General features: G+C 41.2%; 3 protein-coding genes across 3 annotated transcripts; 2 read left to right on the top strand and 1 right to left on the bottom strand.

Moving 5' to 3' along the window:
• Positions 1 to 664: 664 nt before the first annotated feature.
• On the bottom strand, positions 665 to 11,608 carry ATPSCKMT (ATP synthase c subunit lysine N-methyltransferase). Its single transcript, XM_081952623.1, has 6 exons — positions 11,550 to 11,608; positions 11,406 to 11,425; positions 4,611 to 4,905; positions 3,265 to 3,402; positions 2,655 to 2,705; positions 665 to 1,490 (listed from the first exon to the last, which is right to left on the bottom strand). Exons 3-6 carry the CDS (start codon positions 4,893 to 4,895, stop codon positions 1,290 to 1,292), a joined length of 675 nt encoding a protein of 224 aa, XP_081808749.1. The 5' UTR covers positions 4,896 to 4,905; positions 11,406 to 11,425; positions 11,550 to 11,608; the 3' UTR covers positions 665 to 1,289.
• A 1,704-nt stretch (positions 11,609 to 13,312) lies between these two features.
• Positions 13,313 to 23,337, top strand: CCT5 (chaperonin containing TCP1 subunit 5). The gene is made up of 11 exons (XM_081951376.1): positions 13,313 to 13,537; positions 14,763 to 14,823; positions 14,913 to 15,077; positions 15,389 to 15,587; positions 18,962 to 19,154; positions 19,341 to 19,490; positions 20,159 to 20,278; positions 20,357 to 20,542; positions 21,547 to 21,684; positions 21,949 to 22,129; positions 22,996 to 23,337. The coding sequence occupies exons 1-11, from the start codon at positions 13,433 to 13,435 to the stop codon at positions 23,121 to 23,123; spliced, it is 1,626 nt and encodes a 541-aa protein (XP_081807502.1). The 5' UTR covers positions 13,313 to 13,432; the 3' UTR covers positions 23,124 to 23,337.
• A 5,474-nt stretch (positions 23,338 to 28,811) lies between these two features.
• LOC309391523 (cystatin-2-like) lies at positions 28,812 to 34,438 on the top strand. Its single transcript, XM_081952072.1, has 3 exons — positions 28,812 to 29,133; positions 30,387 to 30,500; positions 34,126 to 34,438. Exons 1-3 carry the CDS (start codon positions 28,915 to 28,917, stop codon positions 34,201 to 34,203), a joined length of 411 nt encoding a protein of 136 aa, XP_081808198.1. The 5' UTR covers positions 28,812 to 28,914; the 3' UTR covers positions 34,204 to 34,438.
• Positions 34,439 to 60,948: the final 26,510 nt, after the last annotated feature.

Genomic DNA, 60,948 nt, shown 5'->3' with positions numbered 1-60,948 from the left:
AGCTGTGATTTTATATTTGTGTGTATATTATAATATTATGAAAAGGACGTAATAGGTGGATAAAAATGCCAAATCCAATCTAAACACCTGTCTGACTCTGCAACCATAAAATAAAAAACAAACAAGTCCTAAAATAATTTTAACATAATGTACAAAAAAAAGATATTGTATTCTCAAAGTTCTTTTTAGAGAGAGAGAATCCGGGCTTTACATCATTAATCTACAAATTCATAAAATGTTTTGTACTTACCTCTTCCATGCCATTAAGCATTGTCCTTTAAAAACTGGAAAGTGCTTCCTAAGATTTAAAAACTAATTGTACTATCTGTACCTCCACAATGCCTTGTGTCCAAACAGTAATCCTGTTCCTATATGGGCTGCCTATAATTTTGGGATTTTTTTAGCTGAACAAGGAAACAGCCTTTTTGGCCATTGCCAAACTTGGACAAATACGTAGTGCCAAATTCTTAATTCTTACGTATCTTGACCTTTTTCCATGGAAGCTGTGATGCCTTTGCTTAAATTTCTGACCTCCCATGCAAAACTGTTCTCCACTCTTTTTTATCCACTGTCTGGCTTCTGCTATTTTTCTGTCTAAAAATGCAATGATATTGGGTATATTTAAACAACTTTAATAAGCCACAACATTATCAATAAAATCATCTTCATGTAACAAAATATTTATTTTTATATTCTCTTCTGCTTTTCATTAATTTAGGATTCCACTGCCCTCCTTCCATGAGACTTTAGTTCACAAAACAGATTTTCTCATTATGGCTGGGCATTCTGGCAGGCAATTTTAAAATCTTGTTCCTCAACTCATAACAACATTCAGTTGAAGTAAACAGCGAACAGGGATAAAGGGACTTATTCAGAATAAGGTTGGAGAGTACAGCTTTAATCAGATGGCACTGAAAATATTAAAGTTGAGGATTCAAATTTAACTGTATTAAAACAGTTTTAACCTAAGGATTTGTATCATTTTGAATACTCTTACCAATGCATTTTTACAATGGTAAACTGCAATTTTGTTAATTTATTTTAAATGTCAATTGTTATCCCACAGAATCTCAAGGTTGGGGCCATAGATCTGGAGGCAACTTCCATACATTGGTTTTTCCATAACAGAAGTATTGCTGAACACTTATGCTATGTTACGCATATAAAATATTTCCAGAAATTTCTGAAATGCTTGCCCACAAACCCAAGAGCCACAAGAAATAATACGTTGTGTAAAACATCCACACTTGCAATTAAAAGCTAAAATAGTGTTATATCTGGAGTTTTAGCTAAGTGGGAGGGATGCCCTTGACAAGAGCTGTATCATCTTCCTTTTCTATTCTAAACGATCTGGAATCATATGTCCAAACGGTGTCAATGCCTTCGCCAAAGCTATGATTTGGTCTCCAATGGGGAAAAGGAAAGCGACAAGCAATGACCCTGGCATCCTGCAGGAGTTCATCTCCAAGCTTCTTCTCCAGCTGCAACATCTGTGAAGAAACATGGGAAATGTTCAAATAATGTGGAAAAGATGCTTAATACAGTAGGAAAAATATACATATCAGGGAGTATTTGGGGATATATATTCAAGTGGGGACTCGTATAAATGTAAAATGGTTGGCTACAAAGAGAGTATAGTAAAGGGGTGCAAGGATTAAAAATAATTGCCTCCTGAATGTGAAAGATTGATGCTGGCTATAGAGGACAGGACAGGAAAAGCAAAATGCTGATTGCACCAAATTAGCAGAAAAAAATTACATGTTGTTTGCAATATTTTTTTTGGAATACAAAATGCAGAATGAAGCAGATACATTATTCCTTTTTAAGGTTCCCATATCCATAATGGTTTCATTAAGACTGAATTATAGGGTCTGATTCCATTCTCTAACTTTGTGAAAGGAACAAAGAAAAAATGAAAAGAAAGCAAGTTCCAAGACACTATTTGAAGGGATTAAAGATCAAGAGTGTATAAAAGGAAGTAAAAGGAAGGAATATAAAGTTGGTTTATTGAATCAGTGTTAAAATATGTATGTTATGGTCTCTGATAATCTTTAGTGGACTTTTGCTGTCATCAGTCCTGAAATGTTATTTTATGGACTTTTAAAAATAGATATCACAAAAGAGATCATTTGTTGCTTAAGAGGTGATAATTTATTAAAATTATTTATACTTAAGGTGAAGGGAAAAGTTGTTCTTATATATATATATATATATATATATATATATATATATATATATATATATATATATATATATATATATATATATATATATATATATATATACACATACATACATACATACATACATACATACATACATACATACATACATACATACATATATATATATATATATATTTACTATATTCCCTTTTCTTTATTTTCTATCCTTTTCTTTTTTGGCACTTTCTATATTTCATTTTTTCTATTTTTATTAGTTTTTATTGTTCTAAATTGAAATAAAATAAAAATTTTAATAACATTTTATTAAATTGTAAAACTTAATAAAATAGAGATAAAAAAGAAAGATTCCATTGTTCAGTATTTATAAAGATGAAGAAAGTTTTATATCAAATGCATTAGTAAAAAAGCTCAAATATTCAACAATCTCACAGTTAGACCTTCTATTGGAATAGTCTAATGGAAACTTACCATCTGAGGAACTCCAAAAATAACAATGTTTGTATACTGTGAAAAACTGACCTGAAATAAAATGTCAAATTTAAGAATTAACTCTGTATAAATGCATCTTTCATTCATGAACATGCATGTGCAGGGAGAATTTAAAAACTGGTGGCTAGATTAAGTGGGTTCAAACCTTTTCCTCTAAGCTTTCGGGAACAATCCCTTGGTATCAGGACAAAATCCTTTATTCGTACCAAACAAATCTTTCCTCCATATACTGATGACAGGTACAGAGTCCCCTGGTGAGGGATACAGAGGATCTAGTTGGGAGGGCAATGATAAAAGAATAAATCCTTCTACTTTATTTATTAATGGAGCAAATAACTGTAACCAATTACATAAATAGTACATCTAAGGTGACCTTAAGATAGAATCAAAAGCATGGGGAAAGGGAAGTGGGATTGCCACTTTGCTGATGATTTGTATAGCACCTGTTTAAAAATGTAGCCCAGTAATTTCACTGAGTTACTCCGCAGAAATATTAATGGACATAAGAAGCATTTTAAACCTGTTAAAATCCACAGTAAGTAAAATTTCTTTAGACAACTGATCCTGGGTTTTTGTTACATTTGCATACCTTCCATAAGTCTGAAATGTAAAAATTGACATCTTGATGAACTCCCTCTCTCCAGGCACGGTACCTCGAATACCATACTAACCAAGGGTTTAATTCATAACCCACAGCTTTAAATCCAACTTTTGCAGCTGCTATTACCTACATAAAGATAAAGAAGTATTGAATTTTAAAAAACTGTTTTCTTATTATGAGTGTGTGTGTACGTATATATGTATGAGTGTATTACGTGTCTGTACGTATATATGACAGCCAAATAAATAGGCTTAGCAATTTGCCCTAAAATACTTTGCCAGATTCTTCATCATAAATGTATGAGATTTATTGCACGTTGTAGTCTTCCTGCAATATTCTTAATAAATCTGTATAAATTATTAGTCTACAAAAATTATTAGTCTGCTGAGAAGCTAATACTCTCTTTCTTTACTGACTGTAATGGTTGTGGGGAGGGGGGCAACATGGAAATCAAGATTTACAAGCTTCTAGTTAAATTTAAAAAATCCTTGTAACTCCTCTGCCAAACAGCCTACTGAATTTCCACAGTACTGTAGTCATGAAGGAAAAGATTTGCCTTATGGTTTACAAAGAAAATTGAGTAGGCTTGTAGAAAATGATTTAAGTAACTCATTCCCTCTCTGCCATTCTACCCACTTGTCTGCACGAAGCTCCTCTTCATCTCATGTATGAAATATTTCTGCATTAAACAAAACAAAAAGTTGAACCCACATGGCTAAGAGGATTGAAGGTCATAACCCAGAGCAGCTGTTTAGGCCTGTAATAGCACAAGAAGTCTGGAAAAGTAACAGCTTCAATAGGCTTCTTCTTTTGATCCCATCTATTCCTTTTTAAGGCCAAATCCGGAGATGAGGTAGCTCTCCCATCTTTTTTCCTTTCCTTATTTTGTTGTAAGATTATAATGCGCATGGAATCCCAGGTAATTACAAGTACATGATGGACTAGTAAACAGGTGGAAGGAAAGGGAGGCCAAAAGCATGCATCCCAGAAGGACAGTCACAACCACTAGACCTTACGCTGTAATCCATGAGTTCTATTGATCTATTTTATAAATGAGAGAGATAGTACTTTTCCTTAATGCCTTAAGAGCTCCAGAACAATTGTTAACATTACCAGCTAAAAGCTTTTCAAAAGCTACTCTAAGAAAGACTTTCTGAATAAAACTAAGCTGGATGCTTGTATCACTAGCAGGTTGCTTCATTAAGTTGTGTGTATGATTTTAAATTCCATCCTTGTCTTGAGAAAGATATAACTATGTATTTAAGACAGGGCTATGTGTCAACATGCACTTCACTGAAGACTATTTCATTAAACAGGATTCGATTTGAACTTACAATACGTCCATCACCACTTCCTATGTCAACTAGCATTCCTTTTCTGCCTTTCAACATGATTAGGACATTTTCAATCTGCTTTGAAGTTGCAGGCACAAATGGCAGGCAATGTTTTCTCAGTGCTGGAGCAATAAATGGAATGGCCACGGAGTACAAGGCTACTAATGTACCACCAATTATACCAGGGAGCAAAACACCCCAATTCCTTTTGGTAGAATCTTCATCAGCAATGGTCAAAAGTGTAACTCCTTGAGTTGCACTGCCTTCAGCAAGTATTTTTGACATAACAAAAAACCTAGAAAAAGAAAAAGTAGTATGTTTAGCCTGACAAGATATAGATGGTATTTATACGTTTATGTCCCTGATTTAAACAATACAATACAATAGCAGAGTTGGAAGGGACCTTGGAGGTCTTCTAGTCCAACCCACTGCTTAGGCAGGAAACCCTATACCGTTTCAGACAAATGGCTTACCCAACATCTTCTTAAAGACTTCCAGTGTTGGGCATTCACAACTTCTGGAGGCAAGCTGTTCCACTGATTAATTGTTCTAACTATCAGGAAGTTTCTCCTCAGTTCTAAGTTGCTTCTCTCTTTGATTAGTTTCCACACATTGCTTCTTGTTCTAGCCTCAGGTACCCTGGAAAATAGTTTGACTCCCTCTTCTTTGTGGCAACCCCTCAGATATTGGACCACTGCTATCATGTCTCCCCTAGTCCTTCTTTTCATTAAACTACACATACCCAGTTCCTGCAACCGTTCTTCATATGCTTTAGTCTCCAGTCCCCTAATCATCTTTGTTGCTCTTCTCTGCACTCTTTCTTCCACATCTTTTCTACATCGTGGTGACCAAAACTGAATGCAGTATTCCATGTGTGGCCTTACCAAGGCATTACCAAGGCATTATAAAGTGGTATTAACACTTCACATGATTCCTCTATTAATGCAGCCTAGAACTGTGTTGGCTTTTTTGGCAGCTGCTGCACACTGCTGGCTCATATTTAAATGGTTGTCCACTAGGACTCCAAGATCCCTTTCACAGTTACTACTGTTGAGCAAGGTACCACCTATACCAGCGATGGCGAACCTTTTTTGGTTCGCGTGCCGTAAGTGGGGGGAGCGCAGGGTGTGTGTGTGCAGGTGTGCCGCACCCATAATGCAATGCACGCACTACAGGTGCGACCCCCCCCATTTTTACATGCTTTTTTTGCCCTCCCCAGGCTCCAGAGGCTTTATAGGAGCATGGGGAGGGCAAAAACAGCCTCCCCCGCCCCCCGGAAGCCCTCCAGAGGCTTCAGGGACCTTCAGGAGGCTTCCCTGAAGCCTCCAAAGCAGTCAAAACGACTCTCTGAGCAAACCGGAAGTTTTAAGCGCTCTGAAGGCTTCAAGGACCTTCAAGAGGCTTCCCTGAAGCCTTCGGAGCGCTCAAAACGACCCTCCGAGCAAACAGGAAGTCACTACCGGTTTGTTCGGAGGGTCGTTTTAAGCACTCCGAAGGCTTCAGGGACCTTCAAGAGGCTTCCCTGAAGCCTCCGGAGCAGTCAAAATGACCCTCTGAGAAAACAGGAAGTCTGTTCCCGAACTTCCGGTTTGCCCATAGGGCCAGTTTTTTGCACTCCAGTTTCCTGGATCTGTTTTTTTCCCTTTTTTGAAGATGAGAACCACATCAGCTCTTTTCCAGTCCTCTGGTAGTTCCCCGGTGTTCCAGGATCTCTGAAAGATATAATTCAGTGGTTCTGAGATCTCGTCTGCTAGTTCCTTCAGAACCCTGGGGTGTATTCCATCCGGTCCTGGTGATTTGAACTCGTCTAGGGTAGACAGGAGCTCACTTACCATTTTCTTCCCTATTTCAACTTGTGTTCCTAATCTGATTTTTGTGGTGCTGTTTTTGATAGGTTGGACTGTTTTATCTCTTTGTGTAAAGAAAGATGCAAAACATGAGTTAAATAGTTCTGCTTTCTCCCTGTTGCTTGTCACCTTCTTGCCACTTTCTCCCAGCAATGGACCAATTGTTTCCTTAACTTTTTTCTTGTTTTTAACATGTTGGAAGAAGCTATTTTTGTTATTTTTTACTTTTGTGGCAAGCCTTTCTTCATTGTGAGCCTTAGCTTTCCTCACTTCATCTTTACATGCTCGGGCTATTTGCTGATATTCTGCCTTAGTCATGCCCCCCCTTTCCACTTTTTATACCGTGTTTCCCCGAAAATACGCCAGGGGCTTATATTTTTTTGACCCACGAAATATGGCCTTGGGCTTATTAAAGGGGAGGGCTTATTATTTTTGGGTTGCCAGGCGGCTGCTCCCTTGTGCCTGGTTTCCCGAAGTGCCGGGCACAGCCTCAGGGTCGAATGGCTGTGTTGCGCTGTCGCAGCAGCAACGCAGCAGCCATGAGGTGACGAAGCTTATGAGCAGCCGCCCGGCAACCCCCCTTTCCAGCCGTGTATAGTGCCGCTCACCGACCTAGCAGTACCCGGAAGGCACCAAGCAACGCGAGCGCCTGTTCGCCGCCCTCCGCCTCCCGTGGCTCGGTGCCTTCGGAATGCGGCTAGGTGAGTGAATGGGGCTCTGCATGGCTTGAGGGGAGTTTCGCAGCGGCTTTTCCTCTCCCCGCTCGCGCGAAGGGCATCTGCGCTGCTGGCGCCGTCCGCCGCTTGGGTTTTTTTTTCAAAGCACGGAGGATGGATGCCGCTCTGGAAGTACGCTCTATGGTTGTGGGCTGCAGATTGTACAACGGCATCCATCCTCCGTGCTTTGAAAAAAAAAACCAAGCGGCGGACGGCGCCAGCAGCGCTGATGCCCTTCGCGCGAGCGGGGAGAGGAAAAGCCACTGCGAAACTCCCCTCAAGCCATGCAGAGCCCCATTCACTCACCTAGCGGCATTCCGAAGGCACCGAGCCACGGGAGGCGGAGGGCGGCGAACAGGCGCTCGCGTTGCTTGGTGCCTTCCGGGTACTGCTAGGTCGGTGAGTGGCGCTGTACCCGGCTGGAAAGGGGGGTTGCCGGGCGGCTGCTCATAAGCTTCGTCACCTCATGGCTGCTGCGTTGCTGCTGCGACAGCGCAACACAGCCATTCGACCCTGAGGGTGTGCCCGGCTCTTTGGGAGCCCGCTCGCAAGAGAGCAGCTGCCCAGCAACCCCCCCCTCTTCAGCTGGGCACAGCGCCGCTGACTGACCTAGCGGTACCCCGAAAGCACCAAGCAACGCAAGCGCCTTTGCCCCCACCTCATTCCCGTGGCTTGGTGCCTTCGGGATACCGCTAGGTCGGTGAGCGGTGCTCTGCCTGGTCGGAGGGGGGGAATTGTCCAGAGGGTTTATTTTCGAGGGAGGGCTTATATTTTTGCGCACGTGAAAAATGTCGCAAGGGTTTAGTTTCAGGACAGGTTGTATTTTCGGGGAAACACGGTACTTAACTTTTTTGTCTTTCAATTTGTCAGAGAGTTCTTTATGTAGCCATGTTGGTTTCTTTTGGGAGCTGTTATTTTTCTTCTTCATTGGTATTGTGCTAGACTGGACTTCTGTAATCTCATTTTTCAAAATTTCCCAAGCTTCTTGAGTTGTTTTCCCCTTGAGGATTCTCATCCATGGAATTTTTCCCAAGCTCTCTCTAAGTTTATTGAAATTAGCTCTCTTAAATTCCAAGACTCTAGTTTCACTTGGTTTTACTACTTGTGTTTGCATAATGTTGAATTCCAATATTGCATGGTTACTTGCCCCCAGGGTTCCTGTGGCTTCAACACCTTCTATCATTTCCTCTCTGTTAGTGAGAATCAAGTCCAATATGGATGATCCCCTTATTCCCTTCTCTACTTTTTGGGAAACAAAGTTGTCTGCTAGGTTTGTTAGGAACCTGTTGGATCTTCCACTTGGTGCAGAGTTTGTTTCCCAGTTGATGTCAGGGTAGTTAAAATCCCCCACTACTATTGTGGTGTGCTTCCTGCATACCTTAGTTAGCTGACTAGCAAAAAGTTCATCTACTTCCTCTGCTTGGTTGGATGGCCTGTAGTATAGACCTAGGGCAATGTCATTTCCCCCCCAACCTTTAATATTGCCCCAAATGCATTCAAGATAGTTCTCATCATTGTTCTGCTCTATTTCTGTAGAGAGGTAATTATTTTTTATATATAGTGCAACTCCACCTCCTCTTTTATTTGGTCTATTTCTTTTAAATAATTTAAATCCTTCTAGCTGTATGTTCCATTTGTCGGTTTCATCCCACCAAGTTTCAACAATATGATATCTGCTCTCTTTTACTTGAATTTCTAATTCGGCCTGTTTATTCCTCATACTCTGTGCATTGGTGTATAGACATTTGAGTCCATTTTGATTGACCCTGTGTTTACTGTCTACATAACCTGTGTTATGCCTGACTGCCCCTATTTTCTTGCCACTTGTATGATTCATGCACATGGTATGGCACTCACTATTAAATGCTTGGTTTTGCTTGACAGCGGGAGTGATAATCTTACCTAGACAAACATCTGTGTCACATGCACTGATAACCCTATGATTTAGATTGCTGGGGACAGAAATGTTCTGTATCAATTAATTCTCTGTTCCTGCTGTTCAGTTTAAATGTTTATCCAGAAAATCTGTGAATTTAATGCGAAGTAACTCAGTCCCTTTCTTGGATGGGTGCAAACCATCTCTTTGGTACAGTTTTTCATTGGACCAGCTGCAGGCATCATGACTAATAAAACCAAAGCCTTCCCTTTTACACCACTCCTTTAGCCACACATTAAACTTTGCTACACACTGGCCCTTCCTTTTTTGTTCCTTATATACTGGTAAAACCTCTGAGAAGATAAGTCTACAACCTATACTACTAAGTTCATACCCCAAGCTCTGGAAATCATTCTTCACAGAAAGTATATCTTTTGGGACAGATCATTTGTGCCAAGATGTATAATAGCATCAACATCACAGTCCTTACTTGCATTCTTGATTATCTTAAGAATACGCCTCTTGTCTCTGCTGGCAGTAGCACCTGGCAGACACCTGACCTCTTTTAAAACCTCCATATCCTTTCCTAAATTTACATCCCTTATGAGTGAATCAGCAACCAGAAGGTGACTTCTCTTTTTGCATACCTTGCTCTTCTTCTGTGACTGAAATGTGATACCTGGTTCCCCATTTTGCCTTTCCGAAGTAGGTCCTTCATTTTGGACCATGATCTCCTGCTTATTTGTGTCATCATTATCACAACTATCTTGACCTGTCTCTTTGGTGTCCCCATTAGGGTCAGCAAGGGCGCTATATCTGTTATGCTGGGTTACAGCAAAAGCTTTGTGTTTATGGTTCACAGCTCTCACCCTGCCAGATCCCACGGTTGTCCAAACTGCTCTTCTCCTACAGGATCTTTGTAGTAGGGGGGGGGGGGGGCTGATAGCATGGCATCTCCACAGAATGGAATGGCTGAATTGGACACCTAATTTCTGCTTGGAGAGCACAGATTAGAGATTCTAGATAGATAATCTATCTATGTAGACTAGTAATTTGTTTACAAAGGGGACAGTAGCCAAATTTGAAAAGAGTACCACGAAAGACAGGTGCAAGACAGCTATTACATTGAACTAAACCAGTCATTTTGAAATAAAATAAAACCACAATTTCAAGCGCACTAATCCAGAATGTATTATTACTATTTTGGTTTATGGACATACGATTCTACCTACTCCTCTTTGTCTCTCTGTTTCCCCCCTTCCAGCCAGCAGCTCCAATCACCAGCCACAGGAAAGTTCAAATGAAATGGAGTTAAAGGGCCACCACCTACTCCTCTTTGTCTTTCTGTTTCCCCCCTTCCAGCCAGCAGCTCCAATCACCAGTCACAGGAAAGTTCAAATGAAAGAAAACCTTTACTTGGGTTTTCATCACTTGGTTTCTAACAGCATCCAAACACATATTTTTGAGCATAAAGCAACATGACTCACCATTTTGTCCCTTAGCTAATGATATTGAGAGGTGAATGAACATTACTGTAGCTATCAGGGCCAATGGAAAAATCTACCATTGAATAAAATCCCTCTGTAAAGCCATAGATATTTTACACATATCTAACATACATTTTCCCCTTTATTTTCCCCACAAAAACTCTGTTCTCTGAGTTGGTCTGAGAGAGAATGACCAGCAGCCGCCCAGCTGGTTTTCATGGCTAAGGGAGAACTTGAATTCACAATCTCCTGCTTCTTGCCTGGTGCCTTAACCACCAAACTGGCTCTAAATAAATAAAAAGTTTTACTTTGGTTGAATAATACATATATCATTGTTGTTTCTGACAAAATAATGGAAAGGTTTGGCCATTACCGTTCAAGATGTCAGTTTTATGTAGTATGTATGTATGCATTTATTTAATGTATGTGACACTCATCTCTTGACCCTGGGCAGGTTATAAACATTAAAACTAACATACATTAAAATAATAAAACAATAATAGTTCTTAAAGCAAAGTTGTTTAAAGAAAGACAAAAATTAAAGCAAGTTATCCTATTTTAACAACTTTGGATTAGAAGCAGCAAAGATAGATGGGAACGTTTTTTAAAATCTCTTATAAATGATTTGGGGTTTCAATTAAATGGTGCAATATTAGATATTTTATATAGACTCAATTATAGCGGCGATGGGGCGCCGAAGAGTTGAGGGGTCATATTAGGGACAGATCATCATGAAAAAAAGTATGTATGAGTGATCGCTAAGAATCGACATCGATTTGATGGCACTTAATCAATTCCATCAGAGTAAGCAAAAAATGCCCAAGGTACAATACTGGTGACAAAAAAACAGAAAGTTCTCATTGGCTTACGGAATGTATTTCACAGCATCCTTGCGGGGGGGGGGATGCAAAAGGGCGGAAAAAAACGAGCAAAGCGTAAATTATTAATTCGCACTTCTATTTGGACAGAGAAGCAAGCAAGCAACAAGAACCATGAAATTGCTCCCTCCCTACCTTGAGAATTCCCTTTCGCTCTTGGCCACACCCCTTCGGAACAAAGTGACGTAACAGGACCTGCCCCTTCCGAAAGCCTGCTCCTACATAGCGGAAACCGCGGGAAACAGTTCTTCCTGCTCAAGTGGATCGTACCATTATTTTCATTAGGGGGACTCGTGTTTTTCGAAAGAATAGTGCTTTTTCTGATCTGTATTGAAAATAAAGGGCACCGAAGATTGTTAAAGCTTTCTCTAATCTCATCATCATCACATTAAAAAAAAGCCAAGGAAGTTGTGCTTTTAAAATAATTACGTTATCCTTGGTACATGCCATTCTATAAAATGGATAAAATCCGAATCCTTAGCACGTGGAGAGAAAAGTGGACATATATTAAGGTTGTGGTTCAGTCGTGCTACATAAATGCATGATTTGCTTGTTTGAGATTGAGTGCATTATATGAACCCAGATAATAATTACGCAAAAAAAAATCAATTTTGTAACAAGCCCAAGTTCAGTGTAATATGCGAGGGCATAAAGCACATTTCATGGAGTTGGAGCGCAATTATTTTAGTCTTGCCTGATGTCCCTTTCCCAGGGCAAAAATAAAATGTTGGTAAGCTAATGAGAAATGATTTTATACGAGCTTGGCAACAGCATACTTTTCCCTGAAAAAAAGTAACCAAAAGAAACTTTTAATAAGACTCGTATTCAATTAAAAATACTATTTGGTTTCTCAACATCAAAATTAATGTTAGTGCAGTTCTTAAAATGTTTTTCTGATAGCAGAAAACGATGTGACTGAAAACATTGTATTTTGCTTAATGTTACGTAATCATCCATCATCTGTGTGTGAAGTATCTTGAATTGCTATTTCTACATTGCAAAAAACATCAATTTGCCAGTTTTTTTACTACCGGTGTTGTGGGCCTGGCTTTCTGGGCATGGCAGGGGAAGGATACTGCAAATCCCCATCTCAAAATTTCTGCTACCGTGCATATCCATACACTACTAGGCATGCATAGCGTTTTGCTGGAAGATTTCCCACAGGCTTGAACTGTGAAGGCAAGTATCTCGGAAAGAAGTCCACTTTAGCATCTGTAGAGCCATGCCCAATGTCTTAATGCAGCGTTTCTCCACTTTTAGATGTGTGGACTTCAGAAGCTGGGGCATTCTGGGAATTAAAAAAAGTTGCTGAGGTTGAGAAACACTTGTGTCAGTGCGAGATGTAAATAGAATTCTTTATTGGCCAAGTGTGATTGGACACACAAGGAATTTGTCTTTGGTGCATATGTTCTCTGTGTAAGGAGAATAAAATACATTCATCAAGAATAAAAAGATACAGAACTTAGTGATAGCCAAGGTTACTAAAAAGCTATCAAATCGTACTAGGAAACAAAAAATATAACTTGAAAGATACAAGCAACATTGTTATAGTAATAAATGGGGAGCGAGAGAGATACTAGGAAGGAAGAAAAGAATAATAGTAATACATTCTTAGTAAATTAAATAAAGCCATTATAGTTTTTTAAAGTGACCGTTGTTTAATTTAGAATGAGTCTTAGGGGGAGATGTAAGCGAAGCCACTATCATTCGTTAATGTGATCTTTGCTTAATGCAATGAATGAACGCTGCGTGAGCGTGTTTCCTAGCTCTATGGTCCGGAGGGAAGTCAATATCATTTAATACGCTTGCGCACTCGCATATACCCGCCCCACCCAGAGGCTTCTAGAATGTAGTGGGCTCCACATTCTAGAAGCAAAGTGCGCATGCGTTTCTTTTGTCCGTGAGTGGATCCCGCGAGAAGAGCTTGCGTCGGCGGGGCGGGTCAGCGTGGTTCTCTTTCTTTCTGTGCCGTTAATTGTGGCCTCGTGCGCCTTCCTTCGGGAGGATTGACCACCGTCATGTCGGCCATGGGGACGTTAGCGTTTGACGAATACGGGCGGCCGTTCCTCATCCTCAAGGACCAGGACCGGAAGACCCGCTCTACGGGCTTGGAGGCCCTCAAGGTAACGATCGCGGCGGGAAACGGATCGGGCCACGGTCCCCTGCCTTCTATGGGCCCCACCGGTGTATCGCGCCTGAAACGGGACCTTCGGGTTCAGAGGTGTGGTTCCCCGGGCGGGGCCCTTTTCCCTGCTCCTGGCTTAAGTTTGCATCAGAAGATCGCCCTTGTAGGCACAGCAAATTCCCTCCCGCATACGCTGTTTGAGGCCTAGGGAGGGAGGGGGCGGTAGGATTTCGGTTGGAGCAAAGGAAAAGGAGCGGTAAGTGTATCTGACCACGTGCAGCGGGATGTATTATTAGCAAGATTGTATTTAAATTTGTACCGATCGGTTTCCTTTAAACGGCAGGTAACTGGTTGCTTATGGGCAACCTGGCAGCCTAGACGTCAGATGCCGGGGCAGAGTCACGTCTTTGCAGGGTAACCTCTGGATCAGCTGCAAGCTCCGCAGTTGATCGTCCCCTGTTTGCCGAGCAGCTCCCACCCCACTCCGTCCTGCATCTCAGGTTGTCTTGATACCAAATTTTGACAAACGGCACAGCCCCATGTGTCAAAACCTATATCCTTCTCAGCACCATGCAGGTTGAGCAAAGCGATTGGTGTGTCCTTTTCTGTGGCCTGACATTTGGGGGAAGGAAATAAAGATTTGGGGGAACCAGTTTCCTTCCTGAAGTTGCTCTCACACAATTCTCATCATTGGCATCATCAGTGTAAAAGGCTAGGGATTAAGTGAGAGAAGTAATTTGTTATAGTATAATTTTTTGTAAGCTTGAGGATAGGTGTCTGATAGTAATAAGGCACTTGAAAAAGGATTGTCATGGATGATCTTAAGTACATCTAGCATCCTTAAATCCATCTTTTTTTTTAACAGTCTGCATAGCTGGAAAGTTTTCTAGAATTTTGATATGTTGCTGGGAAAGTAATTTCTGTATTGTGATGTTTGATATTTCTGGCAGCATAAAATTCTGTTTATATTACATTTATATAACATATAGAAGATATGGACTAGGCAAACAGTATTATTGCTGTGAAGATCATTCAGATGAGGCTAAACAGTGTGCAAGAAGAAAAGACTTATCAAAACATTTAAATAGACACAGTTTTGCAAGACTGTTGCAAAAGCAACTGCCTTCAAAATGTCTGGATTTGTTTGCGTTTGCGCATGTGCAAAATATGTAGTATGTTTAGCATTTGAAATTGCTGAATCTATATTTGTTTTGTTTTTATAGTCCCATATAATGGCAGCCAAGGCAGTAGCCAATACACTTAGAACATCACTTGGCCCCAATGGTAAGCAAAATGATTTATTACTGTACACTTTTCAGCTTTTTACATTGTAAGGCTATTAATCTATATTGTTGTTTAAATGCTTATTATAGGTCTTGATAAAATGATGGTTGACAAAGATGGTGATGTAACAGTAACAAATGATGGAGCTACTATTTTGAATATGATGGATGTTGACCATCAGATTGCTAAACTTATGGTTGAATTGGCAAAATCACAAGATGATGAGATTGGGGATGGAACCACAGGTGTCGTTGGTAAGATTGGTTTCTCTTTTTTTGTTTTCTTATCAGAATTTTACTTAATTGAATTGCATTACTTTCTGTACAATATTTAGCAAATTTGATTTTTATTTTCATAACACTACTAAACATAGGGATACTTTATTTTCCAACCTATTTCTACTGTATGTTGGGTAACACAGTTCATTTAGCTTTTCTTTGGTAACAAAAGAATTCTAGATATTTATCAGAACATGTCAGCAATATATGATAAACTCCCATTAAATAATTGTTTCATATTTTCTTACAGAAAAAAGTACAGCATTTTAATATGTAATGTTCTGTAGTTCTTGCAGGTGCGCTATTGGAACAGGCAGAGCACTTGCTAGATCGTGGTATTCATCCAATCCGAATTGCAGATGGTTATGAACAAGCTGCTCGTATTGCTATTGAACATTTAGATAAGATTAGCGACAGTTTTCCTGTTGATCTTGACAACACCGAGCCTCTTATTCAGACAGCAAAAACAACTCTAGGCTCAAAAATGTAAGTATTTTTCAAAGAACTAAGTTGGTGTACAATAAAATTCATATTACTCATTGCTCTGAAGTATATGTTCAGTCATATATGATTCTAGGAGGCAATGCTCATCTCCATTTCTTGGCTGAGGGAGTCTCTATTGTCTGAAGACATTTCCTTGATAATGTGGCCAACATGACTATATACGGAGGTGCACAAAATGTTGTTACCTTCCCACCAAAGTGATACCTATTAATCTACTTACATTTGCATGCTTTCAAACTGGCCCAGATGTGGAGTAGACTGAGTTGTTACTCCATTGCCCAGCACTCGGGTCTCAAACCCAGGCTGTCAGTTTTCCAGCTGTCAAGCTCAATTCTTTAATCGCTGAGCCATCATCGCCCCCTCCCCCGAAATATATGTAAAGTCGATAAAATGTTTAAATACTACATATTCAAAGTGTAAGGTATTACATCTAAAATAATAGCATAATTAAATATAAAAGCAGTTATAGTCAATGCAAATACCATACCAGTAAAATCCAGTAATAAACAAAATTGTAAAATGAAAGGAAATATTAGGAAAAAAGCTGTAAGGGAGGATTTAAAAGGGGCATAACTGCTGAAAAGTTCTACTTTGTAGGAGCCTTCAAGCCAACTGTCAAGTGAGTGGGTTTTTTATTATGAACTTTTAACACAATGAAGACACAGTAACACAGTGTTGCATATTAGTGGTCTGCTAAGCAAATGAGAGCTTAGATCAGGCCTGACAAACTCGTGGCCCACATCCCACACAGGCCACGCCCACCCTGGCTCCGCAAAAATGTCACAATACAGCTCACAGTGCGAGCGAGTTTGATACTGGCTTAAACTAATCAGAATTTTAGCAGACTTCTCAGCCCCTGTAGCCATGAATCTGCCACATCCTCTGGAATCTATACAGGCCCATGTCTCATTTTGCAGAAGGGCAACTATCTTAATCTAAATTTCAAGATAAAGTGATTTGATGTTGTTATTGCTATCAGAATTTAGGGGTATTTTTTTCCCCAGTAGAAAAGGGTCCATTTTTGTTATCAGTATAAAACAGCATGCAACTTGCTACACATATTGAGATACTGTACCCCATTTTTAGATTTTGCCTTTGGGTTCTTTCCATTAATATTCTTAATGCCTTCTATAAAGTTTTTCATGTTATAGGGCCCAGCTATTTGAGAGACGTTTATCTCCTGTAGTTTCTGCTGTCCTGTTTTATCCTATAGAGTTCATAGGCCTTGGTCCAACCAATTGAATTGTGTCAACTAATGGAACTCTGAAAATTTTCTGTCAAAGATCCTCTGGAAAAACATGTCCACAAATATTTGTATTGTCCTTTCCTGTTTAAACAAGTCCTTAAATTACTAAATTTGCTGATGACACAACAGTGGTGGGGCTCATTAATAAGAACAATGAGTGCTTATAGGAAGGAATTACAAGGACTGACATTGTGGTGTAAAGAAAATATACACTGAACACCAAAAAGCTAAAGAACTTCAGGAGGAAGAGAGATGTACATTGTACATAAATGGCGAGGAAGTGGAGAGGTTTGGTAGTTTTAAATTTCTGGGCATTTATCTTAGAGGACCTCTAATGGACCATGAATGCTAACATGCTTGTGAAGAAGGCACAGAAGAGGCTGTACTTCCTGAGAATGCCAAGGAAGATAAATCTATCTCACTATCTACTTCTGTCTTACTATCGCAGCACTATTGAGAGTGTCCTGACATACGGCATTCTTGCATGGTATGGGAGCAGCTCTGCAGTGGACAAAAAAAGCTCTACAGAGAATAATTAAAACTGCCCAGAATATCACTGGGCTCCAGCTACCAGCCCTGGATGACATCTTCGCATCTCTCTGTTTGGGGAAGTTGCATAACATTCTCAGAGACTCTTCCCATCCTGCTTACAATCTTTTTAGACTGTTGCCTTCTGGCATAAGATACAGAACAATTAAAACTAGGATCACATGTCTTCCGAATAGCTTTTATCCCAGAGTTATAATTGCACTCAATAATGAACTAAAGGGCCACCATCAGTGAGCTATTGGACAGCACTACTTGGTCTGTTGTGTGGATGTTTGGGTGGTTTGGGGTGGAGAATTTTTTGGTGGGGGGAGCGTGTTTGGGGATTGTTATGTGTGTTGGGTCTGGTTTCTGGGTGTTATGTGAATTTTGTTGTATGTGTAAACTGTATATATGTACAATGACAATAAAGTAAGTAAATCTGATTCCCCGCCCCCCCAAAGTCACAAAAGTGATAGGCCCATTGAGAGAATGGTGTTATATGAGAGAAGATGTTTGCTTTACTTCTTTGGGGATGTTCGTAATTTTTTTTTGGCATGTTTGATTCAGTCTGTTTTTAATATAAACACCACCCACAGCTGCCATGGAGTTAGATGGCCTTACAAAATTGATAAATGTATTCATGTATGCATATTAATATGTCACCTGAAGAATTAATGATAGTGAACAAGTGAGAGAATTAGGTGATTATGCTTTCCATGTATAAGGTACTGTCTAAGTGCTGAATGGTTTGGTTTTTTCCAAAAATGGCAAAGTAAAACGCATTTTAAAAGAACATCCATAATAAAATAATTTAATCTTATGTCAACTACAAATTGGGTTCAGCATTGTACTACAATGTAGTTTGTATACTATATATCAGCGATGGTTAACCTTTTTTGGCTCGCTTGCCATAAGTGGGGGGAGCGCAGGGGGGTCATGTGCAGGCGTGCCGCACCCATAATGTAATGTGCGACCCCCCCAGTGCGCATGCGCTCACTACAGGCGTGACCTCCATTTTTACATGCTTTTTTTGCCCTCCCCAGGCTCCAGGGGCTTTATAGGAGCCTGGGGAGGGCGAAAACAGCCTCCCCGCCCCCCCAAAAGCCCTCCAGAGCCTTCAGGGACCTTCAGGAGGCTTCCCTAAAGCCTTCGGAGCAGTCAAAACGACCCTCCAAGCAAATCGGAAGTCACTTCCGGTTTGCTCGAAGGGTCGTTTTGAGTGCTCCGAAGGCTTCAGGGACTGTCCGGAGGCCTCCCAGACGCCTCGGGGGGAGAGAGGCTCTTTTCGCCCTCCCTGGGCTCCTATAAAGCCTCTGGAGCCTGGGGAGGGCGAAAAATGGCTTTTAAAAAGGGTGAACTCAGCTGGCCAAGCGCGCTCATGCGCGTTGGCCAGCTGACAGGGCAGCACCTCGCGTGCCCTGACAAATGTCTCCGTGTGCCACCTGTGGCATGCATGCCATAGGTTCGCCATCACTGCTATATATTCTTCTACATCTTGGTAAATCATTTTGTTCTATAAAATTTTGTTGGCTTTTGTTTTAGCCTCTGAAAAAGCTGAATCAATGCTTTCTTTTGTATTTAGAATTAATCGTTGCCATAGACAAATGGCAGAAATAGCTGTTAATGCAGTATTAACAGTGGCAGATATGGAACGCAGAGATGTTGATTTTGAGCTGATAAAGGTCCAAGGCAAAGTTGGTGGAAGATTGGAGGACACTCAGCTGATTAAGGGTGTTATTGTGGATAAAGACTTCAGCCACCCACAGATGCCTAAAGTGAGTAATCTATTTGTTGGTGATAAACTGTTACTTTGTCCATAATGTAATTAAATTTTAAATTTTCCCATTGCTATTTTATTACATTCGCTCCTTTATAATCATACATAATTAGATAATACTTAATTTTATTAGATAAAAAAATTAAGTTAACTGCCTCTTAAAATGCTACTATTCTTTCTTCAGGAAGTTAAAGATGCTAAAATTGCAATATTGACCTGTCCATTTGAACCTCCTAAACCAAAAACTAAGCATAAGCTCGATGTTACATGTGTGGAAGACTTCAAGGCATTGCAGCAGTATGAGAAAGAAAAATTTGATGAGATGGTGAAACAGGTTAGAAGATGCACTTGACAGTAACAAAAGTTTTATAAAAAATGTTTTAAATATCTACATTATGTTAATCTTATGTTAATGATAAATGACTAGTAACAATTGTGATTACTTAATAAATGTGAAATTATTTCCATTCTTAATATTTTATATCTAATATTTTATAAGATATTCTATATCTTAATGTCTCATTTTATATAAATGTATATATTTGTGTGTGGGAATAAAAGCAAGGCACTGTGATCCACATAAAATATGAAATTTGACATATTTGCTTCTGAAATTACTAGTGGGGAAATTTCCAAAATGGCTGCTATGGAAGACATTATTAGTTAGAAAGCACAAACATAGTAGAATATTTCTTACTATGCCCATTTAATTTAATCCTTATGATGAAATATTGTGGCTTTGTGGGAATTCATGATGTGAGGGAAAAAAGTCAGGTGGAACAGTCAGCATTGGCCATCCCAGATACCATTTGGGGGGAAATAGCCAAGATTTCCCTATTACTATATAATAATCATATGATATACAATAACCACTGTAATTATTTTGATCTGGTAGTAGCTTTGTTGATTTTAAATTAAAGCTATTGTTTACCATATGTGCACTGCTAATATTCTTAAAGAAATAAGTTACAATAGAAGTAAAATGAATGCTTGTATTTTTAGATCAAAGATACTGGAGCAAACTTAGCTATATGCCAGTGGGGATTTGATGATGAAGCCAATCATTTATTACTCCAGAATGAATTGCCTGCTGTTCGTTGGGTTGGTGGCCCAGAAATAGAAGTAAGAATTAAGTGTTCATCATTTGTGTTTTTTATATTTAAGATGTTCTTCTTACAAGTCTGTCTTTTTTATTTTCAGTTGATTGCCATTGCAACTGGAGGACGCATTGTTCCTCGCTTCTGTGAGCTTACGCCTGAAAAATTAGGATTTGCTGGCATAGTCAGAGAAATCTCATTTGGAACAACAAAGGACAAAATGCTTGTGATTGAACAATGCCAGAATTCCAGAGCAGTGACTATCTTCATTAGAGGTGGAAATAAAATGGTGAGCAAGTTCAAGTAAAGTTCATGGAGGGACACTATTTCAGGGCTGGGTTATACTGATTATACAGGATGTCTTTCAGGTGGCTAATTATTAATGGATGCAAAATTCTCAAAGGATCGCATTGGATATTTTATTTGCTTTACCCTTTTTGCTACTTTTTTAACATGGATATACTTTATATATAACCTAAAAAATAGGCAATTTGCTATTTAAAAAGCAAAATAGGTGGCTTAAACTCCACAGGGTTGGATGGACAAATTTTGTCCCTCTAGGAAGATTAATGGAGGAAATCGGAAAACTTACTTGTGTCCCTCTGTGCAAGGCAAATTAAAAAAAAGAACAGATGTTGGCCAGAAAAGGTTTTTTAGCTCTGCATTAGCAGAAGGATCTAAGCTGTATAGCAGTATTCCCAAGCTCTTTCTCTTACAGATATAGGGATTGTGGTCTAGGCACAATTGCTTGAGAGCAGGGAAGAGCATCTCTCTTTTGGTAAATCGAATGTAATTTTTGTGTGTTTTGCTTTTGATCCAGAAAGAAATAATTTGAAAAAATGTTTCTGTGAATTACTGAAATATAGATAATCCTCAATTTAAACAGCCACAATTGGGACTGCAGCTGTGGTCACGAAGCAACGCAGTCATTCAGTCATGCCTGATTTTATGACTTTTTTGCCATGGACATTAAATGACCCATACAATGATCATGGCACTGCAGTGCTACGGTGACCATAAGTGCAAGGACCAGTCATGTCACTTTTTTCAGCGCTCTCTTAACTTCAGACTTGATTTAATTTCATTAAATGAATGGTTGTAAGACGAGGACTATATTTCTCTATGAATGTACAAGTTCCACAGAATTTAGTTTGGATTTTTGGATTACAGTGCTCAGGTAAATAGTTTGTTGGCTTAAAATATATTTATTAAGATATATGCAGCTAGATGAGAATTAAAAAATAGGTATAGAACTTCATCTTATATGTTTGTGTTTGTTTCCTATAATCAAAGATAATTGAAGAAGCCAAACGGTCTCTTCATGATGCATTGTGCGTAATCAGGAATCTTGTTCGAGATAACCGCATTGTTTATGGTGGAGGTGCTTCTGAGATCTCTTGTGCACTGGCTGTTAGTGAAGCTGCAGATAAGGTAAAACATTTTACACGTTAAATATTTTTTATTTGCAGTTCTAGAACTATAGAGGCTGAAATACTATGCTGCAAATTAGATTTTACTTATACCTAATGTTTTCAGCATGTGTATAATTGGAACAGTTTTGTGGCTACAGGTTGATGGAATGGATTGTTTCCTGGGCTGATAAAACAAAAGTATTCAAATAATAATGCATCGAGATGTTTCAACTGATTGTTTATGATTTAATTGCCTATTCTAAATCTGCTACCTTGATTTTAGTGCCCGTCACTGGAGCAGTATGCCATGAGAGCTTTTGCTGATGCCTTAGAAGTCATTCCATTTGCACTTTCTGAGAATAGTGGTATGAATCCCATTCAAACAATGACTGCAGTACGAGCTCGACAAGTGAAAGAAAACAACTCTGCTCTTGGTATTGATTGCTTACGTAAAGGAACAAATGGTAAGAACTCACTTTTCTAGATGTGTTGTCTTTGTTTTCATTTAAGCATCAATCAACATAATAATAGCGTTAATATGAATTGAGCCCAAAATTGCTGCTGCTAAGCAAGGCAGTTGTTAAGTGTGTGCAACTGTCCGTGCTTGGGAACTGGCATGTATTTATGAGTTTTGGTCATGTGACCATTTAATTTAATTTAATTTAATTAGCACTTCTAGACCGCCCCCTCTCCCAAAAGGGACTCGGGGCGGTGTACAGTCCATATCAAAAACATCATACATAATAACAATTAAAATTATTAGATGGATAATTATTAGATGGACCATGGGGCTGCTCCCATGGTCAAGTGTGAAAAACAGTTACAAGTCACTTTTTTCAGTGTTAATGTAATATCAATCAGTCGCTAAATGAATGATTGTAAGTCAAGGACTACCTGTATGTCTTTGTGTTATGATAAATACATTATATAGCCTTTTTGTTTCCTCTAGCTATAATATCCTTTTGCCTAGATCCCTTTAGGACTAGTAGTAAGCAGGGAAAGTACTCTGTAATACAGACTTGTCTTCGGATAAATTCAGACTGATAACTAATAGCCATTGGTTTAATAAATGCTTTAGGAGCCTACAAATGGAGTTAGTACTGCATTTGGCAAATATGGCTGGTAATTATTTTACAGAAATGGTGCTTATCAACTATGATTTCCTTAAGCTCTGCTTGAATATAATGGCAAAGATGTAATATAAGTACCACAAATAAATGGGTGGTGGATGGGATTTAAATGTTACTTTGCTTTGTTTGCATTATTTTAGAATAAAGTAATTGCAATTTTTTAAATGAACACAATGCATTTAAATTTCCTCTTTCAACAGATATGAAGGTACAAAATGTTATAGAAACTTTAATTGGCAAAAAGCAGCAGATTTCTCTTGCCACTCAGATGGTTAGAATGATTCTGAAGATAGATGATATTCGCAAGCCTGGTGAAACTGAAGAATGAACATGTAAAAGCTGAAACGTTATAAATTTAGTAGTCATGTCAACAGATCCCCCCCCCCCATAGGCTGACTTTGATGTTACTAGATCAATAAATTACTAATGAGACTTCAACACTTCAGAAGTATCATTGAGCATTTTTTAAGTTATGCTGTATTTAACCTTTCATTATATGGAGAGTTTCTGTGGAAAAGAATAAACCATACTTATTATTTGCAGCCCTAATTCCTTTTGTTATGTACGGAAGTTAATGTGACTTATATAAACCATTTTTCTGAAATTTGAGATTTAGCAAGGAATGTACTAAGCAGTCCTAGCATTGTTGTAATGCTGCAGTAATCAGAGCAGTTAAGTGGATTCAGAAAAGCTGAGCACCCTGGCAAGTGCTGCTTTGAAGTATAGTAGCACATTCTTCAGTCCATTTAATTTTGCTGTCAGATTCATAACATCATTGCTCCCTGACAGAATGATAAATTTGAATCAAAATTAATAGTGGTAGTTTAGGTTCTCAGATGGAGGGAGAGAGTTTTATCACTTATCTTTGTTATTTAGCCCTAATTATGTTAGATTCCTGTCAGTATGCTTTTAAACATTGGTTTGAATGCCTTCTTTCACTGATATAAATTTAACTCATCTAAAGAAGTGCACATAGAAATTATGTGAGTTGAGGTAACAGATGCAGAACACAGTGGATTGGGGGAAGCCGATAAAAGAGATTTCGAGCTTTGAATAGGAACGAGGTTTTTTTAAAAAAAATTTTTAGTGCTTTATAAATTCATAATCATAATTTATAATTTAGTATTGAGATACCTGCAGCAAAGAATTACTACCTGATACAAGTTCCTGTATTTATCTTCAGTGTTCCAGATAAAAAGGCTGGTCTTTCAGAATACTTGGTTCCATTCTTTATTCCATAGATAGGAGTATCAAACTGGTGGCACACAGGCCACACTCACCCCAGCTCCGCAAAAGCAAAAAAGTGATGCATTGCAATATGTCAAGTGCCGCGATCAGGTTTGACACCCGTGCCATAGATAGTTGTGTCTTCTCCCTCACTATTGAGTCACTATCTAATTGCAAAAGAATAGTGTCCTTTATAGCAGTTTTGCAGTTACTGGTAGTCCAGCTTTACAATAATAATTGTGACTGGAACTTCCATTGCTAAGCGATATAGTCATTAAGTGAGTCATCATATAACCATGACCAATTTTATGACCATTTTTGCCGTGATCATTAGTTGACTCCAGCTTTCCCCAATGACTACTTATCAGAAGTATAAGTTGGAAGCTGGAAAGGTCTCAAACAGTAATTATGTGATTCCACCATGCTGCAGCCGATAAATACCAGTTTCCAAGTGGTAGACATGTGACCACAGGGACACTGATGGTCGTAAGTGCAAGGACTGATTTAAGTCACTTTTTTATACATTATAGATTCTAGTCATAAAGAGTACAGGAATAAAATGAATCATATTGGGCAATTTGTGCAGAATTTTGGATTCATTTGGGAAGAAGTGCTTTGAGACATGCAAAAATGTGAATGCATTGTGACTGATTAAAATAGATGAATCTCTTTTCAGGACCATGGTTACTGCAGAAGCTTTCCCCATTTTGTTCAGAGTATAACTCTCAGCATCCCCTAGCTGAGTTTTCTACTAGAAGAAATGGTGATGTTCTAAGATGAAATTACATATTTAGTGCTGTTTTTCAGCAACATGTTACTTTGCATTCAGAACTCTCATCCTCTCCAAAAATTTCATAAGTTACCTACGGACAAATAATTGGAAGAATTGGTCTGTATATATAGGTTTATACTTTATGAAATATGTCTCACTAAAGGGCCTTTCTGATCATGGTCCTCATTCTCAGACAAGTCTTACATCTGGTCCACACCTTTCCAAGGACTTCTATATGTTTGCGTGGTGGGGTTTCCCCCCTCCCTTAAATTTCTGTTGCGAATTTCTCAGCACTACTGCAATTCTATTCATGTACTTTTATCACAGTGTGCAGTTGGTTAAACAGCCTGTGGTTGCAGGTTGAAACGATCTGCATATTGTTTCATGATTATGACTTGATCTAATAAGATTTTAAGGATCTTTTTCTTAAGAGCAAAGTAGTCATATCTACATACAATTTATTTATTTATTATTTTATTCGATTTATCAGTCGCGCCCTCCACAATTGTAGAATCCAATAAACTTTAATTTCTTTCTTTAAAAATCCTCTGACAAGGTTGCCTGAATGAGTAATTGAAGTTTGCATGCTTCTGCTTTGCATTATAGACAATTTATTCATTTTGTATACTTTTAAGGAAGGAGCAATATTGCATGCACAATATTAAACACAATCTTACATTCTCAATTCTGTTAAATTATGAAATAAACAAATGAGTCGAGAGTTTTCTGTGGTACTACAAGTTATTTCACACATCCGCAGGAAGTTTCATTCAATACAATACCATTGTATTACCATATTTTTCGGAGTATAAGATGCACCTTTTTCCCCCCTAAAAGAGGGTGAAAATTTGGGCTCTTCTTACACACTGAATGTAGCTCCACCCATCCGCTGGCCCCCACCCTTTGGCCTCTGCCTCCCAGCAATTTACCTCCTTGCAGCAAACAGGGAAAATGGGACTTACGGAGGCGTGAATAGGCTATGGCAGTGATGGCTGACCTTTTTTGGCTCCAGTGCCAAAAGCAGGGGGAGGTCATGCGTGGGCGTGCCACACCCAGAATGCTATGTGCGCGACCCCCCCCCCCCCCACATACGTGCACAACCCCACACCACTTTTGTTATGGATTTTTTGCCCTCCACAGGCTCCATAGCCTCCCTGCCCACCCACCTCAGGAGGCTTCAGGAGCTTCTCTGAAGGCTGTGGAGGGTGAAAAACGAACGTACAGGAAACCCAGAAGTTCAGGAATGGTGACTTCCGGTTTGGAAGTCTCCAAAAATCGGCCCTACAGACAAACGGGAAGTCACCATTCCTGAACTTCCGGGTTCCCCGTAGGTCCATTTTTTGCCCTCCGGAGCCTTCAGGGAAGCTCCTGAAGCCTCCAGAGGGCCGCCGGGGGTTTTTTTTTTGCCCTCCACAGGCTCCTAGAAAGCCTCTGGAGCCTGGGGAGGGTGAAAAAACAGCGCCAAAAGTAGCGGGGAAGGTCATGTGCATAGCATTATGGGTGTGCCACGCCCACACATGACCCCCCTGCGCTCCCCCCGTTTTTGGCATGAGAGCCAAAAAAGATACGCCATCACTGTATTAGATGATACATTAGGCAGCGACGGAGTAAAGGCACGTGTGTGGCACACGTGCCATAGGTTTACCATCACGGGGCTATAGTAATCCGTGCAACCTGAGACACCTGATGATTGGGAGGCCCATGCTGAAATTGAAAGCAAAACTTGCTATTTGCTACATGGAGGCAAATTGCTGGGAGGCAGAGGCAGATTTTTTTTTCTTGTTCTAATCAGGCTTTTTGCTGCAAGGAGGTAAGTCAATAACTATAAATGCCTATAGAATGTTTGAATTGTTAGACTTATTTTTCAAAGACTGCTTTATTATTGTTCTAGACAACTTAACAAAATGAAGATTTTTAAAATAAATGCTTGATCTGAAGAGGCCCAGTGCTATTGTATTTTCTTTTAAATAGCAAAGAATAAGATATGCTTCCAGAAAGCCACATTAATTTAAAAAGCTTCTGTACAAGTATAGTCTGAAATGTAAGTGTCCTGTTGTGTAATCAGACCCCGACTTAGTCATGTTAAGAGTAGATCTATTTAAATAATTGGGAGGAGTTGTGTGTGACTACATTTAAGAAAGCTTTCTGGCATTAATATACTGCCATAACGTACATTTCTCCAATTCTAAGCTATTTCTATGGGTCAGGCACACAGAAATACACCACAAACAGTGTATATTGTCTGTGCTGTTTGTTGCAAGGAGGCAAATTGCTGGGAGGCAGAGGCAGATTTTTTCCCCTTCTTTTCCTCCCCAAAATCTAGGTGCGTCTTATACTTCGGAGAGTCTTATCCTCTCCAAAAATACAGTAAGTTTTTAAATTGTAAATGTTTGATTTCTTGAAATTAGGAATGCATAAACTGATCTGTGGTTCAGACTGCCTTTTTGCTGTTACCAGATGGAATTTTAAAAAATGACACCATTCTGAGAAAATATTGAAGGGCCTTAATGGTAACATTGTGGAATTTGTAGCATGGTAAAAACTTCCTTGAACTCAATTTGTAGAAAAAAAATGATTCTTTTTTGAGAACTTTGTTAATGTGTTAATAAGTGTTAATTTGCATAGGAAACAGCATGCCTTTTGCAAAAAATCTTGTGTAAACATCTGCAGAAAAAACACCCCACGTCAGAACAAAACCTGGAACAGTGAGCTTCCTCAAAGCTATTATTTTTATTAAAAAAATACAGAATTAAAATAAAATAAGGAGAAATGGCTCACTGAGCCAACTCACACAGTATGGAAGCTGTCACAATGGTTATGCCGCGTAATTGTTAAGACGGGGGGGGGGGGGGAGAGAAATTAGACTGATCCCCACATTTCTTTGAATTTGGGTACTGGAGACAGCCTCGTACATAAACAAAGAGACACAAAAACCTGCTTTACACTGAATCCAACCGATCCATTTAATTCTCTTCATAGACACTGAGTAGCTTTTCAAATTTTGTGGCAGAATTTGTTACCAACTCTATCTGGGAATTAAACCTGCAAAAGTATGGGCTGAGTCATAAAGAGCAGTCCTCCAATCTAGCATGTGGAAGCTTGGTGTGGGGTGACATCTGGTGGTATTTGGGGGTCAGCTTCTTTTACTGGTATCTTTTAGATATTCTTCTGAATGTCTTAATTCAATATTAATAAATCATTCACTTATTTACAGCTCCTTCTAGCCATTCAATGTAAATTATAGATCGTGGTAGAAAGGTGGTAGCACTTAAAACTGCTGTATTCTATTATTTAAAGTATGCAAGATCGGAAGATGTGGAAAGAACTGGCCCATAGAATCTCCAAAGGTTGGACACCAACGAACAGATAATATCAACATCATTCTGTTATTTTGAGATCCGGTTCCTGCAAGGAAAAAATTGCAACGACTGTATTAAAGCCTGTAGAGATTCTCAGTCATCCAAATCATAGTTGTGCCAATACAAGAAAGTCCAGTTGCCTCCTGAAAAAGCACCTTTGAGACAACTTCTGTATTCGCATGTAAGCCTGGATGCATCTCTATTTGGGGTTTTACTTTGCAGCGATTACAGGGTCGTAAAAAGAGTTTACCATCTGGTTATTGGATGTCTATTTAACTGACTGATCCGGCTATGTTGTCTGCCCTTCCCTCAGAAAGAGACTCCTGCCATTTCTCATTTCTCTTTATTGCTCTGCCAAAGATTGGAGGAGGGAGGGCAAATGCAAATCCCAAGGGAGCGTTTAATCTTTGGTTAGCCTGCATCTTTGGTTTCATAGTTTATCGGGAGGAAAAAAAGCAGTTTTGAAACTTCAAATAATGATTAAGAGAACAGGAAGCTGGAAATATCACAAGATGAATGGGTGATATTTTTCCCCCTTGTAAGAAAGAAAGCGTACCGCTTCATAATTCATAAACAAAAACAAAACCCGAGCTGAGAGACGGTCCCTTCCAGAGAAAAGAGCATCGATTGTCTGAGGACGAGACTCCACCTCCTTTCCGTCTAGGGGCGTCTCCTGTTAAAAAACAACACGCAGGGCGGCAGGCTGCAAATAGACCAGGAGACCCCTCGGTTGCGATTTGGGCGCCGCTTGCGGAGGAAAGATGGCCGTCTTGCGGGGGCTTTTGGTGTGTAGCGTACTCTTACTCAGTTGTATCTGCAATCAGGCGCTCGGGATCAGGCTCCTCGGGGCACCGGAGGATGTGTCCCCGGAGGAACCGGGTGCCAGAGCGGCCCTTCAATTTGCCATGAACGAATACAACAGAGGCAGCAATGATATGTATCATAGTCGCGTATCCGAAGTGCTCCGAGCCGAAAGACAGGTAAGCAAATAATAGGCGAAGGCGCGATTCTGGGGGCGGGCTAATTTATAGTAAGAGGTTTTCCGGCCCTCCAGAGAGCCGTGAAATTAGCGATTGATGCTGTTAATGAAGGGGGCATCCTTATTTTTTAATACCGCCCCCACTCACTCTGCAATTTAGCGTTTTAAGCCCAACAGAGTTCAGATGATCGTCTCTCCTTCCCTTTGGTAGAAATGGAAGCGATTGGAGAGATAATTGCAGACATGACCGGGACAAACTCAGGTTTGTTACAATAATTGGGGGAAGGGAGCATTCTTCTGCTTATCTGGCAAGTGAGACAGTGAGAATGTGGGCTGTTGTTGACTACAGTGTCCTTGCTTTAATTGGGTCAAAGAGCGCCTCCCTTTTCCTTTCCATCAGTTTCGCAACTCCCAGCTCAGATATGTTTGTTTGCAGTCCCTGGGTATAATCCAATTGGTAGTTCTTTTGAAAATTTAAACTGGAAAGAAAAACTCGCACAAGAGTAAGAAAGAGTTACAAATGCTCTTATCCTTTTAACTTTTTGGAGTATAAAATAGCCAATTCTCAGAACATTGTGTGTGTTTCATACACTTTCTTAATCAAAACTAGTATATTCCGTTGCTTGGCCAGCTGATTTTGATTCATCTTAGAGTCATACAGCTACCTGATTGCCATGTTCTCTGTTAACTGGTATCATCAAAAGGAAGAAGTAGGCAAGGAGATATTTTTGGGAATATATGTATAGTATACCCCTCCCCCTACAAACAATGAAGTTAGATCCTAACTGGTTCTACATTAAGTAGGATTGAGCAGCTTCAAGTGACAAACATTGGGAGTGGAGAATGATGGTGTTGTGTTGGAGGAGAGAGCTGCCCAATTTCTAAGCTTGCTGTTTTGAATTAAGATCTAACAATCAATCAATCACTTTCAGCACAGATTAGGTGATGAACATCTAGAAAAGTATAGTAATACCACCATATTCTGGTGCTTCCTTTGGGTGAATTAGATTCTCCAGGTGAGGCTCCTATGACACCTCTCCCCAAAAGAAACAATCACTCTTATTTGAAAGGGAAGTGTCCCTTGTCTCATACTTGTTTCCATAGGTAGCAATGGTTGTACTCGTTGACATTCTTGTAGTAAGGCCTATCACTTAATATCCTCTATAATCTTGGGCAGTCAGAATGCTAAATATTTTCAGACATGTATTGGGTAAGCGCCATAATGTTGCAGATTTCAACTTTTATATCATGCAGATTGTCAGCGGAGTTAACTATTTCTTCACTGTTAAGATTGGACGTACAGTTTGCCGTAAGGCAGCATCTGACCTTGAAAATTGTGCATTTCATAACACACCTGAACTGGCAAAGGTACGTGGCAGAAAAAAGGAGGAGGATGTTTTAAGAACTAAGCAGAATTAGACGTGATTAATCCCGTTCAATCTTTGATATGAAGTGTAGTGGTATATAAGAAATAATACGTTAAACTAGAGGAAAGAAAACGAGTTTGCTTTCCCTTCCCCTTTTAGAAGTTTGCAAAGAAGGCCAGACCACATAATATGGAGAACTGAAAGTGGTATCCCAGTATATTGTTATCTTCTTCGGTGTTAATTTTGCAATGAATAGAAGGCCTCCACATAAAAAAGATGTGGGCATAGCAATACTTGAATATATCATTGAGATGAGAGTTAAAGCCATTTCTGTATGACTCCAGGTTTTGTTCCTCTATCAACAGCCTTGCTGATAATCAACCTACTTTGCTCCACAATGGGGGATGCAAAAACAAAGCTCTTGACAGTCTGCATAATGTGATTCTGGGTTTTGTAACTTCACTATAAACTCTAATGTGGTGATTGCTTTACATAGCTACTTAGTTCTCTGCTTGGACGTGGATAAAATTCCAAGACCTTTCTGTTACAAAACGTTTACTAAAATAAGAGCTGCATAACTCCCAAAAATATTAGGATAACATACATAAGGTGACATTGGGGAAATTCCCAGCCAAGCAAGGAGGAAGAATCAAGCCTTAGCCTTGAGTCATTGTGCAGTCACACCCTCCCCCAAGTTCCATGGAATCTTTGTTCTCCAGGGAGGGTCATCATTCCAGGGAAATTCTTGTACAAAAGAGCACAAGATTGTAAAGTAGTCAACTTTCACGTGTGGATCTGGTTCCTTGCACCAATAACTCTGTATTCAGAGTTTCTGCTCAGTGTACAAAGAGTTCAGTGTTTTTGTTAGGGAGAAACGTTGCCATGCCAAAACTGCTTGAATTAGCTGCCTAGTTACTCAGAAGGTTATAGCTAAATAAAGCACTTAAAAAAAACCCTTTCCTTCCTTAAATAGTCACAAGATCTTATTCAGCAATACAGTAACTACAACATTATTATCATTTCCTCTTTACTAAAGTAAGGCAGTTGCAACTAAGGGAGCTTTTGAGGATGTAAGTAATTTAAATGGGATTTTTCTTTTCAGTTGACAATGAAGATATTTAAGTGGTAGATAGCTTCTGCCTTTACTGCTTCAACCATCAGCAGTAAAGGAATAAGTGGTCAAGAATTGCACTGTAGATTAGCACTTGGAAAAACAGCCATGAAGGCCTTAGAAAAGATATCAGATACCTGGACATGACTATACAGATAGTCCTTATTGGCAATTGCTTATAACTTTATGACTAATGCCAAAATATACAACCTTTGCAGTGTCCATCAGACACGTGATTGCCATTATAGTCAGTACCTGTTGTCCTGTGCTTGATTTGTTTTCCTTTTTTTCTTTTCCTTCCCTGCAGAGTGGAGAAATAGGAGGTTACAAGAGTGTAAGGTGGCACACAATACGGAATATGCATTGGAAGGAACGTGGTGGTGCTGGCAGCCCTGAAGAGCCACCAGTGCACTATACAATCAAACCAACATATTCCCCATTGTATGTCTGCTTAGTCTCTTGTAATCCTTGCCCAAAGTGCCTAGAAAGTGCCCATGCTTTCTGCAAGGGGAAATTTAAAAAATCCTTTTTTGTGGGCAATTTCCTGTGCGTGGCAGAATAGAGGAAGGAATTACAAGAAATCAGCAAGTACGCAATTGGCAATGCATCAGGCTATTTGGGTAGCAGGGTCATAGTACCACTACATTCCTTTTGATGTGTGTTCACCATTATGTGCCTTCTTATTCTCTTATAATCCTTTCCTCTCCAATGAATGTAAATAAAAACTATTCCCTTATTGTTGCTAATTATCCCAGTCCAAGAGTGAGCATTTCGAAGGGCAAGGGAGGGAGTGGGCACAGTCATCATCAACCACTTCACTTAGTGATAAAGCTACTGGTCCCAATTCTGGTTGCTATACTTTTACCTGTAGAGATCAGACTATTGCAAGCAATGGTATTCCCTGTGGCACTTTATGGAAGGAAAAGTTGGACTTGGAGCAAGCTAGGAAAAGTATTGGCATTTTTGAACCTTGGAGAAGACTCCTGAAAATACTGTGAGAGGAGGAGAACAACAACAACAAATCAAACAAATCAACCCAGAGTTCTCACTTGCTTCACAAATGAGCAGTGTAAAATTATCCTATTTCAGACATAATGTGCAAAGTTTTAGCTCTCTGCAGAAAGCTCTAATGCTAGGAAAGGTGGAAAGAAAGAGAAGAACAGGATGACTAGCAGCAAAATGGATAGACACAGTTATAGTAGCAGTAAAAGAACATCACTAAAAGAGTGCCCAGGACAGGGACAAATCATCCTGGAGAAAATCTATATGGTCATCGAGAGGCACCCATGACTTATGGTTCATAATCAATGAATCTGTTCCAAAGGAGGAGAGGGAAGCTCTTCCTTTTACTTTTAAAACACACTATTTGCTACTGGGTTTTTTTCCCAATCCGGAAAAGAACCCAAATGCTACTTTAAGTCCTGAATAAAATGTAATAATAGCAAAGTGAGAGAATCCATAAAATTCAAAAACCTAACTTCAAGGCAACTCATAGTAGAGAGAGAGAAAAAATATTCATTAAGACAGAAATGGGGATTAGTGCTACTAAACTATCAGTCTAGTTACTGTGACGAGGAATTGGAATTGTACTCCAATATTTGAAGCATCAGTTTCCCCATCTCTCTTAAGAAACCCAATTGGGAGTGGGGCTTCCATTGATTTCTGAAGGACTTTTTTCTTGAGTGGTGACCTGGAATAGAATTAATGTGAGGTTAAGCAGGCCAACCTCACATTGAACTTTTCTACTGGGCATATATGGAGGCCATTCATTTCTATGGCAGATACTTATAATTACTTTTATTAGACAGTTACCCACCTGCCAGGATGAGTGGTTTTCACAAAAAGCTCATCAGCGTTTGCTGTGGGTATTTGATATTTTTTAGATATTCGTGTTTTAAAATAAAGATAATTAAACATACTGCTTTTAATATGAAATTTCAAAATGAGAAAGAGTTATTCAAAATATATATCAGGGATAGAACAGCTCAGATTTGACAATGTTGCTTTTCTTGACCAGCTACCCAAAAGTATTAATTGATAGTTAATGATTGATGACAAGAAATGATTTGATAATCAACTGCTGTGAGTTAACTAGTTTTGACACCTTTTCAGTATTGCTTGATCATTACCATGGTTAATTTCCCCCCACTCCACTCACATATCCATAATTTTTGATGTGTTGATAAAGTGCAACATGCACATACACTCAAGAAGAGCATGAGTATCTTTAATAGGTCGCAATTAAAGTAAGGTCATATTGTGAGAATCCTGCAAGTTTAAGATGAAAATGTAGAAAGCAGGGAAAAAGCCGTCCCTACATAGGTTTATGTTCCAATTCTCAAATTGACTGAAATCAGATTGATTTAGAGTAGTGATACATTCAGGTGCTCTGTGAGGTCAGATTTACCTTATCATACTTTATTATATTGCTATAATATTGCCTGCTAATTACAATTGACAGTTATGAAATGTGATATGAAGTATTTCATGTTTTTTTTCTTTCTCCTGTTTGCAGACAATGACTTGCACTTTTGAGGTTTACAGTGTTCCTTGGAGGAACTTGATTCTCCTGAAAAAAAATAGCTGCACCTAAAAAAATCTGGTTTCCTACAAGTCATCTTTCTACTATTCTGATCCTATGTCTAGTTAAAATAAGTTCAAGTTAGAATTGTGCCGCTAATTCAGCAACACTTCTGAGTTCGTAAAGCAAATAATTTCCTGTAATTTTCCTTTTAGAATACTTCATAACCATGTCATCTTATTTTGCAAGCATGGGTTGTGTCATAGCAGAGAAAAATCACATTAAAGGTTTTCTTGTCAAATGTTAAGATTTTTAAAGATGTGTATTCTTTTTAATATTCATTACAAAGACTTAGCCATTAGAGATAGATGGACTCTAAATTTGTGCTGCCCATACATTTCACTGAATAGAGGACTCTTGGTCTAAAAGGCACAAACTATCTGGTGGCATACTTTATGTACACATGGGAATGGTGTTCATGGGTAAGGGTCTGAGGTTCTTCCCCCCCAAAGTGCTATATTTGAATCAGCAGAAGATTACTGGCATGGCATTTGCTTTCTCATTGTCACTCCTTATCTTCCTCCTATTGCCTTTCCTCCCAGTCGCTGCCTAATGTATCACCTAATACATTAGGCAAGCCGTGGTGGCACAGTGGTTAGAGTGCAGTATTGCAGGCTACCTCTGCTGACCGCTGGCAATTTGGCAGTTCAAATCTCACCAGGCTCAAGGTTGACTCAGCCTTCCATCCTTCCGAGGTGGGTAAAATGAGGACCCAGATTTTTGGGAGCAATATGCTGACTTTGTAAACCACTTAGGGCTATAAAGCACTGTGAAGTGCTAATTTCCCTCTGTTGTGCTAAGGTTTGGGAACAAGAGGGAAGCTCTATTTTTAACCCCAGTTAAAACACCCAGTGCAGTTAACAATTACTTAAACCTGTTTCAGCCATGGACTTAAACGTGATGGCTTCAAGAAGACTTGACTGGAATTTTCCTTTTATTTTATCTCCTCCCCTCCCTTGGGGTAGGGAGGGGAATTGCACTTGAATCTCCACTTGTCCTAGTTCAGTGGACCACACTGAACTCTTTTAATACTAATGGCCTTGACTGTAATCTGCCTGGTTTTTCAGTTCGTTAAATGTATTATTCCAGCCACAGAGTCTTTTGGCAGTTTACCATCCAAACAACACATTGGAATTACTGAAGTAATTAAAAGTCTGCTTAAAGTTAGTGTTTTTAAAGCATTCAAAATATTGTAGAAACTCAATCCTCTCAATTCAGAAGGGAGTGCATTTCAAAGCTGGTGGGCCTGCAGAGAAGGTTTGGCCTCAGATTATGTCAACAAGAAAGTTGTGGGTGTCTGGGGGGTGGGTGGGGAGAGGAATCATGTAATGTCTCTTAGATACTCCGGATCCAAGCCTTATGGAACTTGAAAAGTATAGCACTTCATATTTGACAGAAATAATTCTGCAATCGTGTGAGTCACTCTTGAGTTTTCTCAAAAACTAAGCTGGCTGTACTAATCCTACAATTTTGAGGCTAGCTGCAAAACACTTCTCCACATACACCACATTCTTCTCTTTTACAAGTCAGTGACCCACACTTAGTCCTTAGTAAGACCTGTAGTGGAGAAAATAAACCTTAACAAACAAAATGGAGATTGCATCCTTTTCTTCCCTGTCTTTAGAAATTACTAGGATCAAACCCAATTCATCTCCCTGCCTAATCTCATTAGTCCTAAACTGACACCCCCCCTCTTCTCCATACAACCCCCTCCTGCAATCCCAAAGAATAGAAGCCTCTCTACCAGCTCACAGTTCACTCCATCAGCAGCTCTAAGAAGGGCATCGCAATAGAACTCATTTCAGATACACTGACAAGGACCTGCCTAGCGTCTCCTAAACTAGCCAGCCAATCAGATCACTAGGATTTCCTGTTTTGTAGCCCTCAATTTCTATAAAAAAATATTTGCTTTCCTGTTGTGTGGGGATCCTCTTTATTTGTTGCAATAAAGCTTGGTTCTTCTCAATGATGTACTCCTCCGTCAGATGGAATCTACAATTTATGTACTGCTAAAACTTGTCGTACCTTTAACTGGGCAAAACTGCATCACAGAGCATCAAATTTTGAACCACGATATCTCAAATGCTTTGACTTACAGAATGTGTCCAAAATCTGGAACCCATGATTCCTGAGGGAATAAAATTTGGTAAAGTTATGGCTGCTTCAGTGCTCCTGGGCTTCTGCTCTACTCATGTGATCTTCATTTTCAACATTCTGTGACTTTCCCAGCCCGGCTCACCATCCCTTGTAACCTTCCCCCCACCCCTCCCCACCCCTCCCCAGCAGCCACTTATTTGCCTACTGGGAAGGGAAGAGGAAAGGAATAGGAAGGAAGGGAGAAAAGAGGAAAGAATATAATGTGCCTTTCTTGGTCCACATTCACCCATGCAACACTTCTTAGGCACGTCCATTTACCCTTCCCAACCCATGCCATCACCACCTTTGTATGCCTTCTCTGATCCATGTGCACCTCTTATGCACCCCAATGGACATTTCCTCAACCATGCTGTCCCCACACACTATCTTAGACCTGCATAGCACCTCTTTCACACTCCCAAACACTCCTAGGTACTCTTTCCAAGCTGCATCCCCTATGTGCCTTTCCTAAGTCATGATACCTCTCAAGCAGCCCTGCAACCCCCATGCACCCTTCGTGAGCTGTGCTGCCCACCAATGCACCCTACCTGACCCACATGGCATCTCACCTCCCCGGGACCTCCACACACCCTCCTTGACCCAGTCCCACCACCACATGTCCTACCCAATCCATGCAGCATCTCTCCATAACCACCAAGTACCCTTGACCCACACCATCTTCTGCATGCTTTCCCAACCTGCACAGCATCTCTTACATCTACTCTTCCTGACCCACATCACCCACCTGTATGCCCTTCTTAACCTGCATGGCATCTTTTGGATACACCTGTGCACCTTCCAGACCCATGCAGCACCCATGTGTACCCCCAAGAATAATTCCTGACCTACAGTGGGAAGGGGGAGGGGGAGGGAGAGAGAGAGTTATGATGCTCTCTACCAACTTCCTACAAGGAAAGAAATTGGAAGTTGCTTCCCCTTGCCTGCTTTTTTTGTCCAGCCAGGCTCATTCTGTTTCTCTAGATAAAGAAGTATCTCTGAAATAATGACCCAATGGGTCATGGGTTAGTAGTCCTTAAGAACAACCTACAGAACAGAACATTCAAAATAAAGCATTCGAAGTGAAAAAGATAAAATCATGCTATCAAGCAATGTGTGAGTTTTGCAAGATGCAAGAATGACCTTTGAAATAAGTTACCTTGGGATCCATGTCCATCACTACAAGTTGAACATAAAATACTTCAGTCCATCTATCCCATTGTATTTCTTAAGTCTGGAGGTTAACATCTCATGTACAACTATTTTAAGGCTATTTTCTTCTACGATAATACAAATAATCTACATTGGATTTTTTTAGTGATTTTAATCTTTAGTTGCTGTGAAATGCATGGTGTGTGTTTGCCATGTCTGCGATCTCATTTTTAAATGAAAGAAAACTCCTTTGGAAAATACTGGCCTTTTCATCCTAGCTCCCATAGCCTCAGGTAAAATCAAAAATCAAATCAATTCATTACAGCCAAAAGGCTATAAACAATATAATAGAATTGTTACATACATATACAACAGAAAAATAATGGATATATTAAGATCTAAAAATAATTAAGAACCTATATAATGAAATAAATTTAAGTTTTGTAACGTCTATAGTGTTTCATTTTTAGCAGAATGTGACAAATTTTGTTGTGGGGAATGATACATACTACATTGTGTAAAAATCAGGGTACAGCTTTTAAAAAAACTACAAAATTTTTAAAGTCTTGAAAAATTATTTCGCACTATTCTGAAAACTCCAATAAGGTCAAACCAGGAGATTGAGATTTCTATCCCACCTTAGTCAAGAAAGCCCAACCTATTTCCCGATTATTGGGAAAATAGAAGGGGAGTATATTAAGTGTGTTCCCTACTTTGAATTATTTATAAAAGAACACATACAGGATAAAGCAAAAGTTAAATTTTATACAGTAAAAGCAAAAGCTAATTAAGAAATGAACCTCCTCCACTAAAGCATTTTTCTTGAATAAGTACTGATTTTTTTAAAAAAAAGCCTTTTTGGGGAACGTTGATCACAAATCACAAACAAAAGTAGAACAAGTTTTCACATTCTGAACTTGCCCTGAATGTTCTAATTCTATTCTTTGCATCCTGTTGGAGTTCAGCTTAACCTATAAAACAAATGTCAATCCTATAGAAATATATAAATGACCACTTGATGGCACCAAATAACTTTTCCTTTAATACAAGAGCATCAGTACCTTTTTATTATTGCATGGCCTCAGAAAGAGGAGTGCTGAGGAACCAAACAAGCCACTAGTCTTAGTCAGGCCATTCCCAATTGTGATGTCCCCAAATAAAAAATGAAGCCCTCAGTGAACCATACCAAGTCTTAATTCCTTTTGGTCCAATTTAATATTCACCCATAAAATGGTAGGACGTTTTTTTTACTTTGGCTTAGTGGGGGGTAACAAATAATACTCATAATAAATTATGTGGGCTAATTATCATATTTGGGCAACCATTGCTCAATACCCAAATGGTTATTTGATGTAACTTTTCTAATATGCTCCTTTCCCCCTGGACAGAACTTGTTAAGTAGCTGAGATACCAGTTGGAACATTGATGGGAAGATTTGAAGTGAATGTCTCCATATGCAAGTTTAAAATAATTTAAATAATGTTGGAGTGCTGATAGCAAAGAAGCCGTATGTGTCTACTATCACTTCATCTTCGTAATACGGAGCTTTTTTAGGTAACAAAATGTGATTTTCTCCAGTTCTGCCGAGAGATGAATAGAATAGAATAGAATAAAACAGGACAGGACAGGACAGAATAGAATTCTTTATTGGCCAAGAGTGATTGGACACAGAAGGAATTTGTCTTTGGTGCATTCATCAAGAATAAAAAGATACAACACTTAGTGATAGTCAAGGTTACTAATAAGCTATCAAATTGTACTAGGAAACAATAAAAACAATATAAATTGAAAGATACAAGCAATATGGTTATAGTCATAAGTGGGGAGAGATAGATACTTGGAAGAGAATAATAATAGTAATACATTTTTGGTAAATTATTGACAGTGTTTACCCAGAACTCAACTGTCTAAATTTTAATATGTCAACAATTCTGATGAATAGCGTAATCTTACAACATAGTTTTCACTTTAGATAAAGCTCATAATGAATACTGTCAAAATACTGCCATACTTTTTTGGTAGGTTAACTTAACAGCTGTTATTGAACCATTGTGATGTGAATAAGATGTTTCAAACAGCATGTCAAACACTTATGATTCTTAATGTTCATAAGCTTATATTAAGAGAAGACAAGTTTGAGGTCTCATGAAAGCTCTCCCAGCATCCAGAAATTACACCACTGAAATTTGACAGAAAAGTAGCCTAATTTAAATAGCACTGCTATTGATCCTTATAAAGAATCCTGTATTCGCTCTCACAGGGAGGGGCTTCTCCTGGTGCCGTCCACTAGGCAATGCCAACGGGCGACACCAAGGAGTAGGGCCTTCTCTGTGATGGGCCCAACCCTCTGGAATGACCTCCCCCCCCCCCGACATTAGAACCACCACTGACTTCCGCTCCTTCCGGCAGAAACTGAAGACACACCTGTTCCGACTGGCTGGCCTGGCATAATTTTTAACGTCTACCTCCTGGCATATATATTTCCTACTGGTTTTCTAGGGGACTTAATTTTATAGGACACTGGGGTTTTAAATTCTGTATATTTTAAATTATTTACTTAGCAATTACAGTTCTGTCTATTTTTATCCTCCTCTTATTTATGTATTTATCTATTTAATAATTTTAATTGTTTAAATTTTATAGTTATTTATGATGTTTTTGATATGGACTGTACACCGCCCCGAGTCCCTTTTGGGAGAGGGGGCGGTCTAGAAGCGCTAATTAAATAAATAAATAAATAAAATAAATTCCACTCACCTGGATGAAACCTTAAATTCAGAAGACATGGTTAAAGTGACTGATGTCTGGAATCAGTAATGTGTGCATTCAGAGCCGACATTCTGTTGATAAGTAATTCATCTCTTAGGTAGATAATGTAATTTATCCTATTGAGGTCAAAGATCAATAAAAAGTAAAGCTGAAGTTATGCTGTTGAAAATGTCTTCCTATTAAAATTAAAATTTGAAAGGGGATATTGGAATTCAGATTAAAGTATCTGTAGCAGATGGCTGCCTACTCTTGATTTGGACACATTACCTCTGTGGACAATTAATGCTGTTATCAAACTGCTCTTACTGTTAAGAATATGTAATTTTCCCCAATAGGAGTCTGCTTTCATGTACCTTATATCATTTCTAGCAATAGCACTTAGACTTACAATATACACCACTCCACAGTGTTTTATAGCACTGTCTGAGTGGTTTTACAGAGTCAGCATATTGCCTCCAACGACCTGGGTCCTCATTTTACTAACCGCCGAAGGATGGAAGGCTGAGTCAACCTTGAGTGCGTCAGGATTAAACTTCAGGCTGTGGGTAGAGTCAGCCTGCAATACTCCATTCTAACCACTGAGCCACCACGGCTCCATAGTCCTATAATTTATTCTGCATGCTGCACTGGAAAATGTGCCTTGACCTTCTGGGAATTTAAAGGTTGCATTCACATGGAATGTAGTTTCTAATCCCTTGGACATCCCTTGGATTGAAGCTCTGAAGCTATTCCAGTTCACAGAGTGAAGTGGATCTAATATTTGCTGTGAGGTCTGCTCAGTAAAGAATAAAGTAAAATTAATATGTCATGCGATTTGAAAACTCTACATGTAGAACAAACTTAAAATTGCATGCCCTTTTCTTGCAGTCATATCTCTCTGTCAAATAGTCAGTTTGCAATCAGCTACTATTCCAATATTTTCCACAAGTATCATTCCAAGCTAGGCATCCTTTAGTATCTAGCTATGTGTTTGATTTTTCCTTCCTAACGGAAAGACACTGCATTTCTCTCGTATTAAATCTAATTTTGTTATCAGCTCATTTCTATAGTTTATTATTTTGAATTTTATTTCTGCCTTGTGGGGTATTAGCTACTGCAGTCAATTTTACATCCTTGTTACTTTGAGAATAATTATCTCAATTTCTTCATCTAAGCCATTAATTTAAAATGTTGACGAATATATGATTCAGATCAAACTTTTATTTCTCTTGATACCTCATTCCATTTGATGGGAATTCAAATACTATTTGAATATGTACCAATCTTAATGTCATGCAGTTCACCCCACACTTAATTTACTTGCTAATCAGAATGTCATCGGGTAGTTTGTTAAATGTTCAGCTGAAATTAATACATTCTTAGAATCTATTAAAATATGAAATAGGTCAAACAATTGAAAACAAAAATCCAAATTCACAGATACAGAATAGGTGGCAGTAATTATGAGAGGGATCTAGGACTCCTAGTGGACAACCACTTAAATCTGAGCCAGCAGTGTGCTGCAGCTGCTAGAAAAGCTACCACAGTCCTAAACTGCATGAATAGAGGGATAGAATCAAGATCACATGAAGTGTTAATACCACTTTATAATGCCTTGGTAAGAGCACACTTAGAAAACTGCATCCAGTTTTGTTCACCATATTATTAAAAAGATGTTGAGACGCTGGAAGGAATGCAGAAAAGAGCAACAAAGATGATTAGAGTGCTGGAGGCTAAAATATAAGAAGAATGTTCGCAGAAATTTGAGTATATCTAGTCTAGTGAAAAGAAAAACTAGGGGTGATGTGATAGCAGTTTTCCAATATTTGAAGGGCTGCCACAAGGAAGAGGGTGTCAACATATTCTCCAAAGCAGCTGAAGATAGGACAAGAAGCAAAGGGTGGAAATTAATTGAGAAACCGATCTAGAATCAAGGAGAAATATCCTGACAGTGAGAACAATTAACCAGCGGAACTTGCCTCCAGAAATCATGGGTGCTCCATCACTGGAGATTTTAATAAAGAAATTGGACAGCCATTTGTCTGAAATGGTATTGAATCTCTTGCTTGAGCAGGGGATTGGACTAGAAGACATCCAAGGTTTGTTCACATTCTGTTATGCTGTTCTGTTAATTTCTTGAACTACTGATCCTGCTGTAGAATTTTTTCAGGTATTGGTGTCAGACTAGCAGATCTGTATTTCTTGGATTATTCTTTTCCCTCTTTCAATTATGTAATAATTATGTTATGTTTGTATTCTGCTCATTTTAGATGCTTATTAAAGATTGGGACAATATTTGTTCTCTTCCAATCTTCTGGCACTTCTCCAAAATTTCTCAAACATAATTTATAAACGTTCAGTCAAATTATCAGCATGTTCCTCCAGTTTTCTTGTATTCTTCAATTTATCTGCTCCTCTCTTTTTTTAACATATTGCCAATTTTGGTTTATTTCGAACCATTTTAACTTAACTGATACTCCTCTAAGGCTATCTATTTCATCTTCCATGGTGGTCTCTTTTCATCTTCTATATATAGCTCTTTTCTTTTCTTTCCTTTTCCTTTAATTTCTTTTTTCTCAGTGGATGTATTGGCAAATATACTTTCAGTATTTTTCCTTTTTTAGCAACTCCCTATCTTGATTTCCTTTTCCAACTAAGTTCTCCTGTCATTGAATCTTATTATAGTTGTGCTATTTATTAAAATCAGCTTTTTTAAAGCTCAAGATACAGTTACCCCAATCAAGAAAGAATTCTGGCAGTATACAATCATTTTCTCAAAACATGCCTGAGTTTTCTGCTTTCTCAACTGAATATTATACATTGTATAGTGTTGGGATTGAATCTTTTTTTTTTTTGCACCTATGAGCTGTTTTGGACCATTAGGGTAAGTGGTGAGAGATAGATAAAGGGCAGAGCCTTCCCACACCATACCTGTGTCTGGTCTACTCTTTAAGGGACAAAACAGAACTTCCTGCACCCACTCTTCTTAAAGTTGTAATTAAGGTAAAAGTAAGTCTTTTCTATTGTTATACATCTCTTACTAATTTCATTCTATATATAATGAATGTCTTTCAGCATTCATTGATAACTAGGCTAAGCCCATACTCAGCATCCAAGACAGCTGTAAGTGTTTTATTCTTTTTAATGGGATTTTCTGTAACCTAATTATTCAACATTCTTTAAGCACTCTGGATACATTCTGTACATCCTCTGGCAAAGACATCAGCTGATCTCTAGCAAGTCAAGGGTGTCTGCTTTTCTTGTGTCTTTCTCCATTCTAGGAATAAGAATATGGTCAGCAAGATAAGTCAGCAATGAGACCTAGACATAACTCTAGATATCCAAATTACCTCAGTGTGATGTAGCACTTTCTATAGGCTTATGCTGCCCTTGATATGACCTCCTCAAATAGAAAGAAATTCTTCTCCATTTAGTTATCCTTTAAGGTTGTCTAGAAACTACCATTAATACAGAATGTGCTAACTAGATTAGGTAATTAACTGGGACAAGCTGCAAGGAATATCACTAGGATTTAAACAGCATTACTCATTTTAATGATTATTGAAAGATGGCAAATTTCAAAACCCTAATTTGCTTAGGACCAAGTCTAAGTACTTTTATTATAAAACCCGTTCAACCTTAAGGTCCTAATCTGAGACCCCTTTACATCATGTATGATGATTGGACTGTCACTCAGAATAGGACATTTTCTCTCATAATAGCCCATTTCGGGAAAGCTCTGGAAAGACATCATTTTACTACATTCTTATTCTTTTATATATTTAGTCAATTATGTATCTCTTTTCTTCTCTCTTGCTGAAACTTTGTAAATCAGTTTGAGAGGCTCAGTATATAACTTAGGCAAACTTACAGAGGACACATTTGAAATTCTGTAAACATGTCATGGTCTGCTGTGGCAAATACTGCCCCTCAATAACTGCCCCTCCTTGCTGCATTTTCCAGCCAAAGCCTTGTCACAACACTTTGGCTTAGAACAATGGGATTTATAGCTTCTATTATCAAAACATCAAAACTACTTTTTTACTTTAGCCTTAACTGAATGTAAATGTGTAATACTTCAAGGGATTAATTAGTAAATGTTTCAAGTCGCTTAATAATGGACAACGCCAGCCATTAGGCCCTCCATTTCCTACCAACAATATTGTTGAAGGAGACCTCTTGTTATTTAGCATACTCAGTTTCCCAGCCTTCCTGCAATTGAAATGTCCCAGTGCCTCATTTCCTTAAGTAAATATCAGAGGTGGTTTATAACATAAGGCTTGTTATCTCTTAAGAGTCAAAAGCCCAATGCCAGCAGAAATTTTGAACAATAATGCTGTGGTGCTTAAAGATGGAAGTTATTTCTTGGCTTGAAACTTGTTATAATCCCTGTTTTGTCCACAAACTGTTTCTCACTCCTTCTCCTCCTGCTAATTCTACACTGAATTAATATTATTTTGTCATTAAATAGCACTCTTGGAGTAGAAAATTCCAGGTGGCTGACCACATTGAATTCATTCTATATATTACATAAATGAAACAGTTACCTAAAATGGTAGAATTTTAGACCAGACTCCTCAAACAGCAGATGTGACAGAACACAGATTTTAAAAATGCAGTGTAATGCAGTTTCAACCTGTATATGGTAAATACACATACTAGGGAGGCAGGATTAACATAGTCTTTCTTTATGTTGATGAATTGCAGATGTAATTTTATTATCTAGGTGCATTCATGAAATGAAAACAGAAATACACTTTGTTCCAACTTGATTGCACTTTGAATGTTGAAATGTTGCAAGAGGAATGTATTCTGCTGGAGTAAAATTCAGAATTTTTCACTATTTCACCAAATGGAATTGGAAATTTGAAATAGTCCTCTAAGTTTGTATCTTAGAGCACAAAATTAGATAAAACGGTGATCTATATTGACTGCTACTAACTATCCATTCTAGAGAAAAATTACCTAGGCCATGTTTAACAAAAACAGAGATGTTTTAATCTCCCACAGCAAATATTAGAAGCAAAATTTAAGCATGCATATTGCAGTTGCTGCTTGAACAATAACCACAGAAAGTAGCACAGCAAAGAGTTGATTAGCAATGGATATACACAGTGGTGGGATTCAACTTTTTTTACTACCAGTTCTGTGGGCGTGGCTCTGTGTGCATGGCATGGCTTTGTGGGCGTGGCAGGGGAAGGATACTGCAAAATCCCCATTCCTTCCCCATCCCACTAACCTGCTTTCCAGCTCTGTTCTCCTGTTCTGCTCAACAAAAGAAGATCAGCTGGAGGCTGGGAGGCAGCAGGGGTGGGGCCAACCTATTTGCTGTTTCTCTGAATGACTCAAAATTTCCGCCACCGATTCTCCAAAACCTGTCAGAACTGGCTGAATATCACCTCTGGATATACAGTATTTCAAAATAATCCAGGGAGAACATAACCAAAATGCTCTTCTTTGACATAGGCTGGACATTTCTTCCTATACAGTTTACATTTTTCTATTTGGCAACTCAATAAACAGTTTATTCAATAAACAGAGCAACCTCAAATGTCAATAGCATAGCCATGTCGTGTAACAGCCAAATGTTTACTCTTTCTCATTTGGCAATTTGTATGAAAAGGAAGGCACCAGAGGCACATAGAGCAGGCAAGCACAAAAACATTACAACTTGCAAGCAATGATTTTGCCACAGAGGAAAAAAAGTATAATCACAATAAACACCATTCACCAAGTGCGCAGGAGTAACATTGTACTTCTGCCAACAAAGCAACATTCCAGAATGAATCTTTTTGAGTCTCCAGATATGTCCTTAACTGACTCGTCTCTCCTGAGTGTCTGCTGCATCCTGGCTCCAACCACCTGATGTCAGAACTGTTGAAGCAGCCTGACGCAAAATGCCTTTCTTCCCTGGGATAGACTAAACTCTGGAACATGGGGTTTGTTTTTGTTTTATTTTCTTTTTTGGTTTTAATTTGGAAGACTCCAAACAACCACTTCAAGATCAAAACATATTGTATATTTTTTACAATTATTTCTCCCTCTCTTTTCCTTTCACACCAATGACACAGATGTTACAGAAGAAGATTCTCTATGTATTGTCAGTATAATTCAAGAAACTCTGCCTAATGCAGGAGAAGCTGAAGCTTTACTCTTCCCTTTCTAGTATTGCCCACATTTTCTGAGCAGTTGTGATGCAGTTACGATTCCCACAATGGAAATGTTACCATGAAAGAATTGTTATTTCATATCCAACAGTCTCTGCGGCACCTTAAAATAGCATCTCATGGTGACTTACCATCCACAATGCTTCCTTAGTTCTATGGCTTCCTATGGGCTTCTGTGAACTGCCAAGATGCCCTATCACTGGTATGAGCCAGAAACCATTTTGGATGGCAGGAACAGAATATTTCACCCCTTATTCACCACAAAAGTGACCGAATGTTTTCTTGCTTTACTTTTAAACTACTGTCTGTGTCGTTGCTTGGAGTAAAAATGAGTTGGTGGCACATAATCAGTCAATCAAAAAAACAGCCTCATGATGCAATATTTTTTTATTCCTATGAAGAAGTTTTTACTTCGGGTGACTGGTGAAATGATGGAAGAGTGTACTGCTGGATCTATTTAAAATAAAACTAGGAAAAAGTAAGTAGCACAAAGAAGAGAAAATAGTATTTAAAAAAATTCTGCTAGGTTTCAAACCAGCAATACTTTGCATTTTAGATCATTGTTACAGCCACTGAATTATTGCAGAACTATTCTTAAAGAGTTCTAGAAGTCATTAGATATCAAAGGGCTGGCAAGAAAGGATTTTTATTGTGTTTGCATACATATTTGGGGCCTTAATGTATATATTTTTATGTGTGGTGGTAGTGTCTATGAAATTATATTTATACACACAGAAACAGACATACACACCCAACAGTATACATCAGTGGTGGGTTCCGGATCCTGTTCCAACCGATACGGTTGGAACAGGCCTGGCAGCGTCCACATGGACGTGCGCAGTGCATATGCACATGAGCACAGAACGCACATGTGTCTTAGTGCCTCCATGAGTCTCTGCGACGCTCCAGCTGCTCAGCGGAGCATTGCGCAGGCATGTTTGTGCTGTGCGTGTGTTTGGAAGCACCGAAGACTTAAAAGACTGGTAAGCAGGTCAGGCAGGCAGGTGGGCCCTCCAGAGCACCGTACCGGAATGTTATCTGGTGCTCCAGGCAGGCTCCGGTACGCCTGTACCGGAGCGTACCGCCTGCAACTCACCACTGCTACAAATGGTGAAGAAGACCTGTCCATAGGAGAGAGAGAAAAGTTATTGGCTATTGCTTTTCTGAAAGAAAAATAGGAGGGGGAGGGGCAGGAGAGGTACAAGATAACTGTCCAATAGGAGGACATGGTGGCCTGCAGCTTGGATGAATATCTTTTAAACTGTTGCAAAACATCTCAATCCAGACCAGATTTTCTTAAACTGTCTTAGAAACAAGCCAACACACTCAAGGGTGTAGAGCAGATATGCCCTATAATATATTAGAATGAAAAATGTTTGTAACAGAATTTACGGGATGCCCAAAGACCAAGAAACAGGAAAACATAGTTAAAAAATAGTCCTAGTTCTGTTTGGGGTTCAAATCTTAGGTATTCATAGATTCATAGCTCCTGCTCAATGAACAGGTGACAGCTGTAGCCAGGAAGGCCTTTGCAGAGCTTCATCTAGTACAACAGGTATGTTTTTTCTTGATTGGGAGGTCCAGCAGACATGTCACTCGTATCCTGCTTGTCTCAGGGCTTGTTTATTGTAATGTACTTTAGATCAGGCTACTTTTGAAGATCAATCAGAACTTCCAACTGGTCCAGAAAGCAGCAGTGCAGGAAGCTTCCTGAGCTGCACTGTTTCCAGGTGCAATTGAAGGTGTTACTTATGCTCTGTATAGCCCAATAGAGCATAGGGCCTGGTTATTTGTGGGAACCCCTCCCTCTGTGATATCACTCTAGCCAATTTGGGCCAATAGGGTTGGTGTGCTTAAGTCCCTTCAATTAAAAAAAGGTCACCTATTGGGGTTAAGGAAATGTGCCTTCAATTATGGTTCCTGCCCCCTGGAATATGATTCTGTTTGCTTTTGTTGCACACTATCCAGAAATGGTTCAAAGTTGGGTGGTGCCTAATTTGAATACATTTAAATTAAATTAATACAGATTCCAGGAATGGTGTAGCGGCTCAAAGGCAAGATTTTAGGCAGACGTATCAGCTTCACTTGCAAAGTAAGCAGGAGGGCCTTCCAAATGCTACAGGGCTGCTTATATTGTTGTTTAAAGGTGATCATTTGTAAGTAAATTAAACTTATAGTTTATAATTACCTAAGTCTACCACTGGCTATAATAATTCTCAGCTCCCATCACTCAGTAATAATTATCACTGCAAGAAACGTTGCAAAAAAACTTGCATGTCGACTATGAACATAAAATGAGGTAATTATTTTTAACAGCAAGAAAGCTACTCCCCAAAGGAATAAGGGTTTCATAATGTCTAATTACATAATACATTGTTGGAAATGTTCACTCACCCGATTATAATGACTGGCTGTGGCATCCAGAGCTGAGACATGATTCTCTCTGCTGAAGTTCAGATTGAGGCACGCTTCACTTCAGCAGCCTCAAAGAAAAAACGCTACCTAAGGAAAGATCCTCTGGGCGCCTCATACCTCACTATTCGGGGTGTGCCTCTTCTGAGAGAAGAACAGTTTGCTGCTGCCTCCCTTTCTCTGAAATGATTGAGCAACGCAGTCATAGCTGGTACAAGCATGATGCAACTGAGCAGATTGACTTCTATAGTCACATTTAATATTACCATCAAAAGAAGATTTTACTAGTCTGTTGTAAAACTGTTAATCCTTTTGGTTAGTAGAACTGGATGTGCATTTATAGACACAATGCTATTCTTGTGAAGAGTCTTGCTATACAGATACAGATAGACTGTATCCAAGGGGGGAGATTGCAGATATAGGGCCCAGCCGGATCACCCCATTCAAGTGCAGCCCACCAGTCCTGAGCCAATAGAAAAGTATGTGAGCATAAAATTTGCTTTCTTAATGTATGTGACTCTATTCAGTCACAAGGCAGTGCTGTCTATATGGTGTCAGTAGTGAATTGCAGAAAGCAATTAGTAGATTCTTTTCACTTTGTTTTTGCTTCCACAGAATCTCATCTGTTGGTAGGAAAATAACCACCAATCCTTTTCCTTAATGTGGGATGGGGCAGGATTAGACAAATATAGGTGGGTGCTGAGAATGTCGGGCTTAGCCACTAGTCAAGGCATCTGTTATCTGTCAGTCAGGCTGCTTGTAAACATTGGTCTGATTATTCTCGGCACTAAATCTGTGTTCAGAAATTCTCTGGCTCCTTGAATAATGGGACATTGAAGGGATTTCCTTGTGCTCACTCCCTTCTTCATACTTGCCAGTTGTGATAGGCATGAAGAAAGGGTATGGAGTGAAGTGGGAAGAAGTGGATGATAACAAGTGAGTTCTCTTATTGACTAGTATTGTGGTGGTTGTGACTGGTTGAACTTGAAAGTAGCTCAAGGAATAGGGAAAATGGTCCAGGAACAAGCAAAATACATGCATTACATGCATTACGGAGGTTTAGGTTTATTTGGATTTATATGCCGCCCTTCTCCAAAGGACTCAGGGCGGCGTACTACATTAAAAACACACATCACAAAAGTTAAAAAAAAGATTAAAGCCAATTCCCAAAAAGACCAAACCGATTTTTTTTTAAAAAAAGAAACAGTACATTTAAAATAAATTAAAATTAACATTAACATTAACAGGCCAGGCCGGCTTGCTGGAAAAGCCAACTTTTTAGGGCGCGTCGGAAGGACCGGAGGTCAGGGATTATACGGAGCTCCGGGGGCAGCTCATTCCAGAGGGAAGGCTCTCCCACAGAGAAGGCTCTCCCCCTGGGGGTAACCAGCCGACACTGCTTGGCCGACGGCACCCTGAGGAGGCCAAATCTGTGGGATCGTACTGGATGGTGGGAGGCTACTGGTGGCAGTAGGTGGTCTCGCAGGTACCCTGGGCCTAAGCCATGGAGCACTTTAAAGGTCATAATTAATACCTTGAATCGTACCCGGAAAACAACCGGCAACCGGTTCAGGCCGCCTAAAAGGGGTGTGACATGGGAGCACCTAGGTACCCCCATGACAACCCGCGCAGCTGCATTCTGGACCAGCTGAAGCCTGGGTGCTCTTCAAGGGCAGCCCCATGTAGAGAGCATTGCAGTAGTCCAGGCGAAAAAGGCCGAGGGCATGAGTGACTGTGCACAGAGCATCCCGATCCAAGAAGGGGCGCAACTGGCGTACCAGACGAACCTGGTAAAAGGCCCCCCTGGTCACGGCCGTCAGGTGTTCTTCTAAACTAAGCCGCGTATCCAGGAGGACTCCCAGATTGCGAGCCTTCTCTGAGGGAGCTAAAATTTCTCCCCCTATCATCAAAGATGGAACAAGATGTACAAATCGGGATGCCGGGAACCACAGCCACTCAGTCTTGGAGGGATTGAGCTTGAGTCTGTTCCTCCCCATCCAGATCCGCACAGCCTCCAGGCATCGGGACATCACGTCGAGGGCATCATTTGGGTGGTTTGAGATAGAGATGAAAAGTTGGGTATCATCAGCATATTGATGATACCGTACCCCAAAACCACGGATGATCTCGCCCAGCGGTTTCATGTATATGTTGAACAGGAGGGGTGAGAGAACCGACCCCTGGGGCACCCCACAAGTGACGCACCTAGGGGTCGATCTCTGCCCTCCAGTCAACACAAACTGCGACCGATCCGACAGGTAGGAGGAGAACCACCGTAAAACGGTGCCCCCCACTCCTAACCCCCCGAGTCGTCGCAGTAGGATACCATGGTCGATGGTATCGAAAGCCGCCGAGAGGTCTAATAGGACCAGGACAGAGGAACAGCCCCTGTCCCGGGCCCGCCAGAGATCATCGACCAACAACGCGACCAGTGCCGTCTCCGTGCTGTACCCGGGCCTGAAACCCGACTGAAACGGATCCAGGTAGACAGCTTCATCCAGGTACTGGGGAAGCTGACGTGCTACCACACTCTCGACAACCTTCGCTACAAAGCGAAGGTTGGAGACCGGACGATAGTTGGCTAAAGAAGCTGGGTCCAGGGAAGGCTTCTTGAGGAGGGCCTCACCACCGCCTCCTTCAAGGCGGAGGGAAAGAACCCCTCTCTCAATGAAGCGTTGGTAATCGCCTGGAGCCAGCCTCGTGTCACCTCCCGGGAGGCAGAAACTAACCAAGAGGGACACGGGTCCAGCACACAAGTGGCAGCACTGAGTCCCCCCCTAATCCTGTCCATGCCTTCGGGGGTCACAGGGTCAAACCCATCCCAGATAGTCTCCTCAAGAATCATCCCCGTCGGCTCGCCTGAATCTACCCAGTCAGAGTCCAAGCCTGTCCGGATCTGAGCGGTTTTATCCTGCAGATACTGAACAAATTCTTCAGCCCTACCCTGCAAGGGGTCTTCCCCAGTTCCTTGGTTAAGTAAGGAGCGGGTCACCCTAAACAGGGCGGCTGGGCGGTTATCTGCGGACGCGATAAGAGCGAAAAAATATTGCCGTTTTGCCGCTTCTTTCGCCACTAAGTAGGATTTAATATAAATTCTTACTAGTGTTCGATCAGATTCGGACCGGCTGGCCCTCCAGCCACTCTCTAGGCGTCTTTTCTGGCATTTCATCTCCCGGAGCTCCCCGGTAAACCAGGGAGCCATCCGGGATCGACACCGGGTCAGAGGCCGCAAAGGCACAACACGATCCAAAACCCCAGCAGCAGCTCTATCCCAGGCTCCCACTAGGGCTTCGGTCGAGTTGTAAGCAAGGGATTCAGGAAAAGTCCCAAGCTCCATCAGGAACCTTTCGGGGTCCATCAGGTGCCTGGGGTGGAACCATCTAGTCGGTTCCCCCTCCTGCGGCGAGGGGTAGCGGTATGGAAGTCAAGCCTGATGAGGAAATGATCAGACCATGACAAGGGTTGAATAGAAATATCCCCTAAATCTAGATCATTCATCCACTGCCCAGACAAAAATCAGGTCGACTGAGTGTCCCCCATTATGGGTGGGGTCTTGAATTAACTGAGTTAGGTCCATAGCTGTCATGGAAGCCATGAACTCCCAAGCTGACTCGGATGTCTCGCCAATGGAGGGAAGATTGAAATCCCCCAGGACCATGAGCCTGGGGAAATCAACCGCCAATCCAGCTAATATATTCAGCAGCTCCGGCAGGGCCGATGAAACATAGCAGGGAGACAGGTATGTAACAAAAAGGCCCACCTGAGCTCCAAGGCCCCACTTCACAAAGAGGGACTCACACCCGCCTATCTGAGGCACAGTGACCTCATGAGGTCTGAGACTTTCCCTAATAACCATCGCTACCCCTCCGCCCCTGCCCTGGGCTCTCGGCTGGTGAAACGCCCGGAAGCCTGGTGGGCATAGTTCGCTAAGGGGCACACCCCCTCATGGCCCAACCAGGTCTCCGTAATGCACGCCAGGTCCGCTCTACCCTCCTGTATGAGGTCATAAATGAGGGGAGCCTTATGTACCACAGACCTGGCATTAAGCGACACCAGCCGGAGGCCAGGGTCCTGTAATCCCGAGCACCCGGGGCAGTGGTGGGTTCCTGCTGGATCGCACCGGATCGCGCGCGCTCCCTTTCAGCGCTCCACCTGGCTTGCGCGCTCCCTTTCAGCGCTCCACCTGGCTTGCGCGCTCCCTTTCAGCGCTCCACCTGGCTCTCGCGCTCCCTTCCGGCGCTGAAACCGGAAGTACAGTCTTGCCCCGCCCCTGGCGAAGCAACGACGCCTGCCTGCGCTCCACCAGCTCGGCTGGGAACGGAGATGTTTCCTCAGCGGAGCGGAGCGCCTGAAAAGACTTTTCAGGCGCTCCGCTGAGGAAACATCTCCGTTCCCAGCCGAGCTGGTGGAGCGCAGACAGGCGTCGTTGCTTTGCCAGGGCCGGGCAAAACTGTACTTCCGGTTTCAGCGCCGGAAGGGAGCGCGAGAGCCAGGTGGAGCGCTGAAAGGGAGCGCGCAAGCCAGGTGGAGCGCTGAAAGGGAGCGCGCAAGCCAGGTGGAGCGCTGAAAGGGAGCGCGCAAGCCAGGTGGAGCACTGAAAGGGAGCGCGCGCGATCCGGTGCGATCCGGGAGGAACCCACCACTGACCCGGGGGTGCAAGAAGGGCGATGAGGGTCGGAACGCGCGATTGCTCTCAAACAGCAAACCCGCATCCTCCGAACATCATTTGGCCCTCGGCCCCCACCATATCTGCCTCTCCCACAAACAGTAGAGATGGTGAACTCCCCAATGGAATGGCTTAATGTCTCCCCTGGAATCCCAGCCCTTCCTAGCCCTCCCAACCCGCGCCCATTAGTTAGCGCTGGCCTGTGCCCTGGCAGACTCCCCCCCAAGCCTGTCTGAGCCATCCGAATCAACCCCCCCTCCCCCCCTTAAAATTTGGTTTAAAAGCCCCTGTAAAAAACCCTTAAGAAGTCTCTTCTTCGCATGCCACCTCTCGGGATCCCAAGATCCGTCATTAAGGAAGCGTCTTGATAGGTCAGAAGGCCATCCCCGGGAAAGGGGGAGTTCCTGGAGGGAATAAAGTTCTGTCGGAGTATAGCATAGAGGAGAGTGTGGCATCAACCAAACGGGATGACATCATGGGGAGATGGAATGAGGAGATGACATGTCCACGGGGGGGCAGCCAGCAGTGTTCAAGGGGGTAGCAGGAAGCTTATGTCCATCATAAGAATTGTCGATGTTGTGGACAATATGTAAGGGTAACGGCCAGCTGTCCAAAATCGCAGCAGATGCTAGCTTGCGAGGTGGTAAAGCGGCCAGTGATGGCGGCAATGAGGACAGCGGCGGCATCGGCGGCTGCTCCAACTCTGATTCCAACAGCTAAGCTCCGCCCATGCCAGCCGCACTCACATCCATCGCCATGGCCGCACTCCGTTGACCCACTCCATAATATCACAGGAGGGGGGCCAAATGCCCAAATGGCACAGAATGGTGGCCCTGGCAATGGCAGTAATACCGGGGGGGCACAATGAAGCACCCCCCCTCCAGCCACACCCACACCAGGTCCCGAAGCCATCTTCCGCTGGCGTTAGTATCCATGCCAGCTGCCTCAGCCACTCCCCGCTGATCTAAATTATCATGTTCACAAGCAAGGAGGAGAGGGGGGGAGCAACCGGGATAACACCACGGCGTGGGGAGCGGCAGCTATAGAGACCCCAAACCGGGCGTCCCACCACCACCGCTGGCCTTACCCACGCCGGTTGCAGAGACCCCAGGCCGGGCGTCCCGCCAGGCGTCCCGCCGGGCATCCCGCCGCAGCTGCTGACCACACCCACGCCGGCAGCCGACCGACGCTCTCTATTCTCCATTCTCCTTTCACCGCCCCATTTCACTCATGATGTTCCGGCTATAAGGCAGGACATTGCAGCTCAAGGGTATCCCCCGAGGTCCCAGGAAGTTCTCATAGCTGGACCTGGAACCAACGATGAAATAGGGTACCCCTGCAACCCCCAAAAAGGACAATCATCTCCCCGAAGCTCTCCTCAAACGCGGCAGGACACCATCTTGGGCATGCGTAGTAAAGGAGACTTGATTGGGCCAAGAGGGGGGTGTTCCTCTTAGTGAACTATGCCCATCAGGCTTCCGGGCGTTTCACCAGCCGAGAGCCCAGGGTAGGGGCGGGGTGGTGGGGTGGTTATTATGGAAAGTCTCAGACCTCAGGAGGTCACTGTGCCTCAGATAGGCGGGTGTGAGTCCCTTTTTGTGAAATGGGGCCTTGGAGTTCAGGTGGGCCTTTTTGTTACATACCTGTCTCCCTGCTACGTTTCATCGGCCCTGCTGGAGCTGCTAGATATGTTAGCTGGATGGACGGTTGATTTCCCCAGGCTTATGATCCTGGGGGATTTCAATCTGCCTTCCATTGGCGAGACATCCGAGTCAGCTCGGGAGTTCATGGCTTCCATGACGGCTATGGACCTAATTCAAGATCCCACCCATAATGGGGGACACTCACTCGACCTGATTTTTGTCTGGGCAGTGGATGAATGATCTAGATTTAGGGGATATTTCTAGTCAACCCTTGTCATGGTCTGATCATTTCCTCATCAGGCTTGACTTCCATTCTGCTACCCCTCGCCGCAGGGAGGCGGAAGTAACTAGATGGTTCCGCCCCAGGCGCCTGATGGATCCTGAAAGGTTCCTGATGGAACTTGGGACTTTTCCTGAATCCCTTGCTCACAACTCGACCAAAAGCCTAGTGGAAGCCTGGGATAGGGCGGCCACTGGGGCCTTGGATTGCATTGTTCCTTTGCGGCCTCTGATCCGGTGTCGATCCCGTGTGGCTCCCTGGTTTACCGAGGAGCTCCGGGAGATGAAACAACGGAAAAGAAGCCTAGAGAGTGGTTGGAGGGCCAGCCAGTCTGAATCTGATCGAACACTAGTAAGAATTTATATTAAATCCTACTTAGTGGCGATAAAAGCGGCAAAACGGCAACATTTTCCTGCTCTTATCACGTCTGCAGATAACTGCCCAGCTGCCCTGTTTAGGGTGACCCATTCCTTACTTAACCAAGGAACTGGGAAAGACTCCTTGCAGGGTAGGGCTGAAGAATTTGTTCAGTATCTGCAGGATAAAATCGCTCAGATCCGGACAGGCTTGGACTCTGACTGGGTAGATTCGGGCGAGTCGACGGGGATGAATCTTGTGGAGACAACCTGCGAGGAGTTTGACTCTGTGACCCCCGAGGGCATGGACAGGATTATGGGGAGACTCAGTGCTGCCACTTGTGTGCTGGACCCGTGTCCCTCTTGGTTAGTTTCTGCCTCCCGGGAGGTGACACGAGGCTGGCTCCAACGCTTCATTGAGAGAGGGGTTCTTTCCTCTTGGCGGCTTTCGATACCATCAACCATGGTATCCTACTGCAACGACTCGGGGGGTTGGGAGTGGGGGGCACCGTTTTACGGTGGTTCTCCTCCTACCTGTTGGATCGGTCGCAGTTCATGTTGACTGGAGGGCAGGGATCGACCCTGAGGCATGTCACTTGTGGGGTGCCCCAGGGGTCGGTTCTCTCACCCCTCCTGTTCAACCTATATATGAAACCACTGGGCGAGATCAGCCATGGTTTTGGGGTACGGTATCATCAATATGCTGATGATACCCAACTTTTCATCTCTATCCCAAACCACCCAAACGATGCCCTCGACGTGATGTCCCAATGCCTGGAGGCTGTGCGGATCTGGATGGGGAGGAACAGGCTCAAGATCAATCCCTCCAAGACTGAGTGGCTGTGGTTTCCGTCATCCCGATTTGTGCATCTTGTTCCATCTTTGATGATAGAGGGAGAAGTTTTAGCCCCCTCAGAGAGGGCCCGCAATCTGGGAGTCCTCCTGGACACGTGGCTTAGTTTAGAAGAACACCTGATGGCTGTGACCAGGGGGGCCTTTTACCAGGTACACCTGGTATGTCAGTTGCGCCCCTTCCTGGATCGGGATGCTTTATGCACAGTCACTCATGCCCTCGTCCTTTCTCGCCTGGATTACTGCAACGCTCTCTACATGGGGCTGCCCTTGTAGAGCACCCAGAGGCTTCAGCTGGTCCAGAATGTGGCCGCGCGGGTTATCATGGGGGTACCTAGGTGCTCCCATGTTACACCCCTTTTAGGCGGCCTGCATTGGTTGCCGGTTGTTTTCCGGGTACGATTCAAGGTACTAATTATGACCTTTAAAGTGCTCCATGGCTTAGGCCCAGGGTACCTGCGAGACCACCTACTACCACCAGTAGCCTCCCACCTCCAGTGCGATCCCACAGAGTTGGCCTCCTCAGGGTGCCATCGGCCAGACAGTGTCGGCTAGCAACCCCCAGGGGGAGAGTCTTCTCTGTGGGAATGCCTTCCCTCTGGAATGAGCTGCCCCCGGAGCTTCGCATAATCCCCAACCTCCAGTCCTTCTGACGCGCCCTAAAAAGTTGGCTTTTCCAGCAAGTCGGCCTGGCCTATTAATTATTTCTAATTTTTAAATGTTAGTGTTATATTAATTCGGTTTGTTTCTTGGATTGTTTCTAATTTTCTTTTAAGTTTTGTAATATGTGTTTTTTAATGCTGTATGCCGTCCTGAGTCCTTTGGGAGAAGGGCGGCATATAAATCCAATAAAACAAACAAACAAAACAAACAAACAAACAAAATAGACTCTCACCCCACCCCAAAGAAATTGAAACACCAAAAGTGCCATCATTTTTAGCAGAAGGAGAAAAAACATTTAATGGGGATAGAACCAGCAATGTGGAGTTGACAGAACCTGCCTCTCTCTCTCTCTCAAGGGAGAGATAGGACTATTTTTAAAATACTAGTATAGGGTCATTCCATGTCAAGTGGTCTGATTTTAGAAAAGTGCCCTGCTCGACCATCACATATTCCGATGGGGTTGTATGGCGATGGGGATGCTGGTTCAAGTGCCCAAACTGGTAGTGACAATGTCACCATAGACCAACACAATATAATAGTAGTAATGATGTCTATATAAAACAAACAAGATGAAACAATAACAGAATGCATGTGATGTTGTCATATAACGTCCTCAAATTTGTCCCTATTTTTAGGGCTTTATATGTCAGCAATGAAAAAGCAACCCTACTTTTTTTAGGGGGTTTGAAACATGCTCTTTTTAATGAAAATGATTTAACAGAGTTTCAGAAGGTTTTTTTTTTGTAAAAGCAGGCTGAAAATACCCTATTTTTGGCATTTTTACAAAAACCGTCAACTTTACACTCAATTTGTGAACTATTGGAAAGCAGTAGGAAAATGAAATGTTGTATTCAAAAACCTTATATTGTTAAGTTATTATGCATACAGTGTCATGTTTCTCATACCTTTCCTTCCAGAGATATAAAAAGCCAAACTTTAACCTTTTTTTGAACTGTAGTCATTTTCAGCCAACTTTGCTCCAAATTATCTAAAAGGAGATCACTCATGAGACTGTTTTTATTATTTTGTTTAACAGAGCACAACAAGTTGTACAAGATGGCCAAGTTTTGTTTCTCTCAACAAAATATTGTCTGAGTTATTATGTTTCAAAGTTGCTGAAACCTCAGAGCCATACTGTAGACGACTGCAGTATGGGATCAAACAAATGACTATATCTCCGCAAGTTTTGCATTGGCAAACGTAACACTTTACCAATGTTCATTGGGGACGTGTGTGCATGTTCACACCAAATTTCATCAAAATCCGTGATGGTTGATCAGGGAGCCCCAGACCACTCTAGTCTTTTTGTAAAATGGTGCTAGACCCATGACTAAAAAACAGATCTAGTGCATTTTGAAATGAGCATTAAATCCAAGAATATAAAGAGCCCATTGCTGTGGTCCGCCAGGGGCCTGCGGAGCTGGTAGCAGAGTCAGACAGTGAGGAGGGTGGGGAGGAACATGGACTAATCCTGGACTCTGGGGAAGGCTTGGACGAGGGCTCTATGTCGGAGGAAGAGAGAGGGCCACGGCCATCTGGGAGTTATGTGCTGCCTCCGGAGCCTCCAGAGTCTGACATCAGCAAGGCAGAGAAACAGGGGGAGCCTGTTTCCAGTGCGTGCATGTGCAGAGCTGCCAGAAGGCAAGAACAATTAAGACAAAAGAGGCGACTCAGGAGTAAGGCTTGGAGATGATTGGCCCCTTCCATAAGACATAAAGGAGGAGCAAAGGGATGTGAGCCTTTGCAGGAAGCAACTTTGTTTGTTCTGGTTGGTTTAAATTCTGAAGCTCCATTTTGACTCGGTGCTCCATTTGGCCTTGCAAAGCTAATTGGCAATTAAGTCTTTGGCAGCGTTTCAAGGGACATGAGTGGGTGCTTATCAGCCTTATTCCAAAAGACTGTAGCAGACTTCTGTCGAACTCTTTACAAACTATTTGTGACTCATTACGGGCTGTGAATGAACTTAATTCACAGCCATTGAAATAAAAAGAGGGTTTTTGGGACTAAGCGTGTGCTTTTTACTGTCTCAGGAAGCCTAAGTCAGAACATGCACGCAAGACCTGATAAGCACCAATTTATTGTTACATAGGCGGAAAGGGGCATCTGGTCCCTCCTGCAGTCCAAACAAGCATGGGCAGCAGGGCTTAGTGACCAGAGGAAAGGCAACATGACCACAACAACCTAAAGGGGCCAACAAGGAGAATTCCTCACTCCTAACTGATGAACTGTTCTAGAATGTGTGCACTGATATAATTTGTATCAGGAAAAGAAAAAAAGAACACTATAACTTGAACAGCTAAAGGTGACTTCAAACTCCCTCTGATGTGAACTGAAGATAAAATTAAAGTCAATGTCATAACTCCATATCTTTTTTTTTACCATGATATATTCATGCTGCGGTTAGGAAGCATGAGGATATGTTTGTGGTTTAGTGGTTTGCCATGTAAGTGCTCTGATGAAGCTCCAAGTGTATTGGAAATGTCCAAGGCCTTAAGAGAAGTATCTTCTTACAGGGTTTTTTTTTTGTATGCACTTTTGTATGCACCAAAATTTAAGGCTCAGAATAAAAATATATCACTCCATGTTTATGGAAATGAGTCAGCCACAGAGTTTCTTGACAGTTCTCTAGGTCTAGGCAATGTTGCAGTATAGTCCCAAAGGTGCTTTTCCAAGAGGCAACTGGTGTCAGCGTTCCAAATATCATGCAGAATTAAATCATTGTCCAAGGCAAAGTAGTCCTTAAAACTCCAATTTAATAAGACAGGCATGTTGGCATTATGCTGTTGAAATTTCAACTCTAAGGTACATCCGGTGAATTCCCCAAGTTAAAAGTTCATCATCTATCCCCACACCCCATAATTCATCACATGGTCCAATCTTCATCTTCCACGCTGGCATGTACACCCCTCTTCTTCCGGCCAGGTGTCGAGGTGCGGAGACAAAAGACGACCTTGAGCTTCTAAGAAATCCATAACAATACATTCCACAATCCTACTCCTTTCTATTCCCCCCTCCCAACTACTATACCAATGAAACAGCATAATATATATGTTTTAATTATGTGGCAGGCCAAAGATCCTAAAAGGAACAGAATTACAGGCCTGACAGGCGGCCTCTCCTCAAAAGAAAAACGTTTCCTGAAAAGAGAATAACATAAATGTTAACTATCAAAATTTAACCACCTCTTCCTCCCCCAGGGGGACCCTTTGGCTTATCAGGGAATTTCTCATGGAATTGCTTCACTAATTTATCTGCTTTCAGATCCCAACTTTTCACCCACGTAGCTTCTGACAAAGGGTATCCCTTCCAATGCACTAAATATTGTAAACGACCTCTATACAGCCTGGAATCTAATATTTTTTTCACTTCATAATGTGTTTCCCCTTCTACCACTACGGGAGGAGGTGGATTTTGGGTGGATGGTCTCGTGCTAGACTCCCTTACCGGCTTCAATAAGCTACAATGGAATACCGGGTAAATTTTCCCTAAGAGTCTGGGTAGGCTGAGTCGAACTGTCACTGGGTTAATTATCTTTTCTATTGGGAAAGGACCTAGAAATTTTGGACCTAATTTCTTACTAGGCATCTTTAATCTTATGTATTTAGTAGACAAAAAAACTTTGTCCCCCACTCGAAAGGGGGGTTGTAGGGAACGATGTTTATCAGCTTGCTTCTTGTAGGCTTCT

This window comes from Natrix helvetica (assembly GCF_964273705.1).
Source record: "Natrix helvetica genome assembly, chromosome: 4".
In the NCBI taxonomy this organism is placed as follows: Eukaryota; Metazoa; Chordata; class Lepidosauria; order Squamata; family Natricidae; genus Natrix; species Natrix helvetica.
This window is presented reverse-complemented; position numbering and strand designations above follow the sequence as displayed.

Excerpts from the sequence above, each read along its gene's own strand:
- ATPSCKMT (XM_081952623.1), bottom strand. The coding sequence starts at position 4,895 with ATGTCAAAAATACTTGCTGAAGGCAGTGCAACTCAAGGAGTTACACTT. Across the intron at positions 3,403-4,610 it reads GAAGTGGTGATGGACGTATT|GTAATAGCAGCTGCAAAAGT; the intron begins GTAAGTTCAAAT and ends ATCTTTATGTAG. Across the intron at positions 2,706-3,264 it reads ACATTTCAGACTTATGGAAG|GTCAGTTTTTCACAGTATAC; the intron begins GTATGCAAATGT and ends ATTTTATTTCAG.
- CCT5 (XM_081951376.1), top strand. The coding sequence starts at position 13,433 with ATGTCGGCCATGGGGACGTTAGCGTTTGACGAATACGGGCGGCCGTTC. Across the intron at positions 15,588-18,961 it reads ACAACTCTAGGCTCAAAAAT|AATTAATCGTTGCCATAGAC; the intron begins GTAAGTATTTTT and ends TTTTGTATTTAG. Across the intron at positions 19,491-20,158 it reads TTGATGAGATGGTGAAACAG|ATCAAAGATACTGGAGCAAA; the intron begins GTTAGAAGATGC and ends TTGTATTTTTAG.
- LOC309391523 (XM_081952072.1), top strand. The coding sequence starts at position 28,915 with ATGGCCGTCTTGCGGGGGCTTTTGGTGTGTAGCGTACTCTTACTCAGT. Across the intron at positions 29,134-30,386 it reads TGCTCCGAGCCGAAAGACAG|ATTGTCAGCGGAGTTAACTA; the intron begins GTAAGCAAATAA and ends TATATCATGCAG. Across the intron at positions 30,501-34,125 it reads ACACACCTGAACTGGCAAAG|ACAATGACTTGCACTTTTGA; the intron begins GTACGTGGCAGA and ends TCCTGTTTGCAG.